The following is a 71,219-nucleotide window of genomic DNA, read 5'->3' on the forward strand; positions in this document are numbered from 1 at the left end:
TTTTCTCTTAGATATAAGATACATTTTAAACTGGTCTTCTGATACTAATAGTTTAGCAACCATTATTATGGTCTGATTTTGATACACACACACATACACACACAAACACACAGATCTGTAGTCATCCCAAGATATTTTGGTGAATCATTTGTACTTTCCCTATACCTCTGCTTTAGAATAAAATAAGTTTATTTCCAGTGTGAGACAAAAACAGTAGGATTGAGTTCTGTTTTTTAGTCTAGAACATAAACTATTGTCTATATAGCAGGATTTCAAATTAAACACCACTTATCTTTGTAATCGTCCAACACACAAATTACACACGTAACTTCCTAATATTTCAGATTTTTCCTGAAACATGCCCTTGTCTTATTGTACTTAGTACCAGGACACCTTAGAGAAGAGTTTAATTGCAGAATTACTGAAATGTTTGAAAATCTGGCTTTGTACAACCTTTCTATCTAATGTCTTAAGATATTATTTACAACAGAATTGATTTATCAGTCTCTCAGGCTCATTTAATCTTTAAAGTTTCTGAAGAATCACATTGACTCTGAATTTAAATGAGCCACCAAATACATTTTCAATTTATGTCATAGAGAGTTGCTGTTCTAAGGAAAATACAAAGACTCATATAGGTTTAATATTTGGTGATCACATGGGGCATTAAGATAATCCCATTTTTGGCCAGGTGTGTTGGCTCACACCTGTAATCCTAGCACTTTGGGAGACCAAGGTGGGCAGATTGCCTGAGCTCAAGCGTTGGAAACCAGCCTGGGCAACACGGTGAAACCCTGTCTCTACTAAAACACAAACAAAAATTAGCCGGGCATGGCAGTGCGCGCCTGTAGTCCCAGCTACTCAGGAGGCTGAGGCAAAGCAATTGCTTGAACCCAGGAGGCAGAAGTTGCAGTGAGCTGAGATTGCACCACTACACTCCAGCCTGGGCGACAGAGCCAAACGGTGTCTCAAAAAAAAAAAAAAAAAAAAAAAAAAAAGATAATCACATTTTCTACTACTAGGCAGTTACCTTTAAATAGAAGATAGCATGACAGTCCCCAACATCAGTTATTTCTCTTGTGAGTGTTAAACTTTAGACTTTATTTCATTCCCTGATTTTGAAACTACATCTGGATGCCTTAAGACCATAACATTCTTCTGGATTGAGTATGTCATCAATTTGCTGCCGATTCTCAAAGATTCCAGACTGTTAGTTATTAATCCTTTAACATTACATCTTTATGATAAATGAAGCATACTAAGGGATAATTGTGCTAAAAACAGGAAATGTACTTTCAAAACAAGAATATGTTGACCTTCCATATTTTTTTTTCTGCCTTCATCTGTCATAGTTGAAACTTTCTGAAAGAATCTTCTTCCTTCCTTGACTCATGATGAGTTACCTGCATTCCACATCCCAAAGCGGGTCAGTGTGTAATCAGGACAGAGCTTTTACCTGAAGTAAGCCAAGTTACAGATCCAAAAATTACTAGTTTAGTAATCTTCAGCAAGTAAATCTCTTAACCTAACTAAGCCTCAGTTTCCTCATTTATAAAATAATGGTAAATCGCACAGATCTTGCTTTCCCTAGAGGACAGTTTTGAGGATAATTGATAAATGCGAGAAACTAAAAAAAAAACCCTGTAAACTAACTGCCTTGCATTCATTTATTTAACATATGTTGGTTTTTAGAGAAATTCTAATTTTTTTTTCAAATGTCAAATTTAGATCTCAGTTTGGTCATTAAATTACTTGCAGATAGCCAGCGATTTTATCTTTCTCTTCACTAGATCAGAAACTATGCTGCATCATTGCTCAGTTTACCTGCTTTACACCAAAAAGAATTCCGTAGTCTAGAGTAATGCTTAAATCTTAATTGCTTATGACAAATATGTTGTTTTAGTTAAGTTCTGTGATCTTCAGAAACCTAAAAAGTAAAAGTAATCATATATCAATAAAGTACTATTTTATCTAACAATTATTCATATTACAGCTACAGCAACTTCATTCATTCTCCCCAGAACAACCCAGTAAGAAAAATGAGGCACAAAGATTCTAAGGCACACTTAATTTGCTCATTTATTCATTCTATAAATCTTTTCTAAACGCTTATCAATTGCCCGGTTTGGAACTAGTGGTAGAAACTATGAGATCTGCAGTCCTGTTTGATTCTTCCTTTGATCCTGCACAACCTAAAGAGGGCGCACTTACCACTCCTATCTTGAATCTTCCCTGAAAGCTTGTTTTGCTTTTCGCAACACAACCTTCTGTGCTAGGGATGACCTACATTCACTACAAGTGAAAGTAAGACCTACATACAGTCCTGCTGTCAATACAGCTGAGCAGTTGCAACTCCTTCTTCCTCCACCTCTGTCCAAGCCCTCTTTTAGTTCTGTAGACAAAGATCACAATATGGATTCATACTGGCCTGGATTGTAAGCATAGTAGAGAAGCAGTCTCCCCTGCCAGAGTAAACGCACCTGTACCTGGCACCATCTCTTCTGACTCCCTCCCAACAATTAAAGAATTGTACAAAGCAATCTGGTTTTTAAAAATTCTGTGAACCTGAAAATATAGGCTTTTCTCCAAGTTTCCGTCTTCTGTCTTCTTTAGTATTATCACCTACATTCCATCTTATCAGTGACTTGAAATTTATCCTGCACCAACTTCTGACAGCTTCAGTCAGTGATTTCCAGTTACTTCTTGTTCTATTAGTTTCTAAAGACCTTACCTTGAGATAATCTGATTAAGTAGATCTGAGTGGAAAATTGTAAAATCCAGCTTCTAGAACCTTATGCTCAATGATAAAAAGATCTCCAGATTCCATTCCAAGATGGCCGAACAGGAACAGCTCCAGTCTGCAGCTCCCAGTGTGAATGACGTAGAAGACAGGTGATTTCTGCATTTCCAACTGCGGTACCTGATTCATCTCATTGGTGGTTGGACAGTGGGTGCAGCCCACGGAGGGTGAGCCAAAGCAGGGTGGGGTGTCACCTCACCCGGGAAGCACAAGGGATCAGGGGATTTCCCTTTCCTAGGCAAGGGAAGCCATGTACCTGGAAAATCAGGACACTCCCACCCTAATACTGTGCTTTTCTATTGGTCTTAGCAAATGGCACACCAGGAGATTATATTCTGCACCTGGCTCAGCAGGTCCCACACCCATGTAGCCTTGCTCACTCCTAGCGCAGCAGTCTGAGATTGACGAGCTGACAGAAGTAGGCTTCAGAAGGTCGGTATAACAAACTTCTCCGAGCTAAAGGAGGATGTTCGAACCCATCGCAAGGAAGTTAAAAACCTTGAAAAAAAGATTAGATGAATGGCTAACTAGAATAAACAGTGTAGAGAAGACCTTAAATGACCTGATGGAGCTGAAAACCATGGCATGAGAACTATGTGACGCGTGCACAAGCTTCAATAGCTGATTTGATCAAGTGGAAGAAAGGGTATCAGTGATTGCAGATCAAATTAATGAAATAAAGCGAGAAGAGAAGTTTACAGAAAAGGAATAAAAAGAAATGAACAAAGCCTCCAAGAAATATGGGACTATGTGAAAAGACCAAATCTACATTTGATTGATGTACCTGAAAATGATGTGGAGAATGGAACCAAGTTGGAAAATACTCTTCAGGATATTATCCAGGAGAACTTCCCCAACCTAGCAAGGCAGGCCAACATTCAAATTCAGGAAATACAGAGAACACTGCAAAGATACTCCTCTAGAAGAGCAACCCCAAGACACATAACTGTCAGATTCACCAAGGTTGAAATGAAGGAAAAAATGTTAAGGGCAGCCAGAGAGAAAGGTCAGGTTACCCACAAAGGGAAGCCCGTCAGACTAACAGCAGATCTCTTGGCAGAATCCCTACAAGCCAGAAGAGAGTGAGGGCCAATATTCAACATTCTTAAAAAAAAAAGAATTTTCAACCCAGAATTTCATATCCAGCCCAACTAATCTTCATAAGTGAAGGAGAAATAAAATCCTTTACAGACAAGCAAATGCTGAGAGATTTTGTCACCACCAGGCCTGCCTTACAAGAGCTCCTGAAGGAAGCACTGAACATGGAAAGGAAAAACCAGTACCAGCCACTGCAAAAACATGCCAAATTGTAAAGACCATCGATGCTAGGAAGAAACTGCATTAACGAACGAGCAAAATAACCAGCTAACATCATAATGACAGGATCAAATTCACACATAACAATATTAACCTTAAATGTAAATGGGCTAAATGCTCCAATTAAAAGACACAGACTGGCAAATTGGATAAAGCATCAATACCCATCAGTGTGCTGTATTCAGGAGACCCATCTCATGTGCAGAGACACACATAGGCTCAAAATAAAGGGATGGAGGAAGATCTACCAAGCAAATGGAAAGCAAAAAAAAAAGCAGGGGTTGCAATCCTAGTCTCTGATAAAGACTTTAAACCAACAAAGATCAAAAGCGACAAGAAAGCCATTACATAATGGTAAAGGGATCAATTCAACAAGAAGAGTTAACTACCCTAAATATAGATACACCCAATACAGGAGCACACAGATTCATAAAGCAAGTCCTTAGAGACCTACAAAGAGACTTAGACACCCACACAATAATAATGGGAGACTTTTAACACCCCACTGTCAATATTAGACAGATCAACAAGACAGAAGGTTAACAAGGATATCCTAAAATTACTTGATTTATCCTTTGTCTTCCACATTATCACCTGCTTCACCTGGTCAACTCCTCCACTTCCATTAGGTACAAACGATCACACACACACACACACACACACACACACACACACTAACACACGCAATATGACAAAGTTCAAGTTATAGTTTTCTTTCTTTTTTTTTGAGATGGAGTCTCATTCTATTTCCAGGTTGGAGTGCAGCGGTGCAATCTCGGCTAACTGCGACCTCTGCCTGCCGTGTTCAAAAGATTCTCCTGCCTCAGCCTCCCGAGTAGCTGGGACTACAGGCACACGTCACCATGCCCGGCTAATTTTTGTATTTTTAGTAGAGAGGGGGTTTCACCACGTTGAACAGGATGGTCTCAATCTCTTGACCTCGTGATCCGCCCACCTTGGCCTCCCAAAGTGCTAGGATTACAGGCGCCAGCCATTGCGCCTGGCCAAGTTACAGTTTTCTAAGCGTCTGTTCCAGTACTAGCCCACTGCTTTATAACATGTTTGTGGGATTTGTCTTTAAATAAGTGAATTGGGCCGGGCGCGGTGGCTCACGCCTGTAATCCCAGCACTTTGGGAGGCCGAGGCGGGCAGATCACGAGGTGAGGAGATCGAGACCATCCTGGTTAACACGGTGAAAACCCATATCTACTAAAAATACAAAAAAATCAGCCGGCCGTAGTGGCGGGCGCCTGTAGTCCCAGCTACTCGGGAGGCTGAGGCAGGAGAATGGCGTGAACCCGGGAGGCAGCACTTGCGTGAGCAGAGATCACGCCACTGCACTCCAGGCTGGGTGATAGAGCGAGACTCCGTCTCAAAAAATAAAATAAAATAAATAAGTGAATTAATAAAATAGGTTTAAGAGAAATGTAATAAAACTTTCTCTTCCCATTATTTTCCCTAGAATCTTAGGCCATAGTCTTTTTAAATTGTCTTGATAAAATTACTCAGTGGGTAGTCCCTTGCAAAAAGAACTAATATATTGTTTATTTGTTTTGTATATATCCATAGAGTTCATTTAAAGATATCTTAAATTGTTAGGAATTCTTTAAAAATTGGGGGTTGTTGGTATTTGAGGCAATATTTCTACTCTGTATCATTTCATTAGATATAAAAATATTTTGTCTTAACTAAAACATCCCAAAGTGCTATGATACAAATTCTCTTTTGAGCAAAAACTAAATTTCTCTCATTAACTATACAGATGGTATAGATTAGATAATTTGAAATTAGTTATCTAATTTCTTTATTTGTTTTTCTTTTTTTTGAGATGGATTTTCACTCTTGTTGCCCAGGATGGAGTGCAATGGCACAATCTCAGCTCACTGAAACCTCTGCCTCCGAGGTTCAAGCAATTCTCCTGTCTCAACCTCCCAAGTAGCTGGGATTACAGGCGTGAGCCACCACTCCCAGCTTTATTCTGTTTTTCACAAAGGAGGGAGCATTTGCAATTATATATGATTGTTCTAAACAATCATTTGAACAGTGATTGCTATATGTTTTATATCAGGCACATATGAACCCTTGGTAGTAAGAGTTATTTTGCTTTATCTAGACAGATAAATGTATAAGGAATACATTTTATGAAATTAAAAAGGGAAACTTCTGCCCATTTCCAACTCACGGTGGTAAAATGTTTTTTTCACTTCTTGTTCAAGGGGAATAGTGTGATAGTGTTAACCATATGCACTGTGATATTTCTGCCTCCACCCCTATCACAGGATGACCAACAGTAATAAAATAAACAAATATTGGATAAAAACAAACAAACAAAAAAAATGTTTAAACCAGAAATACTTAAAACAGAAAAAATGTGGCTGAAATGTGAGTTAAACATTGATGGTTTGAAGGTAGAGAAAAATTATTTTTCTCAAAATTATAATTAGTCTCTGCCTTAAAAGTTGTAAAAGTCTGAATATTCCTTTGGGGCCTCCTGCTTTTAGGATTTAGAAAAACCCCCCTTTATTATTATTTTATTTATTTATTTATTTTCATTTTTTTTTTTTTTGAGAAGAGAGTCTCCCTTTGTCGCCCAGGCTGGAGTGCAGTGGCGCGATCTCGGCTCACTGAAACCTCCACCTCCTGGGGTTCAAGCAATTCTCCTGCCTCAGCCTCCCTGAGTAGCTGGGACTACAGGTGCACGCCGCCACGCCCAGCTAATTTTTTTTTGTATTTTTAGTAGAGACGAGGTTACACCATATTGGCCAGGCTGGTCTCGAACTCTTGACCTCAGGTCATCCGCCTGCCTTGACCTCCCAAAGTGCCGGGATTACAGGTGTGAGCAACCGCACCCGGCCTAGAAAACCCCTTGAATGGGACCATTAGGTATAACAACATAACAAGTACCCAACTATTAGTTTTACTAATAGTGAAATAACTGTTAATGCAGATATTTTACATTGAAAAGCTAGGCATTCTATTGTGTAATATTGCATTAAAAGTGGTTTCTCCAGGATTCATGTCTATTTAAGAACAAAAAGGTATATGTCATTTGTATTTTCTCTGTATGAAAATTTGCCTTCAAAACTATCATGTTTTCTGGCCGGACACAGTGGCTCACACCTGTAATCCCAGCACTTTGGGAGGCCGAGGTGGGCAGATCACCTGAGATCAGGAGATCGAGACCAGCCTGGCCAACAGGGTGAAATCCCTTCCTTACTAAAAATGCAAAAATTAGCTGGGCATGGTGGCACGCATGTGTGATCCCAGCTACTCGGGAGGCGAGGCAGGAGAATCACTTGAACCCAGTAGGCAGAGGTTCCAGTGAGCCAAGATTGTGCCATTGCATTCCAACCTGGGCAACAAGAGTAAAACCCCATCTCAGAAAGAAAAAAAAAAAAAAAACTATCACTTTTTTTGTGGAGGTCTGTGGATTCTTGTTTGAGTAGTTATTCTTAGGATAATAAGCATTCATTCAATAAATCCACTGAATTCTTACTGTGTGCCACACACACATTGCTGTAAATATGGGGGAGAAGGCAGCACACAAAATTGACATTATCCTTGCTTCCTGGAACTTACAATAGGAAGTAAGAGGGGGACAGTTAGAGAAGGAACACAATAGACAGATATGAATCATGTCAGGTAGTAACAAGTGCAAAGAAGAAAAACAAAAGCAGAGTAAGGAATAGGAATAGAGAGTTCTGGTGGAGAGAGGGGTACAAGGCAGATATTTTAAATAAGGCTTTCAGGGAAGGCCTCTCTGAGGAGGTGATATTGAAGCCTGGGAAAGAGCTTAACCTCAGAAGCAGAGACACTACATGAGAGGCTCTGGAATTTTGATGGGCATTAGAGACACAGCAGTGGTGGTGGTGATAAGTGGTCAGGTTTGAATATATATGTCAACAGGACTTGCTGAGAGTTCATGTTGGATGTATGAGGATGTAGATATATTGGGTTCTAATGAATGAGATAAATATTGAGTGAAAAGAGCAGGTTTAGGGGCTGAGATGCTTATCTGCCATTCATTTGTAGAGTTCAAGAAAGATGTCTACGTTGAGACAAATTTGGGAGAATACAGATTGTTTAAATCCCTGGTATGGATGAAATTACGTAAGGAAAAAGTATAAAGACCTAAGGAGCCTTGGAGTACTCCAACAAGAGGCCATGGAAACTTGTGACAGAGAGGATTAAAATGTTCATGGAAGAAGACAGAAATGCACAAAAGCGTGCACAGATCTGGACTGTAGAAATAAAATATAACACACAATATTAGTTAAAGCTGGAAATAATTAGGACTCATTTGTTCTGATGTGTCCCCCTATTGAGGCCCTGTTGGACTGGATGTTCTGTCAATCATGCCAGTGTAACCAAGTAGTTTAGCTTCAAAATGCATATTGAAACTTTTTTCCTTTCTTGCTTTTAGCCTTGAAACATACTTTAAAACTCTGTCTCCGGCCCTTCACACCAGACACTCCCTTGCCCTGCTAGCTTATCTAATTATGTGCTTACTTAGAAGTTCAAGGGGCCAAAGTTTTTGTTGTTGTTGTTGTTGTTGTTTGTTTTGAGACAGTCTCACTCTGTTGCCCAGGCTGGAGTATAGTGGCACGGTTTCAACTCACTGCAGCCTCCACCTCCAGAGTTCAAGGGATTCTCCTGCGTCAGCCTCTTAAGTAGCTGGGATTGTAGATGCCCACCACCTCGCCTGGCTAATTTTTGTATTTTTAGTAGAGGCAGGGTTTCACCATGTTGGCCAGGCTGGTCTCGAACTCCTGACCTCAAATGATCTGTCCGCCTTGGCCTCCCAAAGTGCTGTAATTACAGGCGTGAGCCACAAGCCCTGGCCCCAGGGCCTAATCTTGAGACAAACTAGACACAAAGACCCAGTTGTGAAATTCCAGAGATTACCTCAAGGTGGTTAATCTACAACCTGGCCATTGTTGAGACTCTGATGCCAGCCTGCACTCCAGGTAGACCATGACTCAAGACAGCCACCAGAACAAGACACATAGACCTTGTACCCAGCACTACTCCCACTTGCCTCCATTCCAGGTTCCCATTTTAAAACTCCTCTCCCCAGCCTAAAGCTTGAGATGGTTCGAGGCCTGAGCCCAGCCATTCTTCCATCTGTCAGCATTTGAAAAAAAGCTGCTTTCCTTTTACATCTCACGTCTCGTGCTTTGACTTCTGAGGCCCAGTGGTAAAAAGGCATCATGCCACACTACACAAGACTCACTTTCTGTGTCCCTATTTCTTATATTTGGATCTGCCTCTTGTAGTGTGGCATAATGCCTTTTTACCACTGGGCCTCCTGGCAGTTGGACCTGCACTCAGGTATGGATATGCATGTGAAGGCTTTTCCAGAGGAAGGGACAAACTGTCCTGTGACTTGAAACTAGGTGGAGCTAGGCCTTGAAGCTGTCCATAAAAGAAGTTCAGGAGGAGGGTTTAGACTTGTGGACTCCGGAAATTCTTATCTAGGACCCATTCCAAGTGAATTTTGGGTTGTACTTCCCTTCTGACATCCTCTTTCTAAAGTTTTGTCAAAAATTGTACCCTGGCTCTATGCTGCCATGGATCAAAATGAATTAACCGAAATGAGAACTCCCTAGAATACAGTGGGTAAGAGAAGAGACTCAGAGCCAGACACAGGAAACAAACTCCTGCTCCACTGCTTTTTAGCTGAAAAATCAGTTAGGAGGTAAATTAGTATAGGTGAGAGGTCACAAAAACCAGATCCAAGTAGTGGAAATGGGAATGGAAAGACATGAATTAAAGGGAGCTTGATAGCTAATCATAAGTGGGATATAGGATAATTTTTTAAATGGCCCTGAAATTTCCACTTGGAACTGCTGAATAAATTGCCGTCAACCAAAACAGGAACTAAAAGAGGAAGGCCATGTGTTTAGCAAGGATGCTAATAAAATGATACAAGGGAATCAATGTTTATATCCCTCTCAATAATTCTCTAAGAAATTCTCTATTATTCTCATAATAAATATGCATGGAAACAACTAAAGTGAGGTATCCTAAACATATACATCTATATCTATCTATACACATACACACACATACACAGGCTGTGGCAAAGGTGAGGAAGGACACGATTTCAGTATGTGCATGCTTAACTTATGTATATCATAAAAAATCAGGCTATGTAAGAGAAGAAGAATGCTACATGCATCTGATTTTTAATTTTTATTTTCATAGATTAAGGGGGTATAAGTGCAGTTGTGTTACATGGATATATTGTGTAGTGGTGAAGTCTGGGCATTTAGTGTCGCCATCACCCAAATAATGTACACTGTACCCAATAGGTAGTATTTCATTCCTCACCCTTCTCCCACCCTTTCACCTTTTGAAGTCACCAATGTCTATGATTCCACTCTACATGTCTATGTGCATCCATTGTTTAGCTTCTACTTAGAAGTCAGAACACAGGCATCAGATTTGATCTGGGTCCTGATATTTAATTCAAAAAGAGAATCAAAGTAAATTACTCAGTTGTAGTTATTTAAAAGGAGAAAACTTACCCATTTCTTATGATTAGTATTTCTTCAAAGTGTCTAATCATTAATTATCTGAAATACTTACTTAAAATACAGATCACTGGCTCCTCTCCTGATGATTCTGATTTGGGGGGGTCTGAAATAGGAGGAACCAGGAATCTATACATTTACAAGCATTAACAGGTGATTCTCATCATTAGCCAAGTTTGGAAAACCACAATTAAAGGTGAGGTTCGCAGAGGCCCTAGTGCCTCAGTACTTTTTCATGGTACCTCAGGCCAAAATAAATAGCCAACATTTCTATTTATGAAATTGATAGATCCAAACTTGATAGTTGTAGTTGTTAATATGGTCCAACAGATGTCACTGTGTTTCCCTCAAAAAGTTAAACTATCCCACAGAACCCCTAGGAATTCTGAGGCACCCCAGAGCACTATTTACAAGCTACAGGCCCTAAAGGGAATTTTTTTCTGGCATAGAATGTAAGTAAAAGCTCTGAATGGGCCTTCTATAAGATCAGGCAACAAAGTGAACCTTGTGTTCCACAAATTCCATTGCTTTTAATATCATTTGTTGCTGTTTTCATATGGTTTTTATATATAGAACAGGCACACCAAACATTTTTCTACAGAGGCAGAGAGCACATTTATTTTGTATGTGTGTGTTGTGGGGGGCATAGATGATCTTGATTGCATATTCTTTTCTTATCCATTCTCTTGCAGCCCTTTAAACTTGTAAAAACCATTCTTATCTCCTGAATTTGACCTACAGGCTGCAGTTTGCCAACCACTACTGTAGTTTTAAAACCTAGGGTATAACATTAAAGTGCAATTCAGTGAGGACGATTCTGCAAGATTGGAAGCCCTCAGTGTTTTTGTTTTCCTTTTTTCCCTTTTTGCTCCAGGGAAGACTGTGCAAGGAACACTGGAAGGACTTAGAGATTTCAAAACTACTGTAAACAGAGGGTGGCCACAGAATTTTCTTGCTCTAAATTCTTGACTTAAGGAGAATCTGCAAGTTATCCCAGTTTAATAAAGAATCCCTATTGAATTTCCAATAAAAGGAAATAGGTTATTGCACTAAGCCCTTTATCAATTATTAGCTGATTATGTGAATGGCTAATGAGATTTCACAATTATAACTAATCAGGCAATCCTTAGTTTATAATAGATTCATGTTTATAGAATATGCCATTTGATATTTCTAGCTCTTATTCCCAAAATTAGTGTGGCTGTCTTGAGATTATGCATTGTGCTCAGAACTTAGGTTTTTACGTCGTTTTTTGTTTTTGTTTTTGTTGTTTTTGAGACGGAGTTTCGCTCTTGTTGCCCAGGCTGGAGTGCAATGCCGCTATCTCGGCTCGGCAACCTCCGCCTCCCGGGCTCGAGCGATTCTCCTGCTTCAGTCTCCTGAGTAGCTGTGATTACAGGCGCCCGCCACCACGCCTGGCTAATTTTTTGTGTTTTTCGTAGAGATGGGGTTTCCCCACGTTGGCCAGGTTGGTCTCGACTTTTTAAAGAATCCGGTATGACAAGTATGCATGTTCCTGTGCTAGTCATAAAAGAAATAAATATCACTGGCAATAGCGGTCTTGAGAAAAACTAGGATATTTCTTGAGGAAACTCCAATCCATATTTAAAAAGAAAAAAAGCACACTTTTAAAAAAGTGTACCATATAGGTTCTTCCAAGTTACAGTCTTACAGCCTTCACCAAAAAGATGTTTGTCGATTAAAGCTTTCCTACAACTTCAAGTCATTACTTCTTTTGCAGGTTGTCATAAGCACCCTGAAATTACCGCTGAAAACATTTTATAAATTTAGTCATCCATAGAGACTCCAATATTCCACAAGGGCAGGGACAGTGTATTTTGCTCACCATTTTATCCCCAAGCACACAGAATTGTGTCTACTGCCTATTAGGTGTTCAATAAATATTTGTGAACTTATTGATCAAAGACAAAATTTAGTCAGAATCATCCAATGAAAAGCATTTTGCATTTGATGACTAGTAGACTTAGATGAACAGTTCCAGGACCACCACTAATTTTCCTTGGGTCATTAGAAACATCCCTTTGGGGCTGCGGAGAGAAAATCCAATCTGGCCGCTGCCCCACAGCCCCTTTCTGTTCTGCGCGTTTGCCTCGCCGTTCTGATGGAGGAGGAGGTGGAGGTGGAGGAGCAGCAGCGATTTTCTTAGCCATTTTCTTACCAACAGAGGCCAAAGGAGGCAGCAGTGGACTACACTGTGGGTTGTCTTTGCGAGGAAGTGGCATTGGGCAGAGATGCAGTTCAGCAAACTTATCATTGCAGCAATTTCGGAGCTGACTTTTCGACAGTGCAAGATCTAGAAATGTGTGCAAGACATGCGAAAACCACCACCATTAACACTGAAGATGTGAAGCTCTTAGCCAGAAGGAGTAATTCACCGCTAAAATACATTCAGACAAAAGTGAAGAGCTTGCGCAGATTAACCTAGAACGAAAGGCACAGAAGACAAAGAAGAGGATGGAAACAAAAATGCAAGGGAGCCAGCAGAGGCTGGAGTACAGGAAAGTTAAGAATTAAACTCTCCCGCTGCTTGGAAAATGCAGCTTTCTGCAGGTAGAGCCACCTAGTATGTATATGGCCACAAAGGGAATTTTGAAGGGATAAATAGAGATTAAAAAAAAAAAAAAGGCTAGATGGCTTTTTGTGTTGTATTTTCCAAGTCGTTAACTGCAAACGCTAGTTTTAAAGAGAACTGGACACTCAATCAAAATACTCCTGTCTCACTCCAGCACATACAAATGGTGTAGTTGAATGGTATATTGGAAATTATATCTATTGCAATTAAAATTGTGTGAGCAATTTGAAAGAAAAGAAAAAAAGAAACATCCCTTTCATCTTTCAGAGTGTATTTCCTTATGTGTCAAACTGGAATATTTCTATCTGTGGCCAGTTCCCCGGGATGCTGCTAGAAACACGTGAGACAGCGCGTTCATTTGCTCTACAAAAAGCGAATGAAGGCGCAGTTACCAGGCCAGTCAACCCAGGCTGTTTAAGGTCAACTACTGGGGGACTTCCACGTCACCTCGATATATACGTAACGCGTGTGTGCCGTAACCCGTGAACTATGGAATCCCTAACCGCGAATCACGTGGCTGCTGCCCCGCGGACGCCCTAGACGACGTGAGGGAAGGCGGTGCCGGGCGGGGCCTGTGCCAGGCTGGCGGGCCGCCGCAGACAGAGCTACCCGGAGCAACCGTTCAGGGGTGAGGCCGGAAGTCCCATCCGACCTCGCGGGCAGCCAGCGCTAGGCCGATTCGAACTCGACCTTGTTTTGGCGTTGCTAGGAGACGCGGCTCCTGCGCGCCCCCTACAGGCCGGCGCCCGGGCGGCGCGCGGGCAGGGGGCGGGGACTGTCGCGTGGAGCTGCCGGGCGAGCACCGTTAGGGCAGCCTGGCGCGCGGCGCCCGCCAGGCGCCCAGTCCTCTGCCATCGCCCACGCCTCCCTGGTGCCAGGGAACAGGTATCAGCGCGCCTCCCCAGCGGCTGGGAGAGACGCTGAATGAAGAAGAGGGAAGGACGGTTAGTCAGGTGAGCCGCGGCGGGGTGGGCGGCCGGGGCGGCCACGCCCTGCCGAGGGAGAAGAGCCGGTCGTGTGCGGAGGGACAGGGTGAAGGGATCCCACTTCGGGGAGGATGGGCTTATCCCGGCGGGCGCGCCAGGTGGGATCTCTAGCGCCTCAGGGGCCCGCGCGGCAACAGCCGGCACCCTCGGGCCCGCGGACAAAGGGTTAACGCGTTGGCAGTGACTGCGGGCCCCGGATGTGAGAGCCTTGGCTTGACGCCCTGGCTGCGCTGCAGGTGCGCCGGGCCGAACGGAGCCGGCAGCCTGGCGGCGACCTGACCGCCCGAGGCTCCCCTTCACCTGCAGCGGCTGCTCGGCTCCCTCTGGGAACGCCGCCTTTTCTAACTTAAGGGCAACAGGTGGTGCCGGTGGACCGAGAGAGAGCTCAGCTCCGCCGCGCTGGGAGCGGCAGTTACCCTCACCAATTAGGGAGCGGGGGCGGGAGTTGCATGGCTTCCCTGATGCGGGTGACCAATGGGATTTGGGATCATGAGTGGACCGGGAGGAGTGGGCGTGGTCGGAGTCTGAGTCCAAGGTTTCTCGTGCGGCAACTGCCAGAGCTGCTTGGAGAGCTAAGCTGGAAGGGTGCTTATCCCTGCGTAGAAACGCCTGCCAATGCTTTCTCATTTGGACCCAGACTCCAGATCGGGAGGTGAGAACGTTGTTATTTTGCAAGGGGTAGGAGGTAATAGTGATCTTGGGTATGCTGTTAAGCATGTGGAATTAGATTCCGAAGATAGGACTATCTGCTATGAGTTTTCTGCCAGATAGGCACTTTGTGGTTACGGCCACTTAGACCAGATACTGGTGACTGGGTTCTTTCCAGAATGAGGTCTTTGAGGTTTGGGGACCCAGGAGAAAAACGTACATATTACTGCAATTTAAGTAAACCAGATAATTTCAATCACTGTTATTCCATCGTTTGTCTTGGACTGTGTGTGTTTTCATGTACGTTTCATATCTCGTCTGGTTTGTTTAGCGCAGCAAGTTATAGTAAGTTCTTCGTGTTGTTTATTTTAGCAAAGTAGAGCAAACCTGTTTTAATGTATTATTTCGGGAGAATAACTTATTCCTTCTTCCGTCTCCCAGCAGTCTTATAGCTGGATCAGCTACCAAGAGAAGTTGTAAACCAAGAAGAGAAAAGCATTTCAATTTGGGACATTTATTTGCACCTGGAAATGGGGAATGGGCTGTCAGACCAGACTTCTATCCTGTCCAACCTGCCTTCATTTCAGTCTTTCCACATTGTTATTCTGGGTTTGGACTGTGCTGGAAAGACAACTGTCTTATACAGGCTGCAGTTCAATGAATTTGTAAATACCGTACCTACCAAAGGATTTAACACTGAGAAAATTAAGGTAACCTTGGGAAATTCTAAAACAGTCACTTTTCACTTCTGGGATGTAGGTGGTCAGGAGAAATTAAGGCCACTGTGGAAGTCATATACCAGATGCACAGATGGCATTGTATTTGTTGTGGACTCTGTTGATGTCGAAAGGATGGAAGAAGCCAAAACTGAACTTCACAAAATAACTAGGATATCAGAAAATCAGGGAGTCCCTGTACTTATAGTTGCTAACAAACAAGATTTGAGGAACTCATTGTCACTTTCAGAAATTGAGAAATTGTTAGCAATGGGTGAACTGAGCTCATCAACTCCTTGGCATTTGCAGCCTACCTGTGCAATCATAGGAGATGGCCTAAAGGAAGGACTTGAGAAACTACATGATATGATCATTAAAAGAAGAAAAATGTTGCGGCAACAGAAAAAGAAAAGATGAATATCAATACCTATTATATCTGTGTGGAGTAGGTTTTCTCTGGTCTGATTTTGACAAATAGAAGAGTGTCTACAGCGTGGTTTGCCTGTCTGCCCTCCTGGATGCTATTAAAGCTTTGTTTTGTTGAACAATCAGATGCCCAACTCTGTTGCCTTGTGGAAGATGAGTAAATGCAGTGCTTCTTAAAGTGGTCTCTTCTCCCTACCCCACAAATCTTTTGGTACTACCATTTGGGGAAGCCAAGCAAGGATAGTAAATTGACCAGAACACAGTTGTGGGAATTTGGTCTGAAGTTAGTGAAATAAAACTTTAAAGAGTGTCTGCCTAGTGTTTTGTGCTTACATCTTTCGGGGGGAAGCCTTTGCAAGAAAATTGCATACAAGGCTTTGTAACGATCAAGTGCTAATCGATGGAAATGTTAAGGTAGATTAACATATATGCAGTTATATTGATCACATTGGTCCAACCAGTCCTTTTTTGAAGTAAGGGACAAGGAGTAAGTATTTTCTTTTTTAAGTTTCTGCCAAATGATTTTTGACGCTTTCTGGAATCAAGTAATTTAATAGTATAGCTTAATTCTAGACAATGTTTAAGTTGGTCTACCTTTATTAAAAATAAGATATTTGGGGTATATTCAAGTGCATGGATTAGTTTTCCTGACAAAGCATGTTTTGGTGTGTAGTCTTACTTTTTAGAAATAGCTATGCATCGTTCTACACAGGTTTAAAACAACTTTTTTGGGGATTTAGGGCTATTATAGGAATAGTTTGTTGTCAGAAGCACTTTCACTTGAAGAACCTAAAATGATTGACTCATTCATAGTAAATATGGGCATGTAAACTAATAAATATGCACTGGATACATATATGGATTTATGAAGAAGGCGATTTAGTCAAGAGGATGTAATTAAAATATGTGGTCTCTAAAATATTCCAGTTACAAGATATTTGTTTTATTAATATTTGCTGGCTAAAAACAAATGTGGTTTTTATATATTTTTGTAGTGTGTTGAGAAGAGCAAAAGCTTTATAAATATACCTGATGCGCTGTAGAATGAAAATGTAAAAGATAACCTGTATGTGTTCCGAGCTTTAATTTTTTGTTTACAAATTGAACAGTGTTACATGGGCTGTCCAGTCCTGATTATAGAGAGGAAGAAATGGTAACAGTATGGCAGATAAGAATTACAATTATAGAAAATGAGGGGAAAATAACAAACCTGTTTTATGAAAATTCACTGGTGCTGTTTACATTGGAATAAAAAGCTCTATAAGGAGGAAAGGCCTTTATCTAATTCTTATCTACAGACACTTACTTCCAGTGACCATATTTTACTAAATCAGCTTATTTTTTATGTCTAAAGCAACAGCTGTTCTGAAAAATCACCAAAAGAAATGCACTTTGCTAGCAGGATTTGTTTTGGCTTTGGGTTTTGTTTTTTTGTTTTTTTTTTTTTTCAGTGGCATAACAGTTTTTGGAACCTTGATTCTTGTGTCACACAAAATGAATGAAGTAGCTTGATGTGGAGCCTTCATATGTTAAATATTCCTGCACTAGTGATGGTCACTTAGAATGTTTATAGAAATGTGGATAATAACTACCAATAAACTACTTGAGGCACTAGGAGAACAGTATTTGACTTTGAATTTTAATGTATTTCCACTTTTGCTGAAGCTTTTAATCAGATGTGTAAAAACAATTGACCAGCTAGGCTATTTAGTCCCATAGTAGTTCAGATCTGCTTAGATGTGACAGGCATTGAAGGCTGTTTTTTTTTTTTTCTCCCTTCACTGATACTGAAATCATGGTATCTGCTGCAAACATGAGTAGATCCATGATGGATTAATAAAGCTTGCTGAAAAAAAAAATCTGTGTATCAATTAGATTTACCAGTTTGCCTGTACTTTCTGTCTACCTACTATGTAAAATAGTGCTGTTTTTAAGTATTTCAAAAGCTTGTGTGTTGACCCTTTGTAGCCTAAGTACGTAAACAAATTAATGTTATCTAAGTTTTTCATATTTCATGGACAACAAAAGAGAAAATGGTATGAACACTGTACAAACTTTGATTTATAAAAGACAATTTCAGCTATAAAACCCATCCTAAGATTTTCTAGCTTGCTAAGTTCAAGTTCCCTACCGCCTATTCTAGTTATTAACACTGTAGTATAATGAGTCTTTAAATTCTGAAGAGTTTAGACTATGCTTTCATATCTAGTTTCTTCTTATGGCGCACCTTTTCTAGTGCATAGTTCTAAAATATTTTCTTGTATTTGAAGTTACTTGGTTTAATACAAAATATTAAGGACTGCTCAACTGAATCCAAGTTAATATCAAAGAACAAAGTGTAAGAAAAATAAAACCTTTTGATAGTTAAAGATAATTTTTAAAATGTGCAGAGTTCTTAAAATGGTTTATAAATGGTATTCTTAAACCATCAGAAGTTTACTAAGACTTAATCATGGAAAAATGAACTAAATCTTTATAGGGAGACAAAAAAATGAAGTTATTAATGTAAATATATATATAATATATAAGAATAATTACTGGTCTGTAAATGAGTGATGGTTTATCAACAGAGGGAAAGGCATAGACTTTGTTTGTACAAGGCATTTTTTTTTTTTTTTTGAGACAGAGTCTTGCTCTCTTGCCCAGGCTGTAGTGCGGTGGCACAATCTCAGCTTACTACAACCTCTGCCTCCTGTATTCAAGTGATTCTCCTGTCTTAGCTTCCCAAGCAGCTGAGATTACAGGCACACCACCATGCCCAGCTAATTTTTATTTTTAGTAGAGATGGGGTTTCGCCATGTTGGCCAGGCTGTTCTTGAACTCCTGACCTCAGGTGATCCACCCGCCTCAGCCTCCCAAAGTGCTGGGATTACAGAAAGTAGCCACCATGCCCAGCCTGTACAAGACATTTGATGCAAGGATTGTTCCATTAATAATTCATGGTGACCTTGAAGGAAATCTTTGGTTTTTCAAGATTCTATTTAATACAACAATTTCCTCTGTAATGTAAACAATGATTTCATCAGCGATAATAAAGATGCAAAAAAAGTTTTATCAAACTTTATATGATGTAAAAACTCAGCATTCAGCTGATGCAATTGAGAATCTTGAGTACACCATCATTTGAAGCTGGAATTTTACCTTTAAGGTTTAAATTTGGCGGAACATTCTGGAAATGTAAAATCATAATGTTAATATTAAAATCTATGAAGATCAGAAGTAATAGTCTCAACAAACCATAGCCAGAGTATGTATTCAATTCTGTGCATGCACATTAAAAATATGGGAATACCTGTACAGGAAGCTAGTTTAGGAGGATGTTAAATGTACTGGCTAAAAACATGAGCTTTGGAGTCAGATCAGTGTTCAAATCCTGGCTCTCCCGTTATTACACATGAACCTTTAGCAAATTCCTTGAAACTTATGATGAGAATGCCCTCCTGGTTAAATGAAGACTGTTTCATAGAATTTTGAGAGTGTTGAAATAACATGTACAAACTTTCACATATTGCCAAGCATTTGATAAAAACTGACCTACTATTGTTAACCAGTAGGAATCAATATGTTTATTATTTCATCTGGGGCAATTTACTTGCAGCCTTAGTTTCTTAATTTGTAAAGTGTGGGTTATATATATCTACCACTGGGGTATAACTGATTAAAAGGATTAAATCAAGCAATGATATTTAGCAGAGTAACTGACACTTTAGTAAGCATTCAATTGATAGTTATTAATAGCCAGAATACCTTATGATCAACGTATTTAAAGAAAATACTTGTTTTGGCAGGGGAATATAACATAGTGAGCTCATACATGTCACAAAATGGCAACTTGGTGGAACTTAGTGAAAGTCTAAATATGCTGAACTCCCTTGAAATATGGATCATTTCAAGGGATCATATGGTACTTAGGTTTCTAAAGTACCAATTTATTGTAACACAATATTATCTTACCTTTCCCTGTAAGAGATAAAATTTAATTTAAAATCTCGGTTATTTTCTGGTGTAGGCATATATCAAAATACAATACCTCACTTTTCAGACATTAAAATTTGAAACTATATATTATGGTTCTTCAAAATGCCTCAAGATTGTTATCTATAATTCACAAATTTGATCGAATGATAAGATCAAATTTGCAGTATCTGTGGGCACATCTGGTTGATGATGGTGGTTGTGTTTGTGGGTGATTATGTGTGCTGTGTTATTTTCCAGTTACTTTCAGTCTTTGGTCTTGTTTTATGTCTCCTGTTTATGTTGCACTGAAGTGGAGATTACCTGTATTAGTGGTTGAAGAGAGATGTTGAAGTTGATTCATTTCAGTGAAGGTCTACCTTTAGATAAAATCTTAACTTTTTGTTATGACAGATTTCAATCTTATACAGAAGTAGAATAATATAACAAACACCCAAGTATCTGTCATCTAGTTTCATTAATTATCAACTCAGGGCCAATCTGGTTTCCTCTATACTTCCATTCACTTCCTTCCATGCCACCTTCCTTTTTCCTCCACTTCTAGATTATTTTGAAGTGAGTTCTGGAAATTACATTTCATTTATAAATAGTGGTATATGTGTCTAAAAGATAATCACTTAAAAAAATTTCACTCACATGTAAAAAAAATATGCTTCTTCAAAATAACCAAATATCCATCCAGTGTTTAGATTTCTATTATTATTATTATTTGAGACAGAGTCTTGCTCTTTTCACCCAAGCTGGAGTGCAATGGCATGATCTCAGTTAACTGCAACCTCAGTCTCCTGGGTTCATGCCATTCTCTTGCCTCAGTCTCCCCAGTATCTAGGATTACAGACACTTGCCACCATGCAGGGCTAATTTTTGTGTTTTTAGTAGATACGAGGTTTCACCATGTTGGCCAGGCTGGTCTCGAACTCCTAACCTCGTGAACCTCCCAACTCGGCCTCTCAAAGTGCTGGGATTACAGGCGTGAGAATACAGAAAATTAGCTGGGCGTGGTGGTGCATGCCTGGAGTCCCAGCTACTCGGGAGGCTGAGGCAGGAGAATTGCTTGAACCCAGAAGGCGGAGGTTGCAGTGAGCCAAAATTGCGCCATTGCCCTCTAGCCTGGGTGACAAGAGCGAAACTCCATTTCAAAAAATATATATATATTTGATATATTGATATATTTCTATCTCTTGCAGCTTATTATTCCCATTTATGCATAAATTGTCTCATCTTTAGAGAGAACTGAGTCTTTTTCACAGAACCCTAGTAGTTTTTGATGGCTTTTTTGATTTCTCATTTAACACAAAGTCCCTTAACCTGTACATTTCCTGTCCCAGATCTGTTTTTCTAGGATGCCAGGTTCCTTGTATTAGGAAATGGTATTTAGAGTCCACAGTCTATTACTGGATTTGTCATTGTTTCTAGGCCTTTTCAGTGGATAGTACTAGAACTCTATTTTTTTAAGATTAGATACATTATTAATTCACAGTGATAGTTCCAATTCAAAGATTTACATTCAGAATGATAAGGCATTTATTTAGTTTCAGTGATATTATTATCTCTTTTCACTCATGCCAAAAATATTAGTTATGAGCAACACACAGTTGTTTATTTGCTTTATTCCACTTTAATCTCAATGCAATACTACTGTCAATAATTTGATGACTGGTAGTGGTTTAAGAATGTTGTAGTTACCTTTGTCCTTTAGGTATATCTCACTGGAGGTAAATTCTTGTATTTTAAGGTCACTTGGAATTGTTATTTTATGTGGGATTATGTTTTAGATATATTTGTTTCACAAAATCTCTTACTTGCTTTGTAGACATGTTGAGTCTGGTTTATTTAATATATACAGTTCTTCAAGTATATTTAAAAATACTGAATTTGGGACAAAAAATTTTACACACAATACTTTAGGAACCTCTCTTTTAAAATTGATGTACATGAATATTTTCCACAATCATGAGGAATTTTTTCTAGGCAATATTTTTCTTCTCAGTTCAAGCAGTAGAATTGTTTTGTGAAAATTTAAGTAATTTACATGGAAGACATCTGATATATAACAGCCCTCTGATTGAAAAAGAACTCTTCCTGTTGCAGCTCTTTGTAATGTCAACGAGAATCTGAATATTTGTTTTATGGGGTTTTTTCTTTGTTCCTTTTTAGTGCAGAAACTGAATAACTAAACAGCAGGGGATTAGAAATTGTGGGCATCCAGTGGGCTGTTGTATTTCTTAAGTATTCAGATGAAAAGTGCTTGTTTCCCTTAATCTGTCATCTACCTGAAGATACCCAGAAATGGGTGAGTGACAAAATGGAGTTCCCTAGAATGACATTTTTCTAAACTGGCTATACTTCAGAATGACTTAAGGAGCTCTTGAGATTCCTACACTTCACTTCAGACATTTTGAATGGAATCTTTAGGAAATGGGTCCAGTAATTTATATTCCACCTCTTTGTAGGATGTTTTTTAAACACACCTAGATCAGCCAGATTTAGAAACCATTGTTTTGGAACTTAAAAATTGTGGGCTGGGGATGCCAGAGGGATAATACTTTTAGTGGCAGGAATAAAGGGATCATAAATAGAACTGGCCTAGTGAAACTTTACCTGTCTTAGACCCTTTTCTTCTACATAGTGGAATGTTTTTCATTGGCTTGACATTTATGTCATAATAACCAAACAGAATGCTGTCTGATCCAGGGATGTCTCAGATCAGATGGCTTAGGAGAAATCTGAGCAACCCCAGGGAAAGGCAATATGGAATAGACACTTTTCCTTTTACTAATTTTATATATATTGTATGCTTAATAGGTGATATCTTAGAAATTTACAAATAGTCCTGCCCATCTCACAAGAGACCAGTTAAAGCTTTAGAGATGAAGTACTATTAATAAGTAGTGCCTACAGTGTTGTTTTTTCTGTAACCCTTTTGAGAACTTTGAATGTCACGGGTTTCAATGATGATAGCCAATTATTTTGAGGACTAGCAGATATGGTAAGGAAAAATCAAAGACCTATCACAGTAGGAATACTTGAAGAAAACGGGCAGATCCAAATGGCTTATAACCAATAGGCTAAACCCAAGATGCATTTGATTCATCAAATAAGTAAAACACGTTCAGTCTATTCTATAAAGAAAGATGGTCTTTCTTGCTTGATCAATCTGTCAGCAGCTCTCATGTTAGAAACTGGGTGTTTATGTTAAATTATACAGGTAGAGTATTGACATGTATTAGCTGTGTAACTGAATGCAAGTTACTTAATTTCTCTTAGCTACAGCCTTCTCACCTTTAAATGGCAACATTATCTCTCTTACAAGGTTATTTATGAAGGAAGCTTTATGAGTCATCTGGCATGATTTCTAGCAAGTAGACCAAACATTCACTCAGGTATATGAACAACTGCCTCATGCTGCCAGGTGTTTAGAATATAGCAATCACCAAAACAGAAGGGTAGTTTGTCTCTTTCCTACTCTAGAAAGTAAGCTCCACAGGGACGGGGCATTTATCCATTGCCATATCCCTAGCTCTTATAAACCACACAGCACATACTAAACACTCACATATGTGCATAGTTAACAAATAAATGAAGCTTAATTCTAAAGGGATATCAGACAAAAGTTAATAAAATAGGCCGGGCGTGGTGGCTCACGCCTGTAATCCCAACACTTTGGGAGGCCGAGGTGGGTGGATCACGAGGTCAGGAGATCAAGACCATCCTGGCTAACACGGTGAAACCACATCTCTACTAAAAATATACACACAAAAAATTAGCCGGGCATGGTGGCACGCGCCTGTGGTCCCAGCTACTCAGGAGGCTGAGGCAGGAGAATGGCATGAACCCAGGAGGTAGAGGTTGCAGTTAGTAAAATAAAAAATGTGAAAAGTGCTATGAAGGAAACAGAGGGCTAAGGATGAGAAAACAATAGGGGTGACTTTCACTGGATAAAGTGGTTGGAGATTTTTCTGATTTATCTAAAGAGCTATGAGAAGAGTAGAAGAAAGAGCATCTCAGGCAGAGGGAACTTTATTTGCAAGGGCCCTGAGATGGAAAATCACTGAACCGAGTAGACTAAGTATGCTTAGAACTGGTGAGCAATCGACAGAATGGCAGGATATGAAGTTGCAAAATCAGAATAGAGCATTTACCTGTCTGACAATTGTATTTTTAATGATAGTTTGCTTTTACTTGGTCTTTATATATTTAATTACAAATTACTGATATTTTGTTTAAATCTACCACATTTTTCCATTTGACTGTTTATTTTTATGTCCTTTCTTTCTTTTAGATTAAGTCTTTTTTCTTCTCACCCCCTCACCCCTCCCCCCTGGTTATACATTCTTTTACTATTCTTTTTGTTATTCCATAGTTGCAGCATACATCTTTTTTTTTTTTTTTTTTGGAGTCTCGCACTGTCACCCCGGGCTGGAGTGCAGTGGCGTGATCTCGGCTCGCTGCAACGTCTGCCTCCCGGGTTCGAGCGATTCTCCTGCCTCAGCCTCCCAAGTAGCAGGGATTACAGGCGCCCACCACCACGCCTGGCTAATTCTGTATTTTTAGTAGAGATGAGGTTTCACTATGTTGGCCAGGCTGGTCTCCTGACCTCGTGATCCACCTGCCTCAGCCTCCCAAAGAGCTGGGATTACAGGCATGAGCCACCGCACCTGGCCTGCAGCATACATCCTTAGCTGAGTAAAGCTTAATGTAAATTAGTACATTTACCACTTCTACTTTTTGGACAATATAAAAACATAAAACTTTTTACAACTGTATTTACCACCTTCCCCACTTGCTTCCCCCTGTGATATATGGGTTTTTTTGTTTTGTTTTGTTTTGTTTTGTTTTTGAGACAGAGTCTTGCACTGTAGCCTAGGCTGGAGTGCAATGACACAGTCTAGGCTCACTGCAGCCTCCACCTCCAGGGTTCAAGTGATTCTCCTGCCTCAGCCTCCTGAGTAGCTGGGACTACAGGCACGTGCCACCACACCCGGCTAATTTTGTTGTTGTTGTTGTTGTATTTTTTTTAGTAGAGACGGGGTTTCATCGTGTTAGCCAGGATGGTCTCGATCTCCTGACATTGTGATCTGCCCGCCTCAGCCTCCCAAATTGCTGGGATAACAGGTGTGAGCCACCGTGCCCGACCCACACCTGGCTAATTTTTGTATTTTTAGTAAAGACGGGATTTCACCATGTTGGCCAGGCTGGTCTCAAACCCCTGGCCTCATGATCTGCCCGCGTTGGCCTCCCAAAGTGCTGGGATTACAGGCATGAGCCACTGTACCCCAATGACTTTTGTTTTTGAATTTTTAGCTCAACACATTTAAGATCCTCGAGACATGACTATTATTACTTTTTGCATATTTATCCTTTCTGTACTAATTTTTTTTCTTTAATCTCTAGAGGTTCATTAGAATTAAAATCTAGCAAAACTTTAATTTTGGGGTCTGTGATCATTTTTCTTCTGTCTGAAGAACTTACTTTAGTATTTTCTCAGTACAGATTCTAAATACAGATTCTTTCCTTTTTGGTTTCTGAAAAGATTTATTTAGTTTTACTTTTAAGTGATATTTTCTGTGTGTACAGAATTTCAAGGTTGGCATTCATTTTCTTTTAGTACAGTTGATTCTTGAACAAGGAGGGCATTAGGAGCACTGACCCCTACACAGTTGAAAATCTGTGTGTACCTTTTGACTCCCTTAATTTTTTTTTTTTTTTTTTTTTTGAGATGGAGTCTCGCTCTGTCGCCCAGGCTAGAGTACAGTGGTGTGATCTCGGCTCACTGCAACCTCCTCCTCCCGGGTTCAAGCAATTCTCCTGCCTCAGCCTCCTGAGTAGCTGAGACTACAGGCAGGCACCACCATGCCCAGCTAATTTTTGCATTTTTAGTAGAGACGAGGTTTCACCATGTTGGCCAGACTGATCTCGAACTTCTGACCTTGTGATCCGCCCACCTCGGCCTCCCAAAGTGCTGGGATTACAGGCGTGAGCCACCGTACCTCGCTCACTGCCTTAAAAATTTAACCACTAATAGCCTACCATTGGCCAGAAGTCTTACTGATAACAAAAAGAAAATTAACACATAATTTGTATGTTATTTGTATTATATGCTGTATTCGTACAATAAAGTAAGCTAGAGAAAAGAAAATGGTATTGAGAAAATCATAAGGAAGAGAAAATAGATGACATAAGTACTGTACTGTATTGATTGATACTGTAAGGTTATGTCATCTGTTTATAAGACGAATAGTCTGCCTGAAATACAGCTTCAGACCTCAATCTATGGTATATATCCAGATTTTCAACTTTTCCTTTTAATGTCATAACTTTTCTCTGCTTTTTGAGCGCTCTTCCAGCACCACTTGGGGCACTTCATATGATTCCCATGTTTCTTATTCAAGGTTTAGGGTATTGCAGTAGACATGGTGAAAAACAAGTGAGAACCGTGAGGGATCACTTTTTACTGCAATACGCAATTTACTGGAGAGACAACTGCTCACACGGTAGTGATTAGCGTGACATGACTTTTTTTTTTTTTTTTTGAGCCAGAGTTTTACTGTCGCCCAGGCTGGAGTGTAGTGGTACAGTCTCGGCTCACTGCAACCTCCGCCTCCCAGTTTCAGGTGATTCTCATGCCTCCGCCTCCCAAGTAGCTGGGATTCCAGGAGTGCGTCACCATGCCCGGCTAATTTTTGCATTTTTTGCTAGAGATGGGATTTCCCCTTGTTGGCCTCTACCCACCTCAGCCTCCCAGAGTGCTGGGATTACAGGTGTGAGCATGACACAACATTTTAAGTGGATACTCACAACACTTGAGCTTACTGCAATAGCCACAGCAGGTGGCTACGAAATTGTTACAGTAGTAAGATATGTACTACAGTGAATTTTATGCAATTATGATTGAATACGGCATCTTTATTTTTGTTTACATTTCTGTCAACAGCAAGTGGTGTCATGTATGGTCTGTAAATGTGTGAGGGAAAGTTTTGGTAAATTTTAACTTTTTATAAAAGATGTGTATATTTTAGGATGGTAAATAATAAAATAGACTATGTCTACATATATTTTATGCATTCATGACATACCTTTTTAAAAGTTTTTTGCTTTTCTAGGTGATGCAGTTCATCTGTGAGTTTTTCAATTTGCTCCGAATCTCCAAAAATTTTTCTAATATATTTTCTAAAAAAAATCTGCCAAAGTATGTCAGGAGAGTGGGGAAAGAAATTCAAAGTATTTTTGAGAAAGTGAGCTATCCTCTCAACAACAATAATCACAGACAGAAGATTTCTGTGACAAAATGTGTGGGGATTTCTCCTCACCAGCAAGCAAGCAAGCCATCAATTCTGCAGCACAAACCACCTAGGTGTCCTCCAATTCAAGTCAATTCTCACACTATTTTCCTGCACATAAGACCACAGGTTGAAGCCAGGTGCGGTGGCTCACACCTGTAATCCCAAGACTTTGGGAGGCTGAGGCAGGTGGATCACCTGAGGTCAAGGGTTCAAGACCAGCCTGGCCAATGTGGTGAAACCCCATCTCTACTAAAAATACAAAAATTAGCTGGGCACGGTGGCAGGCGGCTGTAGTCCCAGCTACTTAGGAGGCTGAGGCGGGAGAATTGCCTGAACATGGGAGGCGGAGGTTGCCGTGAGCCGAGATGCACCATGGCACCCCAGCCTGGGCGACAAGAGTGAAACTCTGTCTCAAAAAGAAAAAAAAAACACAGGTTGAGGGCTCAGTGCCCAAGACCGCCCCTGATCCTCATCAGTCACAAGTCTGGGCCTGTGGAACTTCTGACCTGCCAGCTTCAATGTGGAGTTTCCACACCCTCTCTTTGGGTTTGATTAATTTGCTAGAGTGGCTCGCAGAATTCAGGGAAACTGAATATATAAGTTTATTTCCTTGCTTTTTTTTTTTCCTCCTGCTTTTGTTGCACCCTTCAAGGAAAGAGGCCACCATAAGGCCGAGCTGAGGTACCAAGGGGACCTTCTCTCTCTCTTCCCATTGCAAAAGTCACACAAGTGAAGCCAGGTGTAACTATACATAGCTGAGAGTGTTATTTACTGGTTTATTACAAAGGGTATTACAAAGGATGTAGGTGAAGAAATTCACAGGGCAAGGTATAGGGGAAGAGGTTCAGGGTGTCCATGCCCTTCCTGACCACCAGCCTCCAGGAGCCTCCAATGTGTTCAGCTATCCAGAAGCTCTTGAAACCCAGTCTTCTTGTGTCTTTTATGGAGGCTTCACTGGATAGGCAAAATCGACAGCTGTGTAGAAATGTGATTAGACACAAAATGTATGATCTAATACTAATAGGCTGAGTGGGAAAACCCAGCAAGGTCTATCTGTTCAGATTCTTTTTGTCCTCTCTCTGCTACATTCTTTCCTCCAGGGAATGGGGCAGGACCTCTTCTGAAATGGGTGTCTTATGACCTACAATCACATAAGTCAGAGAATTTCTTTATGGCCAGCTCTAAGACAGAAAGGCAGGGAAGATTTCTGACTTTGGAAGAGGAGGAGCAGATGAAAGGAGGCAGGAGGTAAGAGAGATTCTGTTTTCTGAGGCCTGTTATCTGAGGTTTTAAGTGCCCCAACATTATAACTAAAGACTGTAACAAGGGATATGGGAGTTATAAGCCAGGAACTATGGACAAAAGCCCATATATATAGATATTATAAAATCTATTTATATATATCTCATAATATCACACGTCATTCTATTTTCTTCTTGTTTCCATTGTTTTTGTTGGGAGGTCAGCTGTTGGTCTAATTTTTGCTCTTGTGAAGGTAGTATGTCGTTTATTCTCTGGTTGCTTATAAGATTTTTCTTTGTTTTTAGCTTTTGCAGTGGGACTATGTGTCTAGGGATGGTTTTCTTTGTACTCTTTTGTTAGAGCTTTGTAGAGCTTCTTGAATACATGGCTTGAAGCACCTGTCAGATAACATCAACATCTAGGTATCTATGGGTCTCTCTCTTATTTTAATCAACTTTTGCCCTTTTACATTTCTTCTTTTTATCTGATTGACTGCCAAACATTGTAAATAAAAATTTTAGTTATGATTTGAGGCTCAGTAGGATTTTAGTTATGATTTGAGGCTCAGTAGGGTGTTATCTTTCCCCAGAGAGATTTTATTTTTGTTACTGGCAGCAAGGGTTGAGTTAGATCACCTCTGTGGGTTTGATTTATTTCAGATCTTTCCCCCACATTTTCACTTTCTTTGTAGCTCTCTGATGCCTTCAAACAGTTAAAAAACAAAAATTGTCTAGTTTTTCCAGTTCTCTCAGCTGGAAGATTGTTCTGAAACAGTAAAAAATAAATTTTATTCTAAAAACAGTAGGAAGATACTAAAAAGTTTTAAGTAAAGAATTGACATAACCTGATTTCCATTTTAAAATGAACTTAATTAGTTGTTTCGTCATATCTTTCCTTAAAATGTCCCCAAAGCTTTCTTTTACCTACATTTCTGTTGTTATCATCCTGGTCTAAACTCTATCTAAGTCACTAACTTGGATTATTGTTTTTTGGTTTTTTGTTTTTGAGACTGAGTCTCGCTCTGTCACCCAGGCTGAAGGGCAGTGGCATGATCTCGGCTCACTGCAACCTCCGCCTCCCAGGTTCCGGCAATTCTCCTGCCTCAGCCTCCTGAGTAGCTGGGATTACAGGTGTGCACCACCACCCTCGGCTAATTTTTGTATTTTTAGTAGAGGCGGGGTTTCACCATGTTGGTTAGGCTGGTCTTGAATTCCTGACCTTGTGATCAGCCTGCCTTGGCCTCCCAAAGTGCTGGGATTACAGGCATGAGCCACTACACCCGGCCGGATTATTGTTTTTATCTCACTTTCTTGGTCTCCTGAAAGCCATCTAACATATCGATGTTAGATTCTTTATCCAGAGATTTGATTTCTTTTATGTCTGGATTTGCAAATTAAAAATAGCTATGAAGGCCAGGTGTGGTGACTCATGCTTGTAATCCCAGCATTTTAGGAGGACAAGGCAGGTGGGTCACTAGAAGTCAGGAGTTCGAGAGCAGCCTGGGCAACATGGAGAAACCCCATCTCTACTAAAAATACAAAAGTTAGCTGGCTGTGGTGGCACACACCTGTAATTTCAGGTATTTGGGTGGCTGAGGCATGAGATTTGCTTGAATGGGTGAGGCAAAGGTTGCAGTGAGCTAAGATCATGCCACTACCACCAGCTTGGGCAACTGAGAGAGTCTGTCTCAAAAAAGAAAAAGCGATGGGATTTTTAAAGTAGCACTATTAGTCACACAGAAAAGCAAATCAACTTAAGATCATTAATTAACTTGCTGAAAGTTACACAGTTAAGGCAGAGCTACCTGTTGAATCTGGATCTCTTTAATTTTAGAACTTATATCAATTATTTCATATTGTAGATATGCATTCAAATTATATTTTCTTTAAATGAAGCAGCATTTATATTCTTTTGCTGCTAAAAAAATACTTAAAATTTAAGTAATAATAAAAAGTTAAAACTTTTATCGTTTGTGCTCATTGATGTCAAAGTTGCTTGAGCTGAAGTTGAGTAAAGAGTTTTCAAACCAAGTGACTGGTGCTTTCAGAATGGCAGAAACCATACTGGGAATGAGGCCATCCAGGAGGAAACCCTTCTCTGTGAACATCTGAGTTTTTTTTTTTTTTTTTTTTTTTTTTTGTATTTTCTTTTTTTCAATTAGAGATTCAGGGATTTAAAATCCCATAAATAAAAAGTCCTGGGCTGGGCGTGGTGGCACACGCCTGTAATCCCAGCAATTTGGGAGGCTGAGGCGAGTGGGTCACCTGGGGTCAGGAGTTTCAGACCAGCCTGGCCAACATGGCGAAACTCCATCTCTACTAAAAATATAAAAATTAGCTGGGAGGCTGAGGCAGGAGAATTGCTTGAGTTCTGGAGGCGGAGGTTACAATGAGCCAAGGTTGTGCCATTGTGCCACTGCACTCCAGCCTGGGCCATACAACAAGACACTGTCTCCAAAAAAAAAAAAAAAAAAAAAAAAAAAGTCCTGGATATGGGTAAATAAGACTATAGAGATATTTAGCCAAAACAGCATGAGAAAGTGCATATTCTTTCTTTCACCTATATATTAGTTCCATCATTCTTCTATAATAGATCTGTAACGCATGAGGAAACTATGAAAAGCTACCATGTTAGGGGTGAAAAAAAAGGCAATCTTTCCAGATGTGGTTGCTAACAGATAATAATAAAAAGTGAAGCCTTGAGCCAAGAAAAGCCCCAGCATGACTCAATATAGACCAAGGTTCCAGAAAGAACTAATTTCTTTCCAAACAAAGAACATGAAGTAAAGCACAGCTGATCCCTAGCTACTACATTCATTTCAGTTTTGTTTCCAACTATCTTTTCAGAGACGTTTGACACTAGCCTGTATCATTATTTATACTATTCTAGAATATGAAATTCTAGAATATGTATACTTTCTATTTATACATAAACATTTACATTGATTTCATATATGTAATCATATTATTTTTAAAAGAGGGTATAAGGTATAATTTAGTGCTTTGTAATTCCTTATTCATTGATCAATATATATTTTTAAAAGATCAGAGGCTTTTTTTTCCAAACTTCAGATTCTTTTTTTAAAAAACTGTTGTGGGTACATAGTAGGTGTATATACTAATGGGAGTACGTGAGATGCCCTGATACAGCCATGTAGTGCATTATAATCATCACATCATGGAAAATAGGATATCTATACCCTTAAGCATTTATCCCCTGTGTTACAAACAATCCAATTATACTCTTTTAGCTATTTTAAAATGTACAATTAAGTTATTATTTACTATAGTGACCCTGTTGTGCTATCGAATACTAGGTCTTATTCATTCTTTGTATCTATTTTTATTTTGTACCCATTAACCATCTCCAGTTCCTCTCCACCCCTCCACTACCCTTCTCATCCTTTGGTAACCATCCTTCTACTCTCTAGCTCCATGGGTTCAATTGTTTTGATTTTTAGCTCCCACAAATAAGTGCAGACATGTGAAGTTTGTCTTTCTGTGTCTGACTTATTTCATTTAACATGACTTCCAATTCCATCCATGTTGTTGCAAATGACAAAATCTCTTTTTTTTTTTTTTTCCCACTGTTGTCACCCAGGCTGGAGTGCAATGGCACAATTTTGGCTCACTGCAACCTCCGCCTCTTGGGTACAAGCAATTCTCCTGCCTCAGCCTCCCAAGTAGCTGGGATTACAGGCGCCCGTCACCATGCCTGGCTAATTTTTGTATTTTTAGTAGAGACAGGGTTTCACTATCTTGGTCATACTGGTCTCGAACTCCTGACCTCAGGTGATCTGCCCACCTCGGCCTCCCAAAGTGCTGGGATTACAGGTGTGAACCACTACACCCGGCCAATCTCATTCTTTTTTATAGCTGACTAGTACTCCATTTTGTATATGTACACATTTTCTTTATCCATTTATCTGTTGATGTACACTTAGACTGCTTCCAAATTTTTGCTCTTGTAAACAGTGCAGCAACAAACATGGGAGTGCAGATATGCCTTCGATATACTGATTTCCTTCAATATGTTGATATCCCTAGCAGTGGGATTGCTAGATCATATGGTAGTTCTATTTTTAGTTTGGGGAACATCCAAACTGTTTTCCATAGTGGTTGTATACAGAGTCTTTAATTTAATCTTTACTAGGTACTACAATAGTTATCATTTCTGAGTGTTTTTAGAAACATTGAGTATTTCAAGCAGTGATTTCTCCAGAGACTAAGATACATGTATCCCTACAAGCATGGACATGGATTGGGAGTGAGGAGAAGCAGAGCCTTTGGTGGGTTTTTTGTTTTGAATAAAATTGCTATTGATATTCTTCCCATTAATCTAAGCCTCAGTATCTGCCATTTATACTTATCAGATTAAATTGTCAATTTCCATTTCAGGTATACTTTAAATTCTTGATATGATTTGCAGGTGATTTTTAAAAAATTTTTAATTTTGTTTTGTTTTGTTTTGAGACAGGGTCTTGCTGTGTCACCCAGGCTGGAGTGCATTGGCATGATCACCACTCACTGCAGCCTTGAACTCCTGGGCTCAAGTGATCCTTCTGCCTCAGCTTCCTGAGCAGCTGGGACTACAGGCCCACACCACCGTGCCTGGCTAATTTTGTATTTTTTGTAGAGACGAGAGTCTCACTGTTGTCCAGGTTAGTCTCAAGCTCCTGGACTTAAGCAATCTTCCCACCTCGGCCTCCCAACATGCTGGGATTACAGGCATGAGTCACTGTGCCCAGCCTTCTTGATATCATTTTTATCTAGCTAACATATTTTGGAATATAATGAATCACTTATGTATCTTGGAATGATTATTTTTAATTTCTTAAATTTGAAATGCTGTGATTTCAGATCCGATGGATAGAATAGAAAAAGTTAGACTAAAAGTGTGATGGGATGACATGTAAGAGCTCTCGAAGAGAGAGAAAGTGTGATATTATTAAGACTTGGGTTCTGGAACCAGGCTGCCTGGGTAAAAATGCTGGTTTTGCCATTTATCAGCTATATAACTTTGGACAGGTTATTTAGCCTCTCTGAGCCATGCTATTCTCAACTATTAAATGGATAACAATAATATACCCCTTTAGAGTTGTCATGAGGATTACAAGAATCAATACATGTTAAGTAGTTAGAATCTTGCCCTACCCTTAGTAATCATCCAATATTATTCTTATTATTAGATTACCAATAAAATTTTGTCTGAGGTTTGTACAGAACACATATGAAATTTCTGACATTCTGTCAAGTAATGTCATTTTCAGTAATTCTTCAGAAGTTTGAATGAGCTAACGCTCACTCCGCATATGATATTTTTCGTATCTATACCAATTCTGTATATGGCAGTCTGTGGTCTGCGTAATAATTGATAGAAATGGATAAGCAAATGTTAAAACTCTGTTGGAAGAGGGAAGGGTGGATTTTGTCGTAAGTAAATGTGGGAGGATCAAAGAGATTTTTCAGGAGGCAGAGCTAAAATTTTGCCTCTTGGCTACACAGAGGAATGTTCAGGGAGCTCTGATTTGCAGGAGGAGCAGCAGGCAGCCACAGACATCTTCAGGTTCTGCCTTTATTGGACTCTTCTGACCCTCTGTTGTAATTGAAAGTCAGGTGGAGAGAGGGCTTGTGCTGTACTCTGGAAGTCACCAATAATTCTCAGTAGTAAGTGTCACCACTTTGATTACATAGCCTTCCTGAAATGTTGATGGCCTGGAGTTTTACAGGTGCAGTGTATACTAAATTAGCCATGACCAGAAACAGGATGTCATTGTCATTCCTTTCAAACTACAGAGTAGTAATTTGGTAATGTGGGAACACCTGGATTTGTGCCTCCTTAAACCTGAAATAAAAGGGAGAGGAATAGTCTGAGTCAACTGTCTTTGTGACATCTGACCCATGGTCTACATTTCTTTGAAAACATTGTATTTGGATACACACACACACACACACACACACACACACACTAGCTTTTGTTTCTTAGAAAAGCAGCTCCTTGAGGGAGCCATTACTTTGCTGTATTATGTACAATAATGTGGGTGCTACATGAATGTTAAGTACTACTGCTAATGTTACTGGTAATTCACTGGTGAGGCATTTTGTGAGTCACCACTTACTGTGTGTTCACAATGTTCACAATGTTTGAACTTGGTTATACAAATGTATCAAGTTATTTTTTATATGAAATTGACTATTAGGATATTTAATCATCCAAGTCAGAGTCAAGGACTGGCACTTTAAACATTTTTTTTTTCCACTTTCAATTTTGGAACAATTTGAAAATTGAAGAAAAGTTGAAAGAATCATACAAAAAAAGGTATGTATACCCTTCATGCAGAGACCTCATCCAGGGTTGGCCAGTTGTTTTAATAATGTCCTTTATGGTAAAGGGATGTAGTCCAGAATTAGTATGGTATCTGGTTGTCTCATATTGGAACAGTTTCTTCCTCTTTCCTTTCATGGCCATGTCATATTTGAAAATTATAAGTCAGTTGTTTTGGAAACTGTCCCTGAATTTGGGTTTATCTAATGTTTCCTCGTAATTATTTTCAGGTAATGCATTTTTTTGACAAAATTTCACAGAAGTGACGCTTTGCTACTTTCCTTGCATCCTATCATGTGGCACATGGTGTCAATGTTTCCCATTACTAGTGATGTTAACTTTGATCGTTTAAATAAGGTGGCTTCTGTGAGGCTTCTCTATTGTAAAGGTACAATGTTTTTATACATTTTGGAATGAGTAATTACTTTGTGGGGAGAAATTTTGAGACTGTAAAATTCTGTTCCTCCACCTACTTTTACCCATTAGTTTTAGCATTCATTGCTATGTCTTGCCTGATTATTGCTATATTGGTTGAAAAATGTTGATTTTCTAATGCTTTCACTCCTTCTACATTATTTAGTATTAAACTCCCCATTTATTTATCTTTATCATAGAGGACTCATGAATTCCTATTTTATTCAATGTACTATAATTCAGTACTATCATCATTTCTTTTGATGCTCAAAAAAAATAAAAATAAAAATAAATAAATAAAAATAGATTTGACCAGTAGGAGTAAGCCCTTTTCCAGGTTGGCTTCTGTGTACTTTTGACATGTTCTCATTATTCTTTCAGCACTTCATTACTTCCTGGCACAATCAGATGATTTATGTTCATTTGTTCTTTCCTTGTCCCAGTCCTGAGATCAGCCATTCCTCCAAGAAGCCCTGTTTCTTTCAGTAGAGTGGCATTTAGAAATCAAGATCTGAGTACTTGATATGCTAAAAGGATACTGCTCCTTCTAGGCCTTCCTCAGTGGAAAAATAATTTCTATACATGCATATTGCTATTGCTCTATTTCCTCCTCTCTTTTTCTCTCCCTCACATATTTGTATGTGTGCATGTGTGTGTATGTGTATCTACCTACCTATATATTTATATATACACAAATATACTTATTTATGAGTACACACCAACACCTCCAATTCCTATTTCCTGTCACCACAGACTTTATTATAGTTTTATTCCTTGTCATATTCATATATTCCTTCTCTGACAGTAAGATGATGACGGCTTCCATTATCTTACTGTATTAATTGCTCAATCCCCCCATATGTAGTTAATCTACCAAGCTTGCTAGACTGACTTCCTACCTAATTGCTTTTTCAACGAATAGTAAGTAAAGGACAAAGTAAAGGGTGGAATGAAAGAGGAGGAAGAAAGAAAGAGAATAACACATTTTGAAATCTAAATTAAAATTTAAAGGTAGATTTTTGCATGTTTTATATGTATAGAAGTAAGGTTCTGGGAATCGAGTTTATTCTTAGTTTTTTAAGATCATGAAAATAGGCCGGGCATGGTGGCTCACGCCTATAATCCTAGCACTTTGGGAGGCCAAGGCGGGTGGATCACTTGAGGTCAGAAGCTCGAGACCAGCCTGGCCAACATGGTAAAACCCTGTCTCTACTAAAAATACAAAAATTAGCCGGGCATGTTGGCACACGCCTGTAATCTCAGCTATTCAGGAGGGTAAGCCACGAGAACTGCTTGAACCCAGGAGGCAGAGGCTGCTGTGAGCCGAAATCGTGCCACTGCACTCCAGCCTTGGCAACACAGCAAGACTGTGTCAAAAAAAAAAAAAAATCTTGAAAATACATCCTAATATTTTGTCTTTATATATTCACACATTAACAAGCATTAGGCATACAAAGGTGAATGAGACAAAGTCTGCAGAGTTCAGATATGATAAAACAAGCAGACAGGTTAAAATATTAATAATTCCTATAATAGTAGAAGAGTTATCGTAGAGGAATACAAAGAGTTTCAGGAAGAAACTGAGCTACACTATAACACAGAAGAGACCAATAGATTTTGCATAAGCAGCAGAATGATTTCTCTTCATTAAGAGTAATGATCCACATGCTAAAGGTTAATTTCTAGTTGGTCTTCTGAATTCTGGCTTTTTCTTAACTCTTTTCTTCTGCTTTAGTCATCCTATAGAGGACCAGAAAAAATTAGACACAGTGAAATCTCTCTTCATGGTCAGGACAGTTACTGAGCAACAGGAAACACAACTATTCCTTATAGGCCTGGTGCCCTGTTTTTTTCCAGCCCTCAGGTTGGGAGCCTTTCGCATATTTTGCATATAACCTCTGACTTTGCAATGGAACGGAATTTTATTATATTTAATACCATATAATTTTTTTAGTACTGTATTTTTTGGTGGCTTTTAAAGCCACTATTCAAAATCTTTATATTACCCAATACTGCCAATATTCTAAAATTCTTGTGCAAATAAATTGTGTCATTATGTACAGTTAATGGACTTAGTAGGCAAATCAATTTTTATTTTTTTGGTTAAAGGGCTCTCCATTGTGTAAGTGCCTTTAAAACATGCTTATTAGTTAAGCATCTCAACAATGTGGAATGTGGGTTGGTTTTATCACTCTCCAATTAAAAGTTATTGCTCCATAACTTCCAAGAAAGGAAGTTAGGCACTTGGAGAAATTGGTTCAGTATTACATTGTGCAAATAGAATAAATAAATCCAGACTACTGATTCTCAACCTGTTTTCTGCCCTAAATCATCAGAGAGATAAATAGATTCTCTGTTGTAATAACTGAGTCTCAGATTCTAGCTCAGGAAGCCATTATGCCTTCTCAGTACTGGCCTTCTAAAACTTGATATGTTCAATTTTCAAAGAAAATCAATTTAGAAAGAAAAAATATGCTTTGAGATGATAAAAAAGGGAATAGTCATGTAATACAAAATCCACTAAAGCTACATTTCTCTATGCCTTATAGAAATGGACAATTATTTAAATATTAAAACATACCACTACCCCAATTATATATTTTATAATATAAAAATACTTCTTAAACTAAGTAGTAGTATTACTACTGAAATCATCTGTGTATATTTGATATGGGACATGGATAATGGGTCACATCTTGACAAGCATTTCAGGCCTATTGAAAGCTGGTTGTAACAGGATGCAGTTTGCATGAAGGGCTCATTATGATTATATCTTGGACACAGCACAGTAACACTTTTCTTTTCTTTTTTTTTTTTTTTTTGAGACAGAGTTTCGCTCTTGTCGCCCAGGCTGGAGTACCGTGGTATGATCCCGGCTCACTGCAACCTCTGCCTCCCGGGTTCAAGCAATTCTCCTGCCTCAGCCTTCCAAGTAGCTGGGATTACAGCCACCACGCCCAGCTAATTTTTGTATTTTTAGTAGAGGCTGGTTTTTGCCATGTTGGCCAGGCTGGTCTAGAACTCCTGACCGCAGGTGATCCACCTGCCTCGGCCTCCCACAGTGCTGGGATTACAGACGTCAGTCACCCGGCCCGGCCGACACTTTTCTTATGGCTTAGAAGTTCACAGAGTTCATAGGCAATTCATGTAAACTCAAAATGTTTGAATAGCCACACGAACGACTTCAGCTTGGCAGTCCCTTTGTCTCTAGGTTTCTGCTCGTTTCTATGTATCTAGAAATTCTGCCTCAGTCAACGTCTTGGACTCCTATCTTAGTGTAGGTAGAATTACTCATCATTACTTACTTTGAATCTAGATGGTTTCTTCACTGCTACTTTTAAAACCAGAGAGTCACCAAGTCAAGCACAACCACCTTGTTCATTCTCTTTTTTTTTTTTTTTTTTTGAGACAGAGTCTCGCTCTGTCACCCAGGCTGGAGTGCAGTGGCGCGATCTCGGCTCACTGCAAGCTCCGCCTCCCGGGTTCACGCCATTCTCCTGCCTCAGCCTCACGAGTAGCTGGGACTACAGGCGCCCGCCATCACGCCCGGCTAATTTTTTTTTTTGGAGGCGGAGTCTCGCTCTGTGGCCCAGGCGGGAGTGCAGCCGCGCGATCTCGGCTCACTGCAAGCTCCGCCTCACGGGTTCACGCCATGCTCCCGCCTCAGCCTCCCGAGTAGCTGGGACTACAGGCACCCGCCGCCACGCCCGGCTAATTTTTTTGTATATTTTTTAGTAGAGATGGGGTTTCACCGTGTTAGCCAGGATGGTCTCAATCTCCTGACCTCGTGATCTGCCCGTCTCGGCTTCCCAAAGTGCTGGGATTACAGGCGTGAGCCACCGCACCCGGCCTGTTCATTCTTTTAAGGCCTTCATTTTATTCCTGTTGGTTTCACTCACAACTGATAAAAAAGGTAAATGTCGTGTGAGTAGATAAAAATTTTTGAAAATTTGTTTTCAAAGTTGTTAAAGGAAAATACTCTTCTGAGTGTTTCCGTTCTGGATTGTTATTAGTAAGAAAAATATTTTCACAATGATACTATCAAGCATAAAATTCAGCAAATTATAATACTACCCTTATTACACAGTCTCAGGAAAAAAGGTAATAAGTATTATTTTGCATTTAGTGATAGAAATATTAAGGCTCACAATAACAATTGATTTTAAAATAATGATTAATTTTCCAGCTAAAGTTGTCATTTGACAAGCATTTACTGAAAGTACTTGAGAAAACGACAGCAGTAATTATAGCAGTAATAAAGCATAGCAGGCTAGACTTGCCTCTGTAATGCTCATGACTCTTGTGTAATGTAGATAATTAGCAAACTATCGAAACCACTGGAGGAACATCCTGTAACATGGTTAGGGAGACCTTTGTCCTCAGATTTGTTAGCTAATGACATTGTATAAGGATTTGGCAAGTAATTGAATTCTGTTGACTCTTAAATGTTTGGTAATGTACAGTTAAAACTATAAAGTCTGACAGAGGACATGGAGTTGGTACCTTTTCTTTTAAATTTTTCACAGCAATCTTCCAGTATGTTCTTATCTTCCTTGGAAAACCTAGTGTGTCTGTCTCCCAGCAGGTGAAATGAAATGACAATAGACTTTCATTTTGAAATTCAGCAATTTCGTAAGCTTATTGAAATTTTGTTTATCATTTGCTAAACTTTACTGGTATAAATATTACATGGCAGAAATAAAATTATAAGTTGTACATTAGTTTATTCATTTAAACTTTTGTAACACAAAGATCAAGAAACATAACATATTCTGTATTTTTGCCAACAAATATCTAAAATCATTATATTTTAAGTTACAATATCTGCAATCATAATAAATATAGGTCTTTTAAAATATAAAAATTTGAGGCATAAAAGTAATATGATATGTTCCAAGTCACAATGGCAGTAAATATAAATGCTAAACTGAAATATGAAAATCTAGTTGAGGATTTGCTTAGAGTAAGTTTGTAAAATTTGTTTTGAAGAAAGAAAAACAGATTGAAAGTATTTCTTTTTAATATGGTTTCAATTTAATTTAAAAACAATGCAACAAAGCCATTCTTATGTACACACATAGCCATTAAAGATGTTCCTAGCACAAAGATTCTCAAATGTTCCTAGTTCATTCCACCCTTAATATCTGGTAATTTTTTCATGGTGACTCTAGGAAAATAGGAATACCTCATTCGTTTATTAAGTAGTTAGGCCCAAATTTAGTAGTAGCAGTTTGTGTAGTGTCTGACTGATATTTCTGTGTTCCCCTAAAAATTTAAAAACACTATAACACTCCTGTGGGTTCACGGTATCATGATTGGGAACCACGGTCCTAGCAGCATTAAGAGTGTGTGTGTATTGTAGGGGAGAAAAAATAGTTTTACTCTACTTATTTTAGGTTCAGTGCTCGAGACCCCTGTATCAAACGAAAGACTAACAAGCAAAAAGCATACACATTTATTTAATATCAGTTTTCCGTGACAAGGGAACCTTCAGAAGGAAATGAAAACTCAATAAACAGTTTTAAACTTGAGTGTTTTTCCATAGTAGGTTTGATGAAGAGTGGAAAGTCATGGAGAAATATGATAGGACAAAGGGGATATGAGCTACATGTAATGAGCTGGGAGAAACTTGTCAAGGCTTATTTGTTCAGATTACTCTCTGTGACTCTGTGTCCTTGGAGATAAGGATATTCCTTTCCTCCAGGAATAGGGAAGCACCTCTCACATAAGGATCTTATGCACTGCTTCAAGGGAAGGTCAGAACATGCTTCCTAGGTTTTATGATCTGCTTCAGGGGAGAAGGGAGGCGGAACTTCACAGAGACCTTCCTGCTTATGCTATTTTCTCAAATTCCTTCAGCTTAAAATATTCAATATGCCAAGGTGCCATATTTTGGGGTAGTGTGTCCTGATGTGTGTGTCTCTCTCTCCTGAACTCTCTTATCTATCCATCCAGCCATCCTTCCACATCCACACACACACACACATATAAATCAGTCTCCTGCATTTTTATTTGCTAAGTAAAATTACATTCTGTTGTAATTTTCTCCTTGCACTTACCATGACTTGATATTTTCTTGTTTACTTAGTTGTTTATGTGTTTAATGTTTGTCTTCCTTCACTGGGCTATGGGGTCCAAGAGAGTAGGAAAGTTTTCTGCCTTGTTCCCCACTGTATTCCTAGAACCTAAAACACTGCCTAGTGTATACTACATATTCAGTACACACTGTTTGGGTGAATACACATCTTCCAAAGACAAATGTTCATTCTCAAGGACAGTACATTGTAGATAGAAATATTCTCTAACTCCCATATACTTTGTAAGAAACTTCACCTTTCTTGGAGTTCTATTATCACATAATTATAGACAGTGCAGTTTATCTTTTACTGCTCCCAATTGTGCCCTTCAGAACATTTAGAAAAGGAGTCATGTAATCTAGTTATACAAAGAAAAGCTTTGAAATAAATCGCTGTCCAACAAAAACCACACACACAAACACACATACACAAAACCCACTCTATTACATTTAGTAATCTTGGTGAAGGGAAGGGAAGTCATATATTTTACCAATTATAGGTATTTTAACCTTTTGTTTTCAAAACTATAATAAAAATATTCAATAGTGTATTGAATTTTAATTTGCAGGAGACTATCAACATATTAGGTTGCTTTGGGGTTAACTTTATAAATTTTTTTTCGCAAAAATCTCACAATAAAGCTTCTGCTAACTGTCCATGCATATTTTGAACTTTTTTGGAAATGTATTATATGTAATTTAATGAATTAAATTTTAAAAATGTGTTCTTAAGTTACTGGACTTTTTAGTAGTTTCAGGAAAGGTAAATCAATATAGTGTTTCTGGTTTATCCTAGTGAATGATTTTTTTTTCTGAATATGTGTTTCCTTGGAATTTAAGTTCCACAGATCATTGATATGTATAGTCTTTTTCACAAGAAGTTTACACATTTTTTTGGTGATGGTGGCTAAGTGGTCTTTAGGCAAAATGATCTGATGAAATTAAAATTGAGCAATTAGGAGGGGAATCTATTCAATATGGACTGATTATGAAAAATTCAGACCCCTTTTTCTTAATTTTCAGGGATCAGAGGGTTTTAAATTATATAAGTTTCTAAACATGTATTCTGTTTATTGAGATGAAGCCTAAATTGGTGGTGGCAGTGGGGGCTGTGTGTGAATAGAAACAGAAAAAGCCTACCATTGACGCCTTTGATAGATTTTAACTGTCCAATTAATTTGCGTACATGAAATGTGTAACATACCAATATTTTGCTCCCGGCACACAGATCTCCAGTGGACATCGACAATCAAAGCTTCTATGATTATTTCACAATATTCAGCAATCCACCCAATGCTAACTGGGATGTTTGATTTTGCAGCCTCTTTCAGAGCAGTTGCTAAAAGTGGCTCCACATCATAAGAGGGCTTCCCTCCCTCAATCCATGAGAGCAACTAGGTTTTGCATCAGTGAAAGGAAGAAAAAGCAGGAGTTTGGCAAGAGGCTGCAAAGAGACGGCACTGGGCTCCACTAGAGTTCCTTCCCACCGCGTTTCTCATCCTGTCTTCTGCCTAGTGGATATGTCTGCGTGGGCGTGCACACACATTGGCTGATGAAACCCCCTTCCTGTTGCACAGGGTCAGAACTAAGCGAGGTGGGTGTAGCTTTGGAGGGTTCTGAAATCTAAGAACCAGCTTCCTTTCCCACCGCTTTCCGCTGAGTCAGTTCACTGCAGAGTGCTCTGCAGGATCTGGAGGCCTTTGTGTTCAGATTATTTTACTAGCTACAAAAGCCACACCCTTGTGCTACACAAACAGAACACTTTGTCCTTCCAGGAGGTCCGTAGTTTGACCACAGTTCTGGGATTTCAAAGCTGCCTCACAGAGGCTTGCCTATTGTAATGTAAAGTGTTGAGCTGAGTGACTGTCCCTGTGTTATAATGCAGCTTCACAACTGCTGGTTTAATGGCTTACCGTGCTAGTGGGGCTTTGAACAACAGACCCTGTCATTTAAAACAGGCTCAGAAATCCATTTATTACCAAAAAAAATTTCAATGACAGTGAGAAAAAAATGGAATAATGCTTTTTGATTTAGAAAAAATCTATTCATTTATTTTTTATGTTTCATTTATTTATTTTAGACAGGGGGCCTCACTATGTTGCCCAGGCTGGCTCAAACTCCGGTCTCCAAACCATCCCCTTGCCTCAGCCTCCCAAGTAGCTGGAACCACAGGGGCGCATACACCTACCTACTCTTTCTTTTTTTTTAAAAACAAAACAAACCCCACACATCCATGTATAGCACACACACACGCACACACACACACACACATATATACGGTCAGTAAATGACCATTGGTGCACAGGCAGCTGTAGGAAAGAAGTGGTGTAGCGGAAGGACGGCTGAATTTGGACACTGAGCTTCAGTTGGCAGCGTAAGTCCCCTGCCTTCCAGCCTGGGAGCAATCATCTTCATGAGATTTTAATTGTATTCCTGTTCTCCTCAAACCCTGTTACAGACTCAAATGCATCTTACATAATTATTACATTTTGAATTCAAATAACTATAAATAACTGCCTTTTACTGAATGGTGATTACATGCACTATACTAAATGCTATGCTCATTTTCTCATTTTATTCTCAGCATCACTTTATGAAGTCACTTCTGTAATCCTCTTTTCACTAATGAGGGAAGAGAGGCTTAGAGATGTTAAATCTCTAGACATGGCCACACTGTTAATAATGGGGAGAACAGAGCTTCTAGCAAGATCTGGTAGTCTCCAGAGTTCAAGATTGCATCTGCTAAGAAACGTGGCCCATTAATTACAGCAGCCTTAGCATAAAGTAGGGCTTGGAGGCCAGTCTGGTCAAACTAGGGGGTCAGAAGACTTGCTTTGAAGTGCTGACTTAGGAAGCACGTTGTTTTTATTTAGATGGTGTAGGGGAAGTGCTGATAAATATTACCGGACAAGTAAGCACCTCTCTCCACTGGCCCAACAAGCTCTCTCCCGCATACGCTTGGCACAATCACCATTGCCTCTTTTATTGCTTTGCAACAGTTTTCATAAAATTATTTGGGGATCATTTTTGCTCCAGCTGTGCAGACCTCTTTTAAGTCTTCCTTTTTGCATTCAGACCCCCTCCCTGGAATGGACATTCATTATCATCCATCAAACAATATCCTAACTCTTCTTCAAAGTGACTCTCAGAAAACATTCATGATGACATTTCTTTTTAGAATCTCACACCTAGACTAATCTACACCTACCAATTTTAGTTATTACAAAAAACTGTTGTAAAACAACCTGCTCCTACCCTTTCGTTTGTTTGTTTTCTTCTTTTTCTTTTTGATATGGGGTCTCGCTTTGTCACCCCGTACCAGGCTGGAGTGCCATGGTACAATCATAGCTCACTGAAAACTCAAACTCTGTGGCTCAAGTGATCCTCCTGCCTCAGCCTTCCAAGTAACTAGATCTATAAGCACGCACCACCACACCTGGCTACCCAGCTAATATATGTGTGTGTATAGATGGATGTATCTTTTTTGTAAATATATTTTGTCTGTTTGTAGAGACAGCTGTATAGACAGCTAATATATGTGTGTGTATAGATGGATGTATCTTTTTTGTAAATATATTTTGTCTGTTTGTAGAGATAGCTGTATAGACAGCTAATATATGTGTGTGTATAGATGGATGTATCTTTTTTGTAAATATATTTTGTCTGTTTGTAGAGCCTGTTTGTAAAACAGGAAGGGGGGTTCATCAGCCAATGTGTGTGCACGTCCACACAGACACATCCACTAGGCATAAGACAGGATGTTTGTATTGCCCAGGGTGGTCTCAAAGTCCTGGCCTCAAGCAATCCTCCTGCCTTGGCCTCCCAAAATGCTGGGATTACAGGAATGAACCATTTGCCCAGCCGCTTTTTTCTTTTTCTCCCTTCCCTCCCTCCCTTCCTCCCTCCCTCCGTCCCTCTTTTCCTTTTTTCTTCCTTCCTTCTTCTTTTTTTTGAGACAGCGTCTGTCTCTGTCGCCTAGGCTGAAGTGTGCAGTTGCACAATCTCGGTTCACTGCAACCTCCACCTCCCAGGCACAACCAATCTTCCCACCTCAGCCTCCCAAGTAGCTGGAACTACAGGTGCAAGTCACCACATCCAGCTAATTTTTATATTTTTATAGAAATGGGGTTTGGCTGTTTTGCCCAAGCTGGTCTCAAACTCTTGGGCTCAAGCGATCCACCTGTCTTGGTCTCCCAAAGTTCTGGGATTACAGGCATGAGCCACTGCACCTGGCTTGAACCAATTTTTTTCTTAACTAAAGCCAATTGGGTCTGTCTGAGGCATTTAAAAAGTTTTTGACTTATATTTTTATTTTAGATATGAAACCTTAATATCAGTCAAAATCAGTATAAATAACATTCATTTGATAAGAAAAACTAAATACAAATAGTTCCAAGAAGTGTTAATATTTTTATCTTAATTGTTTTTGTAAGATTGAGCTGATTTGATCACTCCTTCTAGAAACACTACTCTCTCGGCTTCTGTGATATCACACTCAACTGATTTCCTTTCTACCTCTCTTGCTGTTCCTGCTTGTTCTCCTTTGCTAATTTTTACTTCTTTACTCAATTGCCAAATGCTACAGCATTTTGGATTTGCTTCAGTCTCTGTTCTCTATCCATTTTCTATTCATTGTTGACCTCATCCAACCCCATGAATTTAAAAACGATCTCTATGCTGATGAGTCTAAAATTTCTGTCTTCCATCCTGACATCTCCGCTGGTTTCAGATGTCTAATCCACATCTCCCTTTGTATGTTTAATTAAAATGGTTGTCACATGTATGGAAAAGGACTTTTAACTATCCTAGCCTTGTCCAACTAATTAAACCACTATTTACCTTGTTGTTCAAGCCATTTCATAGTCTTTTGTTTTTGTACCTCTCCATAGCTCTTCTCTTCTCTCTCTACAGACTAGCTTTTCTGCTGTGTATTACTTTCCTAGGGCTGGTGGCCAGGGCTGGATCCCAATTCCAGCCCCTGGCCTGGAAAAGTCACTGTGGATCAGGCTATGTCAGCTATAAATCCTGATCCTCCACAGGCAGAATAGGATAATAATCATGTTCTATGATCAGGTCTCAGGCATGGCTATGGGTGGGGCAATTTTCAGAGAAGGCAGTTGGTGATGCATGGGTTGCGCAGTCTTCCCAGTAATGTTTACTACACAGCCTTGCCAAATTTTCAGGAGTTTTTATATTCCTGACGCCCTTGACTTGCACATTCATGTAAAGAATCAGAAAGGAAAGATCATGCTTTTATCAGTCATGACTGTAGTCCAAAGACTTCTTTTTCTGCTCTATCATTTGTCTTTTTCTTACTGATTAAGAAATAACTTGGCCTATGTGATTTACCATCCCTCCTTGATATGAGACCTTTCTTCAAGATCAGTCCAGCAGGTTTTATTTTACTTTATTTTTTCCCTGAATGTGCCAGCCGAGTTTAGACAACGTGCACTTGCCAAGTAGGCCTTTTAGGGAGTAATCAAATATACTAGAAGCTATGATGACTAAGTACCCTCAAATTCAACCCGAGTCTGTTAAAATTGTCTCAACTGTAACCTTTATAATATGATCCTGAGTCACTGTGGGTGGTGGGGGTGGGGGTGGGGAGAGCACAATTATAGGAATTCCCCAAAACAGAAGAAATCTAGTGAGAGAAAAAAAAAAGAGCAAATGCTCCTAATTTTGACAATTCAATGAAAGTTTGAAGGATGATAAAGATTCACCTTTCCTTTGTATCTTCATCCATACTAAGCGCATCACAGAAGGAGAGCTGGTTTGTACAATCTATCTTTCTAAAAGAAAGTGGCATTCATGCTAAAAAATGAGGGGGAGAAGCCTCTAGCTGCATGAACTAGAATAATCTTTACTTATTTTTACTACTTTAGATTCTCAAGAGTAATTTTCAAACGGAAATCTACTGAGGGTTTTTTTTTTTTTTGGCTGGGATAGGCCTTCCTGTCTAGCAATGAAGCCATTTCCACTTAATAATTACAGGGTTGTTATGGAAATTCCCTTTTAAAAGTATTACTTTAAAAAATTGTGCAATGTTACCGCCTCCCCCCTCCCGCCGCAAGACCCTAAAAAAAACTTACATCACACCAAGAATAAATGATGTGATATTTTTTTCTGTAGGATTGCTGCCGTTAGAGAGAAATGAAAGCAATATTTTAGCAGCCTGTTGCTTCGCAGGATAAACATTGCCCTTATCATTCTTTGTGGATTGATTTTTGCCTGCTTGATGACAGAATTCTTCACATGACAGCTAAATTGTTTTGATTATTGAAAATATCACAAGACAAAATATGGTACAATCATAATTTCTTCCCTTTTCTCTCTTTAATCCAAATTATACATCAAAACCGAGAACATGGCCAGGCGTGGTGGCTCACGCCTGTAATCCTAACACTTTGGGAGGCTGAGGTGGGTGGATTGCCTGAGCTCAGGAGTTCAAGACCAGCCTGGGCAACACGGTAGTCCTCAACACCCCTCAACACAGTGAAACCCCATCTCTGCTAAACACGGTGAAACCCCATCTCTACTAAAATTAGTACAAAAAATTAGCCTGGGCGTGGCGGCATGCGCCTGTAGTCCCAGCTACTCAGGAGGCTAAGCAGGAGAATGGCTTGAACCTGGGAGGCGGAGGTCCCAGTGAACTGAGATCGCGCCATTGCACTCCAGCCTGGGTGACAGAGCTAGACTCTATCTCAAAAAAAGAAAAAAACAACCTGAGAAAAAACCAAGTCACTGGCAATGAGATTCACAAACTTATGAAAAGTAGGGAATAAAAAAACAGGATGAATCATAAAATATTTTTTGTATTAACTAGATAAAATCTATCCTTCTGAGTGATATTCCCACCTGTTTTCAAGCAAATGGATAAAAATCTCTGGTAAAATAATAGACTATGGAGAAGATTCAGGTAGGAGCTCCTGCTCTGCCTTCTTCCTTGTTTTTTCCAGTGACTATTGAAAAAAATGGGGAAGAAAAGAGACACTGATAAAGCTTCCAAATTTTCCCAGTAGGAGAGAATTATAAACTTTTCCTACAACTTTTTCGTTTTAGACAAAGAGTTTAGTGGTCAGATGAGTTTGGGGATCAATGTTGCTTACATACTCTGATTTCAGGCCTTAACTTCTTGTTAAGTTCCAGACCTATGTACCCAGCCACGTTTACAATGTGTCCTCCTGGAAGTTCTGCAGGCAATTCAAACTCCAAAACTTAACTCTCAGTGTTTGTTTCCATATCAGCTTCATTTCCTACCAGCTATCCCATTGCCCAAGTCAGAAAATTGGTATTCATGCCATGTGGCTCTCTCTCTGTCACCGCCCTCTCACCCTTGATCCAAGCCACCCAGTTCTTTTTACTTTGTGTCTTCCCCATCTCTCTGACATGCCTCCTTTTTCTCTTTCTCTCTCTCTCTCTTTTTTTTTTTTTTTTGAGATAGAGTCTTGCTCTGTCATCCAGGCTAGAGTACAGTGGTGTGATCTCGGCTCACTGCGACCTCCACCTATGGGGTACAAGGGATTCTCCTGCCTCAGCTTCTCAAGTAGCTGGAATTACAGGCGCTTACCACCATGCCTGGCTAATTTTTGTATTTTTAGTAGGGACAGGGTTTCGCCATGTTGGCCAGGTTGTTCTCAAACTCCTGACCTCAGGTGATACACCTGCCTTGGCCTCCCAAAGTGCTGGGATTACAGGTGTGAGCCACCGCGCCTGGTCTTTTTTTCTATTTTCAATCACTGGCGAGGCTCTCACTTGGTCTGCCTGTGATTACTCTCCTCCTTTTCCTCAAATTCATCCTTCACACTGTTGCCATAAATTTTCTATACAAATCCGCCCTAGACAGTCCCATGTTCGAAATACTTAGATGATTCCTCTTTAAGATAAAGTTCCTACCTTCACTTATTCCCCCTCAGATCTCCTATCTCCCTTACATGAAGCCTGTGCTTCAGAAGTTCCCTGAAGTTGATGCTCTCTCTTTCCAGCACTGCCTGCTCATACTGCTTTACTGGAACCCCTTCCCACTCTCGTATGATTGGCCAATTTCTTCTCATTCAAGGCTCAGTTGATGTGCAACCTTCCCTGACACTTCTGTATCCACCTTTCTGAGTAATGTGTTCCTCCTTTATGTTTCCTCAACATCTTGTACGTGCTCTGACACAATAGTAAAAGGCAATGTGATACTCAATAGCTGAGAAGAGCATTGCCACTGGAATCAGACAGATCTGGGCTTGAATTATGAGTCTGCCATTTACTAATATCAACCCAGAAATATAATCTCAGTAAACCTCATTTTTATCTATAAATAATACAGATAATAACAGCTATATTACAAGTGTAAGTAAACATAAGTCTATATAAGTTTTAAGTAAAATAAAATGTATACAACATAAAAATTAGTGCCTAGTATGATGTAGTTGTATCTCCCCCGTAACTGTGGGTATATCATGTTCTTTTTGGGATCCTCAGGGCCAAGAAGAGAGTTGGCTCAGAAATGCTGCTAAGATGTCAGCATTTGACACTATTGCCAACTTCCTCCTATAAATACACTCTCTTGGCTTAAATTTCTTGACACAATTCTCATCTCTGTTCTTCCTATCATTCTGGCTGCTCTTTTTTCTATATATTTTGCTGAGTATTTCTCATATACTTATCTTTTTAGAGTTCATCAGGCCCTGTCCTACTGCCTCTTTTTATCTCATTCTCTCTTTACCTCATTTGTTCAAAGATTAACTAACCAACTGCATAAGAATTACTTGCCTTCCTTTTCCTGGAAACATGCAGAGTAAGAATACTTAGTATTTGAGGGAGATGAGATCATGGATTTGCATTTTTAACAAGTTCTTTAAGTGAGTCTTCAACACACTACATTTGAAAATTGTGGCCGTAGAAATTTCTTCCTCTCCTGTATCTTCAAACACTATGCATTTGCTGAAGATTTTTAAATTTATGTCTGTGTCCCAGACTGCACTGTTGTATTCCCAACCCATATAGCCAACAGCCTCTTTGGCATTTTCCTCTGGAAGTTTCTCAGGCAAAGTGTTCAAACGTAAAATTTGTATACTTCTCTGCTAAGTATTTCTTAAACGAAGCAGCTTCTACCCAAATGCTCAAACCTAGGGACAGCCATCTCCTTCCTCTTCCCTCCCTCTGCTCTAGCACCAGAATGCGTGTAATATCTCTTGAATCTTTCCACTTCTTTCCAACCCCACTACATACCCTCTAGTGTAAGCCACAGTTTTCTCAGCCAGAATTTCTGTAATAGGCTTCTAATTCATCTTCTTAATGGTAATTAAGTATGGGCTCTGAGTCTGACTTTTAGGTTTTAAAATATCTGTTTGTCAAAACTTGTTTAACCTTAGTTTCTTCTTCTATGAGGGTGGGATAAAATAGTATCTACCTCAAAGGATTTTAAGATGAGTTACATAGGTAATTAATGTAAATCTCTTTGTAATGTATGGGACACACAAGAAGCTCACAATAAATTTTTATGAACCACTGCTACTCCCCTTCTGCCCATCAGCCACTCAGTGACAGTGATCCTTAAATATGCAAATCAAATCATCATACTTTTCTTAAAAACCCTACAATGGCTTTTTTTTTTTTTTTGAGATAGAGTTTTGCTCTTGTTGCCCAGGCTGGAGTGCGATGGCATGATCTCGGCTTACTGCAACTTCCGTCTCCCAGGTTCAAGTGATTCTCCTGCCTCAGCCTCCCGAGTAACTGGGATTACAGGCATGCACCACCATGCCCAGCTAATTTTGTATTTTTAGTAGAAACAGGGTTTCACTATGTTGGTCGGGCTTGTCTCGAACTCCTGACCTCGTGATCCACCTGCCTCGGCCTCCCAAAGTGCTGGAATTAACAGCCGTGCGCCACCGCGCCCAGCCTTTTTTTTTTTTTTTTTTTTTTTTTTTTAAGCAGTCTCCATCGCGCAGGCTGGAGTGCAGTGACGCGATCTCGGTTCACTGCAACCTCTGCCTCCTGGGTTCAAGTCATTCTTCTGCCTCAGCCTCCCGAGTAGCTTAGATTACAGGCATGCGCCACTACGCATAGCTAATTTTTGTATTTTTAGTGGAGATGGGGTTTTGCCATATTGGTCAGGCTGGTCTCAAACTCCTGACCTCAGGAGATCCACCCGGTTGGGCCACCCGAAGTGGTGGGATTACAGGCGTGAGCCACCATGCCTAGCCTTCGATGGCTTTTAATGTCTTTAAACTACAGTGGTTCCTTGGTATCCTTTGGGTAGTGGTTATAGTACCTCTCCCCTATTCCTGACACCCATGGATACCAAAATCTGCAGGTGCTTGAGTCCCTTATATAAAATGGTATAGTATTTGCATATAACCTATGCACATCCTCCTGTATAATTTCAATCATTTCTAGATTGCTAATTCAAGGTAAATGCTATATAAATAGTTGTCATACTGTATTTTAAATTTGTATTATTTTTATTGTTGTATTTTTGTTTTTAAAATTTTTCCAAATATTTTCTATCCTCATTGGTTGAATGCATGGATACAGAACCCTCAGATAAAAAGAGCCCAGTGGATTGACCTTTATATGGCTTTTGCGATCCCGTATGGTTGTTTAGCCACAGTTTAAAGTCCCACTACCATTTTTCACTACTCTTTCTTTTGATTTTTTCCCTCCAGCAATTCTGGATTTCTTTTGTTACTTGAGTGGACCATTCTCTCCTTTGCATCTAGGCCTGCATAGTATTTCATAGATTTTAGGAGAAAAAAACACTTTATTATGATGGGCTACTTCCTTTGAATTCAGTTTCTCCTTCTTACCTTTTTATACCAATTATTACAATTGTAATTTTGTTCTTTGGCCATTATTCCTATATTCCACTTTGATGGTGAGGAACATATCTGTCTTCTTCATGGTTGTTTTTCCCCAGTGCCTGGCACATAGAAGACATTTGATAATATTCATTGACTGAATGAATATGATGTTCAATGTATTAATCATTTCCCATTTCTACTTTGCATATTCTGTCTTAAATAATGATTGTATTTTCTGTAGAGTCTCACTTTGGATATTAGATGTGTACTAGGATTAAGTAAAAATAACTGAACAATGTTCTAAAAATTCTGAGATTTCTATCGGAGAAATATTTACATCTGCAAAATTTTTCCTAGAAAATAAGTTCCCAGAAATGATACATTTTTGATGTCCAATAAATAAATTATTCATTCAATAAAATTGAGTGTTCTTAATTATAAAAACATTTCTTAATCCTGTATGGTATGTTACTTCTACTTAATATGACAAAACTGCTTTCAGACATATTATTAAACTTGAAAAGGGATATTAAGTTTTATTTGGATAGAAGGACTAAATATTTTATAAAATGTATTTAATCATTGTCTGCCCTTTGTTACTTTTCAATATGATAGCCTATAAATATGTAATTGATAACTCTGTAAACTAATAGAAAATTTGAGGTCTATGGTATTGATGTTATCAAGACTCCTTAGATCATTTTAAGTTTTCTTTCTTATTCGTTTTTTTTTTTTTTTTAAGAGATGGGGTCTCCCTTTGTTGTCCAGGCAGGAGTGCAGTGATGCAATCATCACTCTCTGCAGCCTTGAACTCTTGGGCTCAAGCGATTCTCCTGCCTCAGGCGCCTGAGTAGCTTGGACTACCGGCATATGTCACCACACCCAGCAATTTCTTATTTTTTAATTGCAAAGAAAATCTTTACCTTTTTCTTTCTGACTTGAAGCAGGTCATCAGATTGTCAACAGCTGCACCTTTCCTCATTTTGATGCTTATTTACCCCCTTTATTTACCCCCATAGCTACTCCCACACAGCTGAAATAAATGGGTAATTTATTAGAACCCAGCCTCTTAATTAGTTATACACCTTTAACATTGGCTTGAATCTTGGAGGCCCATCCCAGCACCCACATTGGTTCCAAGATTTTCAGCCTAGTGTAGTGGCTATAAATAGCTCATTTCTATCTACACTTAAGTTTTGAAAGAAGGAAAGAAAGAAAGAGAGACAGAAAAAGAAAGAAAGAAAAGAAAGAGAGAAAGAAAGGTTGCTGTAGTTAGAGTCAGAAGAAGAGTTTGTTGAAGAAGTAGAATTTGTTGAAGTTGTTAATTCTGGTAATAACTGCTAACCAGCTGCTAGATAGAAAATATGAAGAGAGAAAAATCGAGCCCTAGGTCACCATTACTTCACTGTGCCTCTGACATTAGCTCTTCCCCCAGGATATACATAGTAAGTAATTATTTTATATATTTCAATTTATTGAGTGTCTAATATACGCAGCAAGCTATCTCAAATCTTCTAATTATGTATTTTTGAAATGAAGAAACTGCCTATCAGGTTAGGTTTGGTTAAATAATGTGTCCAGAGTCCCTTGTACAGTAAATTGTGGGGTCTGGTGTTTCTTCCTAACTGTAGGGACTGTTCTCTTTCCAGGGTGCCTCACTGCTTTTATCCTCAAGTGATTTACTTTAAATCATTTAAAGCAGATCAACTTTGTATCCAAGTGGCTGATTTTAAAAATGACCCATCACTTATCGTATCTGCTGCAGCTCCCCCAACCCCTCCTCAAGCCCAGGTAGCATCAGTGGACTCCTCTTTGGTTGGCTTTCTCCACTACTCCACACCTCCCTCCACCTATTGGGAAGGTGGCCTTCCTTGAAGGTATCATGTCATCGAAGTACTGCTTCCATTAAGTCATAAGTCTACTTAGAGTTGCCTTTGTTCAGAACAAAATAGTCAATTTTTGTGCACAGTATAAAACGAGAGAAGGCCTCGACCAAAACTATCTCCATAGAAATTTCATCAATAGAAATTTGCTCCTTTGGCTTTACAAGCCACTTAAAGCTGTTTAATTTGCCTGAAAGGGTTAACACTTGTTGCCACTATTTAGCTTAAACTGAACCTTTTTTTCAATAGTTTTCCTTCTACCAGTAAGCTGAAATCAGCTTTCTTGAGTAAATGTAAGTTTTAATGCAGGGTGGGGTAGGATGGAGTGAATGAGAAAGGGAAGATGGGTGGATGTGGGCTTTAAGGTATTAATGAAGTTCAGTTTTGGAGTAGAGCCCAAAGGGAGAGCAGTTCTAGAACTCATGCTAGTCTCTTGTAATAATTGGAACTTCCAGAGATAGGCAAAATCTGCTGGCTCCTCCAGAGGAGGTAACACAAAACGCAAGGAATGTGGCTATGGCTCAGTCTTGGAGATAAGATGCATCCCAGTTTTGTTAAGGCCAACTAACTACTAAACTCTGGAAAAGTGGTATTACATCCTTGTCTTCAGCCACAGGTTTTTCCCTAGTGAAAACACTTCCAAGTATATTTTGTCTCATTCATTCTAAGTCCCATCTATGTTTTGGTGAGAAATTATTAGGTTGCATGCTACAAACTCCCACACAACCTGCTTTGGGAATTTTCTTGTAAGCACCCTGGGGACTCTCATGAAAGAAAAGTGCAGCACATATAGCTGGCCTCACGCGAACTGGACATTTGTCAGGAAGTGACTCTCTGTTTTTCTCCCTCCCTAGAGCTACATGATTTTTTGTCCCAGCTTCTCCACGTGTGTCTGCTATATTCTTCGGTCTCTGGAGACTAATTTCCTATAAACATTTCCATATAGGAAGCGTAAAAGAACAAAAATTTGTGGTAGTTGTAGTTGGAGTGTTATAGGACTTGTACAGAAGCTGCGAGCTGACTGTTTTAAATTAGACCGTGTATTAATTTGGGATGGATTGTAGGGGGTTTCAGCTACCACTGACACACCATCACACGTCCCTGTGAATCTGGCCTGTCTGTGAAAATCCTGGCAGATGATTCAATGTGGCCTTTCAGTGTCTCAATTCCAAATTCCTAGACCAGAGAATAGTTGCCCAGCTTCAATCTCTCATCAGTGCTCAACCCATTATTAATATTCCCCTCCTCTTCCAGCATAGTGTTTTGGCCCAAACCAAGAAAGATGCAAGTGAACAGCTTTCTATATATAATAGAGAAACTTGGAGCCCTGTACTGTCCCAGATGTTATCTTATCACCTTGGTATTTCTTTTTCGTACATGGGAACAACAAAGCATGTATCCTGACTTAGAGTGGAAAGCAAAATAAAAGCACCCATTGGTAATAGCCTTCCTCAAATCCCCTGAACCAGACATCTCCCATTTCCTTTGACTAAGCTCATTTCCTGACAGCCAGCCATCTGCCTTTCAGGACTCTTAAATTGTAGTTTACTAAAAAACAAGCAGCTATGTACACTCCCTCTTCACTTGCTGACATCATCTTTGGAAGGTAATTTCTTAGAGTTTTCATCTATGTGAATTCTTTGATGTGATTAAATTGTATACACACACGCACACAAACACCATGAATGTAGTTTAAAGAATAACTGTTCATAAAACTTTAAAAAGTCTAGAAATTGTAAGCAAAATTAAAACCCTTTTTATTTTCAGGCCTTATTTTTTGTTATTTTATTTTGAGACAGTTTCGCTCGTGTCGCCCAGGCTGGAGTGCAATGGTGTGATCTTGGCTCACTGCAGCCTCTGCCTCCCGTGTTCAAGTGATTCTCCTGCCTCTGCCTCCAGAGTAGCTGGAATTACAGGCACATGCCACCACGCCCGGCTAATTTTTGTATTTTTAGTAGAGATGGGGTTTCACCACGTTGGCCAGGCTGGTCTCGAACTCCTGACCTCGTGATCTGCCCACCTCATCCTCCCAAAGTGCTGGGATTACAGGCATGAGCCCCTGTACCCAGCCCAGGCTGACTTTTTTATTTTTGGTAATTTAAAAATTTGAGTCTACTCATAAGGCTGTGTATTTATTGGTGATATTTCTGACAGTTTGTTGTGATACAATTTGAGATGCTGGGCTTCTTCCATTTTTTCTTTCTTTCTTTGCCATGTTTTCGATTTCAATCATTTACCTAAACTTATTTCTTACAACATAAAAAACTGTATTCAGAGCTCACTTTTTTGGATTTCCTCTTCTAAATAAAATAAGACTACACTCCCGCCCCTCTTCCCCACCACCGCCCCACTCCCGCCCCACTATCTTCTGTTTGCAGTTTAGGCCAAAATGTGTGTGATCATTAAAAACAAAAACAGAACTAAACCTCGCAAGCAGGCTGCAGCTCTGGCTGGGTTCCAGGATTCCATTAGCCAGACAATGGGTGGCCCCAGCTGAGCCAACAGGCAGCCTGAGTGTTGTGGGAGGAAGCCTATCTTGCCCTCTTTGGGTGTCGGGCTACCTGAGCAGGGTCTAAGGCAGGTTGAAGCTCGGAATGGGGTAAACAGATTGTTTTGCAAACAGTTGGTAATAAACGTTTAGCATGGCCTGTACTACTTATATTTGCATTAAAAATCAATTAAATTTGGTAGTGTGCATTTAATATTCTATTTTACAAGTTTATTTTTTTCCTCTTAGAATTATTTAAATAAAACTGCAACCAATTTTGGAATAACTACAGGAGAGCAAGAAATAGCTTAGCAGAAAGCTAAAAATAGATATATTCTTTTAGTTTCTTTCTTATTTCCAAAAGACTTAGCACTATACTTGGGATTATAAAGACTAAAACAAATAAAACAATAAAAAATGCAAGGATTAGCATTTCATTGCATTAAATAAGCAACTGCTGCCTTCTATATTTGGATTTTGAATCTCTCAGCAATTTTGTTATTACTCTGTATGAAATTACCACAAGTGAAGAGGACTGACATCTGATAAATGTACAAGCCTGAAGTTATATTTTTGAGAGGACATTTTAATTTAAAAAACAACACATGAAAAAGTCTTTAGTTTACCAAGCACTTTGAAGTATGTTATTTCAGTTACTCCTCCAAATAACCGACACAGTCTCTAGAAGGTACAGTCCACGAAGACAGGGATCTTGGCTAACTAATCATGGCATTCATAGACCCCCCCCTGGAGAAAACCTCTGAGTTCCACTGAACTGTAATGTGCCAAGGTTGTACTGGTACTTCACATACAGAATTTCATCTCATAACAGCACCTCCCAAGAACTCTCTCTTCACCCTAAATTGAGAATTTTAAAAATCACATTTTATAGAAGAGTAAACTGAAGTTCCTATAAGACCTCCCATTCTTAGCAAACTTTTTTTTTCTTTTTTACTCAAAGCCACCATAGCACAAAAAATTATATGCTTAAAGTTATGCAGCTTCTAATTGACAGATCTAGGACATCTATCCATATGTTATGTCTCTAGCTACAGTCCTCTTTCCACCAAATGTCACCTGTTATTGTAATTTTTTTAATCCATCATTATGCAAACACTGAGGAACAGGGAGACATCATAAGCCTGGGCTGGAAAAGAGAGTTAGCTAAGTTGTGGAATGGACCTAAGTGTCCATCAACAAATAAATAGATAAATAAAATGTAGTACATATGCACAATGGAAAACAACTATTCACCTTAATAAGAGAGAAATTCTGTCATTTGCAACAACAGGGATGTACGTGAAGGACATTATGCTAAGTGAAGTAAGCGAGGCACAGGAAGAGAAATACCACATGTTCTCACTCTATGTGTAATCTAAAACAATGAAACTCATAGAAACAGAGAGTGGAATGGTAGTTAACAGAAGCTGGGGGCTGGTGGAAATGGGGAAATACTGGTCAAGGAAGACAGTGTTTCAGTTAGGAGGTATAAATGTTTGATATGATGGATATGTTAATTGGCTTGATTCAATCATTCCATATGGTATCATAGCATCACTTTGTAGCTCATAAATATATGCAGTTATAGATCATCAACATTCAATCAAATAAAATAAAGTAAAAAATTTAGGGTTTGCTTCAGGAGGTTGACAAGGGTCTTGAAGGAAGACTCACAATCCCTCCCAGTCAGATTAAAGAGGGTAGAAAGTAGCATACAGCCCCCAAATTGTCATGGCTAGCAGCAAAGTGGAAAAACAGGATCCAGATTTTCAGGATCCCTGTGTTTTTTGTTCATGCCTGCCCCACAGTTCTTTCCCTCTTGGGGAAATACCTATTTTTTAAGGTCCACTCCTTTGTCACCCTCCTCATTCCTCGTCTCCTCACCCTTTAAAGGGCTACTTTTGATCTCAACCTTTAGAGAAAGGTAGAGCATGCTGGCTTCTGGAGCTTAGAACAAAAGGTTAGCATCTAGGGAGACAGATTCAGAGTTCACATGTACCAACAACATATGCTGACTTGGATATTTTGGGTTTCAGTTTAAGGAGATGTCCTGCAAACTTTACACAAACACCCATTCTAGGTTATTTCTATCAAGTGAACTTGAGTCAGGCAGGGGAGGGCAGTGCTGAGACACCAGGAGGAAAACAGCATGCATGGGGCAAGGCAGACTCTATTAGAAGTAAACAGGATATGGGTGACCTGGGAAACATCCCCAAAACAGCATGTTTAGGCACATCTCTCACTAAGCTTTGAACTTGCAAAGACAAAAGCTGGGTTGCCCTTTAAGGAGAAGAAAAAAAAAGGAATACTCTTGTTTTCTTCTCCATACTTGTTTCTAAAGGAAATATATTGATTGAAAAATCTCAAAATCCTTCCTGTGTGATAATTTTTCTTCTTTTTTCTATTTCATATTTTCTATTTGTTTATAGTTTAACATGTTGCATTCTGCATACAAATTTGATCTAAAATCTGGATTTTATATTTTTGATTTGAAAAACTATCTAATCTTAGTTGAATTCACAAAGATTTTTAAAATAAAACAAAGTAGTGAATGAAAAAAGAAGAATTTCTTTTGGCTTTCACTTAGAACATGTGGTTTCTTTATCAAAGGATGACAGGTTCTCCAGCCACACCCAGGAAGTCTCTTAAAAATATTGATAAAGCTGTCACTGCAGACATATTCTTGGGTAAAAGAAAATAAACATATTACTAATGTTCAAAACTTATATTTTGTGGAAAAAAATATTTTCTCGAAGTATGCGGTGAAGCAAAATGTTAGAAAATGTGTATACATTAATGCATTGATATAAACTTTAAAAAATCACCATAACACTTTAGCTTCTGATTTTGTTCAACTTCACTAAATGAACTTCTGTGAGATATTTGAATTCCCACAAGTAGATTAATTGGGTGGAGAAGTTTATAGACCCCAATTTAGTGAAATGAAAAAGTTATTAAAATATATGTAATTATTCAAACAAGTATTTTGAAGCATCTACTATGACTAGATTATAAAGCATGTACAGATTAAAAATAAATTAATCTCTAAATTCACCTACAGCTAAATTCAAATTCAAGGCTAATTTTGAAGAAAAGGTTTGAATTTAGTGGAAAAGCTGATTAGAAGCAGGTTACAAACTATTATTTTCTTATTTTAAGACAAAAAGTGTACATGAATCCAGCTTGCATAGTTCATATTTTCCAATTGATTTGTAGGCCTGTTTATACTCTTCTTCTTCTTTTTATTTTTTGAGACAGGGTCTTGCTCTATTGCCCAGGCCAGTGTTCCAATAGTGCAGTCATAGCTCACTGCAACCTCCCAGGCTCAAGAGATTCTCCGGCTTCAACCTCTTGAGTAGCTGGGACTACAGGTGTGCACCACCATGACCAGCTAATTTTCAAAAAACATTTTTAGTAGAGATGAGGTCTCACTATATTGGTCAGGCTGGTCTCAAACTCCTGGACTCAAGTTATCTTTCTGCCTCAGCCTCCCAAAGCGCTGGGATTACAGGTGTGAGCCATCATGCCTTGCTGCCTACCTAGAGTCTTAAATTTCTTCAATTAAATATTTTCCCTAACTTTTTTTTTTTTTTTTGAGACTGAGTTTTGCTCTTGTTGCCCAGGCTGGAGTGCAATGGCACGATCTTGGCTCACCGCAACCTCCGCCTCCCGGGTTCAAGCAATTCTCCTGCCTCAGCCTCCCGAGTAGCTGAGATTACAGGCGTGCACCACTACGCCCTGCTAATTTTGTATTTTTAGTAGAGACGGGGTTTCTCCATGTTGGGGCTGGTCTCGAACTCCTGGCCTCAGGTGATCCGCCAGCCTTAGCCTCCCAGAGTGCTGGGATTACAGGCGTGAGCCACCGCGCCCGGCCTATTTTCCCTAACTTTTTGACTCAGATGCTGTATTAGTCTGGGTCTTTCAGAGAAACAGAACCAATAGCACACGTGTGTATGTGTGTGTGTATTTATTCTAACTAACTAGAAATTTACGTTTAATTCACATTTATTTGGCTTATATGACTGTAGAGGCTGATAAACCCAAAATTTGCAGGGCAGACCAGCCATGTGGAAACTCAGGGAAGGGTTATTATAGTACAAGTCCAAAGACAGTGTTGAGGCAGTTGCTTCTTTCTTGTGGGACTCCAGTTTGTTTTCCCTTAAAGCCTTCAAGTTAGATGATACCCACTACATTATGGAGCGTAATCGGCTTTGCTCAAAATCTACTGGTTTAAATGTTAATCTCATTAAAAAAAAAACTTCACAGCAACATCTATACTGGTATTTGACCAAATATCCGAGTACTGTGGCCTAGCTAAGTTAACCATTGGAGTTGGCAATTATAAAACTACTCCTTTAGTCTCTGAAGTTAGATAATCAAGTTAGATTCTATGAAGAAATAATATATCAACACTATAAAGGGAATGGAGAAATTTTCCATGGGTTCTGCGGCAGATAATATTAGTTGCCTGCTTAACAGAGTTGCTAGATTTAGCAAATAAAAATACAAGATGTGCCGGGCGCGGTGGCTCATGCCTGTAGTCCCAGCACTTTAGGAGGCTAAGGTGGCCGGATCGCCTTAGGTTGGGAGTTCACGACCAGCCTGACCAACATGGAGAAACCCCATCTCTACTAAAAATAGAAAATTAGCTGGGTGTGGTGGCGCGTGCCTGTGATCCCAGCTACTCAGGAGGCTGAGGCAGGAGAATCACTTGAACCCGGGAGGTGGAGGCTGTGGTGAGCTGAGATCTTGCCATTACACTCCAGCCTGGGCAACAAGAGCAAAACTCTGTCTCAAAAAAGCAAAAACAAAAATAAAAACAAACAAGATGCTTAGCTAAATTTGAATTTCAGATAAGCAATAAATGTTGTGGTATAACTATGTCTCACATATTGTATGGGGCTTACTTACATTAAAAACTTTACCTGTTTCTGTGAAATTCAAATTTAGCTGCATGTCCTATATTATATCTGGCAAACTTACCCCTTTGTATTGAGTACCAAATTTTTTTTGGAGATGAGGGCATCTTGCCCAATCTAAATTAGTGTTCCAGCCCCCAGTTAGGCTGGTGGTTGGACACATAGTTGTAGCCAATGAAATATAATTAGAAGTCAAATGATTGACTTCCATTTTCTCTTTTTGATCTTTGCAGTTTCTTAGTTCTTTATGTCCAAAAGCAAATATGGTATGTGGAGGAGGTAAAGCCATTTTGTGACCTGGAAGATGAGGGGCACATATTAAAAATGGCAGAATAAAAGAGACAGAGCCTGGCTTCATAATGATATCTTGAATTGATTCACCAGCCCTGGATTGCCTGCTTTAGAATTTCCTGTTATGTGAAACATAAACCTTTATTTGCTTAGGCCACTGTAGTTATGTTTCTTTTACATGAAACTGCACAGAAAACTAAAAATTGTACATTTCCGTGAGTCTTTTGCAATCAAATTCAGAAAAAACCTTAGTTTACTTCTGGAAGATATAGCTTCTTTTCCAATCTTCTAGTGCATGAAAACAACCTTTTCTACTTTCTCATTCCTGAGTGAATTGGGGGTGTAGAATTGTCTCTATAGCCAGTCTGAGGAAATGATAGTTTTTTTTCCTTTCTGTATTTTGTGTACTTGTGCACATAAATATGTGCTGCAGCAAGAGTTAATTTTGTCAACTACCAAAATAAGAGACTGGTTTGAATTTTATAATAACCTTGGAAGCAAAAAAGGGATTCACTTTGGATATTCCCTAAACAATGTCTTTACATTCTGTTCCAAATTGTGTTGCTCTTTATCAGAACAAGTTAATAATTTAAGAAACAAGAAAATAATCAGCTACTTTTCCAAGAGATATAGTGTAAAAGTAGACATGGTCTAATTCAGTGAGATTTAGCAGTCCATGAGGATGTACTTGGAATATAAGGGGAAAAAAGGCATTTTTAATTAGTTGTAGTAAATCAAGTAGTAGCTGCAAGTAAATTAAGTACTCAAGTAATACAAGTAAATGTGGAAAAAACAAATACAGGACTATTTGTATCTGAAAAAATAATGCAGCTCTCTCATGAGAGCCGATGCAGTTTAGATTTATCAGGCACAAAATAAATTTAGTATACTTTCAAAGGTACATTAAGAATCATAATATCTTTTGAAGTCTTTACTGTTCACACATCCCTGGCCCTTCTGTTCACTTCAAAGGAGTTTGTGAATTGCAAGAGCTTTTGTGTATTAAAGGATTATATCTGGTCCATTGAGAATACTGTACAGGTAGAGGACATAGTGCTTGATTTTTATATTACTAAATAAAGAAAACTGGAAATTACTTATGTCTTTTGGTTATAACCAAGCCATTCAATCTTTCTGAACCCTAATTTATCAGCACAAAAAATAACAATGATTATAAACATCCATTCCTAAGGAGTGTTGAAATGAATAACATGAAAGAATTAATACTTTGAGAAAACAGATCTTCTATCATTTGTTTCATGATTGCTTTTCAGGATACAAAATCATTTCTTTAGTGAATAAACCCATATTTGACAATAGTAAGTATATGAGTTCCATCAGTGAAAGGAAATGTATGAAAAGAAGAATGTTTTAAAAGTAATGTTTTTTTAGATAGTGTATACTGTCCATTATTTTACTTATAAATTACCCCATTATTATGTAGAGCTTGTAAAATTTTAGAAAACCCAAACTCAAAGGATATGAAAAGAATTCACGTGCTGGTAAAATATTTTATACTCTAATATTAGGTTAATATTTTAGGTTATAATTGTATTTATTAATATTAGGTTAATATTAGGCGTGTATTAGTATTAGGTTAACATTTTAGGTTATCACTGTATTTATGACACAATTTTAAACCGTATGGAAGATAGTTTTTTTTTGATTTTAACACAATGTTAATACTATACATTACTGATGTCATTTTAAATAATACCTGATCATGTATAAATTACTTTTATACAAAAAAGATATTCTTATTTTTAGAGTTTAATTGATCAATAGCTGAGATACAGCTGTACTATATGCATAACTAGAATATATATATATATATATTTTTTTTTTTTTAAATGGAGTCTTGCTCTGTTGCCCAGGCTGGAGTGCAGTGGTGCTATCTCAGCTCACTGCAACCTCCACCTCCCAGGTTCAAGCGATTCTCCTGCCTCAGCCTCCCGAGTAGCTGGGACTACAGGCGTGTGCCACCACACCCGGCTAATTTTTTGCATTTTTAGTAGAGATGTGGTTTCACCATGTTAGCCAGGATGGTCTCAATCTCCTGATCTCGTGATCGCCCGCCTCAGCCTCCAAAAGTGCTGTGATTACAGGCGTGAGCCACTGCTCCCGGCCAACTAGAATATATTTTTATACTATTTATACTATAAATATATTTTAGTATATAGTAAAAAATGTATTTTTAGTATATTTACTAAATGTATATTTAGTATAAATGAAATAAATTTAGTACATTTTATTTATACTAAATTTAATTTATTACTAAATTTATTTCATTTATACTAAAAAATTTGGTATAAATTAAATATATTTATGTTATATATAAATATATAGATCTTTTATATCTATAGTTTAAAATTTTAGTGTAAATTAAATAAATTTAGTATACTATTTATACTAAAAGTATTTTTATACTATTTTATATTATGAAAATATAATGATATAAAGCAGAGCTTGATGTTCCCCATACTCTTTTTTTTTGAGACGGAGTCTCCTTCTGTCACCAGGCTGGAGGGCAGTGGCGGGATCTTGACTCACTGTAACCTCTGCCTCTCGGGTTCAAGCCATTCTCCTGCCTCAGCCTCCCGAGTAGCTGGGACTACAGGCGCGCAGCACCATGCCCAGCTAATTTTTGTATTTTTATTAGAGACGGGGTTTCCCCATGTTGGCCAGGATGGTCTCAATCTCTTGACCTTGTGATCTGCACGCCTCAGCCTCCCAAAGTGCTAGGATTACAGCCATGAGTCACTGCGCCTGGCCAGTGTTCCCTATTATATTCTTTTAAAATTGTATGTATATGCTTACATACTCACTTACTTATGTATATATAAAAATAGAGAAAAATAACAAAATAAGAAGCTCCTAATAAGAAACTCCTAAAAGGAGGAGTTGGGAGATGGAAAAACCTCCCTGGCACTTCTGTCACGTCACATTTAGTCTAGTTTCTGATCCTCAGGGACATGCCTTAGGGTTACTGTGGTAATTGGCACCTGTGCCTTTACCAATCATCTGATCAGAGTAAGCAGTTCCAACTAGTGCATGAAGCAGTTTGCCAGCTGCCTCCTATCACCAAGGCAAAGGGTTCATGTTGGAATTTTCTTTCTTTTTATGAGCACCAGAATTTATTCTGATTTATGCTTGTTTGAACTGTGTACTCCTGTCTAAATGCTGTCTTAGACATTAATTTTAATCCAGTTTTCCCTGTATCTAAATGTGAGGGCTGGCCAACAATGTAATTACTGCTTATAGTTATTCAAACTGAGAAATGATGTTTAGAAAAAGTATTAGTCCATTTTCACTTTTATACAATGAAGTACACTGAATACCAAAGCATAGATGTATTTGAGAATAATTTGAAAGTTGAAACCCTGATTGGCATCTACCCAGAAAATTCAGCTAATCAGAAAATTACAATTCCTAAGCATTCCACAAATTGGAATTTTTATGATAAAAAATCAATATAATTATACTCAGCATAATTTAATTTTATTTACAAATAGAGCATTATCTTTCCATGCTTTTAAGTAATCATGATAGACATGCAACTAAAAACCGGTCTGGACTCCCTCAGTTACTATCAGAAGTTCATGCCACCCAGCGTCCATGTCACACCACCCTCAACATGATCTAGTCTCCTACCCCCCACCTCCCATAATCTTTCCACTGTGCTCAGCACTGTGCCTTTCCACAAAAGGAAAATCTCCATTATGCTTATTTGTATTTTCTTTCCCTGCCTTATGGGACATCAGATTCCCACCATTTTCCTCCTAATCCACTGGTTGCCCCTTCATGATTTTTTTAATGGCTCTCTTGCTTTTCCCAGCTTCTAAATACTAGAGTGTTTTTCACTTTGCTAACTTTACTTTCTAGGTGAGCTCATCCAATCTCACGGCTTTAAATAATCTCCTTCTCTGACTTTCCCTTTGACTCCTACACTTCCACATATGTTTGTTTATTCCTTATTTCTATTTTGGCATCTAATTAGCATCTTGAAATTAATGTGTGAAATAGGACTATTGAATTTCACCTTCTTACCTCAAAATTTGCTCTTGCCTTTCCCTTCTTCACTTCAGTATACAGTATTTATATACATCCGTGCTCTTAGGCAAAAAAGCTAGATATTGTCTTTAACTTCTTTCTCTCAGAGTCCAATGCAATAGTCCTTTGGCCCTACCTTAAACTATATTCTGAATTGAACTACTGTTTACATCTTCCACAATTACCAACTCATCCCAGCCACTGCTATTTGTGGCCTGGCCTACTGCAAAAGCTACCTGACTGGTCGTCCTACTTCTGTATTTGCTCACCTACAATGTATTTTTTTTGTTTTGTTTTGTTTTGTTTTTGAGACGAAGTCTTGCTGTGTCACCCAGTCTGGAGTGCAGTGGCATTATCATGGATGACTGCAACCTCTGCCTCCCAGGTTCAAGCAATTCTGCCTCAGCCTCCTAAGTAGCTGGAATTTCAGGCATGCTCCACTACACCCAGCTAATTTTTGTATTTTTAGTAGAGATGGGGTTTCACCATGTTGGCCAGGGTGGTCTTGAACTCCTGACCTCAGGTGATCCGCCCACCTTGGCTTCCCAAAGTGCTGGGATTACAGGCAAGAGCCACTGTACCCGTCCAATCTATTTTTTATATAGCAGATTTCAATCCTTTAAAAATGTAAATTTAGTTTTTTAATCTCCTTGTCAATGTTTTCCAAAGACTTTTCATCACATTCAGGGTAAAAGCCAAATAATTTTCAATTAGCTACAAGACCCTACATGGACAAACCTTTTCCTAATGTCCTACTATTTACCCTGACCCAGTTGGCTTCAGCTCACAATGCATTTCTTGCCGCCTTAAGCAGGTCAAGATTTGCCTGCATCTGAATCTGTACACTACTTTTCCCACTGCCTAAGCACTCTTTACCAAAGCCTCTTCGCATCTATCTCATTCACATCATTCAGATTACTTCTCAAATAGACAAATAAAGACCTTATTGAGAGGTGTTTTATTTACAGCTTTTTGTTCCCTTCCTACCTTGCTGAAATTATATGATTTTTTAAAAATACGTATCACTACTTGAAATTTTGTGATTTATTTATTAAATAAGAATGGGACCTAATTTATCTTGTTCACAGCTTATATAGACACCCCCAGTCCATAATTAACAATTAGTATTTGTTGAATGAATAAATGAATCTATTAACACTGTGGTTTTATTATTTTTAATGTATGAAATTGGTAAAAATCTCTTCTCAAAATATGTTATATCACAGACATTTTTAAATTGCTTATTCAATGTGCATATTTTAAAATTTTTTTTCTAAAATGTAGTGAGAATTTTTTCATGAGTTTTGTTGCTAAAAAGAGATACTTGGGCCTCATCTTGGGCTTCTTACTTTGGTGAGGTTTATTTACTTTTCTAAAAATTTGTGATCTCAACGATCAGTTCAGAAGCAAAGATAATACCTCTTTGTGTTTTTTCTTTTTTTCTTTTGAGACAGAGTCTCATACTGTCACAGGGGCTGGTGTGCAGTGGCACAATCTCGGCTCACTGCAACCTCTGCCTCCCGAGTTCAAGCGATTATCCTGCCTCAGCCTCCTGAGTAGCTAGGATTACAGGCACCAACCACCACGGCCGGCCCAGCTAATTTTTTTATATTTTTAGTAGAGATGGGGTTTCACTATGTTGGCCAGGCTGGCCTTGAACTCCTGACCTCGTGATCCTCCCGCCTCGGCCTCCCAAAGTGCTGGGATTACAGGTGTGAGCCACAGCGCCCGGCCCTTACTGTTGAAGTAAAATATATAGAGGGGATAAAGGTGCTTCTCACAGAAACTGGCACATGTTAAGTCCTCTATGCATGTCAGTTATTCCTACCATTGCCCCATCCTATCAATAACCTTTACACACATTGCATTTTTAAAAAGATCTGGGCATGTGATAAAATACAATGAATCAGGAGTCTGGAGAACTACCCAGTAGGCCAGGCTCCGCCACTTACTAGCTCTACTAAGAGATTAAAACCATAGTAACCTCTCTGATCCTTAGAATCTTCATAGATAAAATAGGGAGAATGAGGTGGATAGGGAGTGTGGAAAATAACTGTATCATTTAAAAATTTCCTAGGTCCCACCACATTCTATAAGTTCTGTGATGTTATGTGTATGGAAAGCTGTTTTCCAGTTTCAAAGAAATTGGGGTTTTTTTGGGCAGACTTCATGTATTTCAAAATGAACATTTCTCAAAGCAGTTTGTATTTCCTTATCATTTGTGAGGCGGCTGAGATGAGAGTGTGGGATCGGAGCCACTGGGGAAAGAAACTGATGTGTTTTTGTTTTTGTTTTTGTTTTTTTGTTTAGACAGAGTCTTGCTCTGTCACCCAGGCTGGAGTGCAGTGGCTCAATCTCGGCTCACTGCAACATCTGCCTCCCAGGTTCAAGCAATTCTCCTGCCTCAGCCTCCGGAGTAGCTGGGATTACAGGCGCCCACCACCACGCCTGGCTAATTTTTGTATTTTTAGTAGAGACGCGGTTTCACCATATTGGCCAGGCTGGTCTCGAACTGCTGACCTCGTGATCCGCCTGTCTCGGCCTTCCAAAGTGCTGGGATTACAGGTGTGAGCCATGGCGCCCTGCTGAAACTGATGTTTTGAGTGAATTAGCTGGACATATTTCAGGCTCCAATCCTAGTTTATCTAATAAATCAATTGTAAACAAGTATTGAAGACAAGTGTGATTTATCGGCCTCATGGGGATTAATTTGGGAAAAGATGGCCAAATGTGATCCCAGTATATGAAACTAATCATTTTGGTAATTGCTTCTGTGTTAACATCAGTAAAATTCATATTAGTCTTGTTTACATGATGTTAACTAAGTCTGTCAGGGTATTTTCCACAATTGAATTCACTCTGAGATTCTCTTAAAACTATTTGTGGTACACAGAATAGTGCTTCCTCCCCTCAAAAGGTGTTCATGTCCTAATTCAAGACATCTGTGCATATATTACCTTGCAAGACAAAAGGAACATTGCAAATGTTACTACAGTAAGGATTCTAAAATAGAAGGATTTTCTGGGTGGACCTGATGCAATCACAGTGTCCTTATAAAAGGGAGGTGGGAGGTGAGACAGGACAGAAGATGCTTTACATATGGAGGAAGGGGTCACAAGCAAAATAATGTAGGTGCCCTCTGGAAGGTGGAAATGACAAGGAAACAGATTGTCTCCAAGAGCTGCCAGAAGGAACACAGACCTATGGACCTACTTTATACTTCTGGCTTCTCAGAATGTAAAATAATAGATCTTTGTTTTTTTAAGCCACTAAGTTTGTGGTAATTCCTTATACCACTAAGTTTGTGGTAATTCCTTATAAGATGTGGTTATTCCTTATACATTTGCCTTGTAAAAATGACTATATGATAGAATTTTCATGAGAAAATATTTATGTCAAGTTCAAGATTGTTAGGTCCAGTTAATACTTTTAATTTAAAATTTTCAAAAATGTTATTCATCTGAAGTTCTAACACATGAGACAAGTTACTTGTAGCTCTATTAACTATAGGAAAATCACCTTGAGTAACTTGTCATTGTGAATCATCTAATTAGGTAATGTTTTGTGTTGGGAAGAGCACATAACCTGACATCTACTCTCTTAACATTTTTTAAGTGTACAGTACAGTATTGTTAACTGTGAGCACAATGTTGTACAAATGGTCTGTAGAATTTATTCATCCTGCATAACTGAAACTTTATACCCACTGAATTAGCAACTTCCCATTTTACCCTCCTCCCAGCCTCTGGTAACCACCATTTTATCTTCTGTGTCTATGAGTCTGTTTACTTTCAATACCTCATGTAGATGGAATCCTGCAGTAGTTCTCCTTCTGCGATTGGCTTATTGCACTTAGTATAAAGGCATCAAGGTTTATCCATGTTGTCACATTTGACAGGATTTCCTTCTTCTTTTATAGCAGGATAACTCATTTACTCTTTTGAGAGGTGATTTTTATTGGATAGAGATTCCAGATATTATGTATGAAATTACTGAAATAGCTGACTTACACATAGGATTCCTCTCTGTGATGGTTTTAACATATGACCATAAATTCAAAAGGCAGAACCTAATAGTTCTGCTGAGTATGGGTTGGACTAACTAACTTGCTTCTCACGAAGAGAATAAGACAGAAATGATGGTATATGGTGTTCAGAGCTAGAGTCATAACATATATTATCTACCCTTTTTATAATCTCACTCTGGGAGAAATTAGCTTCCATGTCTTGAGGACAATTAAGCAGCCCTATGGAAAGGTTCATATGGTGAGGAGCTCAGGTCTTCTTCCAATAGCCTTATGAGTGACCCATCTTGGAAATAGATCCTTCAGCCTCATTGGAGTCTTGAGATGAAGCCTTGGGCCATTGCTTCACTGTAACCTTGTAAGAGACCCTGAGCCAGAACCACTCAGAAATAGGCATGCCTCTTTTTTTTTTTTTTTTTTTTTTTTTGAGATGGAGTTTCACTCTTATTGCCCAGGCTGGAGTGCAATGGCACGATCTCGGCTCACCGCAACCTCTGCCTCCCGGGTTCAAGTGATGCTCCTGCCTTAGCCTCCCGAGTAGCTGGGATTACAGGTGTGCACCACCATGCCCGGCTACTTTTGTATTTTTAGTAGAGATGTGGTTTCTCCATGTTGGTCAGGCTGTTCTCGAACTCCCGAACTCAGGTGATCCACCCGCCTTGGCCTCCCAAAGTGCTGGGATTACAGGCGTGAGCCGTGGTGCCCAGCCAGGCATGCCTCATTTTATTGTGCTTTGCTTTGTTGGGCTTTGCAGATCTTGTGTTTTATGTAAGTTAAAAGGTTCGTGGCAATTCTGTTTCCAGCAAATTGATCAGTGCCATTTTTCCAATAGCATGTGCTTATTTCAGGTCTGTGTCACATTTTGGTAATGTCCGTAATATCTCAAACATTTTCATCATTATTATATATGTTATGGTGATCTGTTTTCAGTGATCTTTGATGTTACTATTGTAATTGTTTTGGGGTGCCACACACCATGGTCATATAAGATAGCAAACTTAATTAGTAGGTGTTGTGCGTGTTCTGATTGCTCCACCAACCAGCCATTCCCCCATGTCTTCCTCTCCTCTCTACCCCTGAGATACAACAATATTGAAATTAGGCCAATTAATAACACTACAATGGCCTCCCAGTGTTCAAGTGAAAGGAAGAGTTGCATGTCTTTCACCTTAAATCAGAAGCTAGAAATGATTAAGCTAATGATGGAGAAAGTATGTTGAAAGCCAAGATAGGCCAAAAGCAATGTCTTTTACTCCAAACAGCCAAGTTGTGAATGCAAAGGAAAAGTTCTTGAAGGAAATGAAAAGTGCTACTCTAGTGAACACACAAATGATAAGAAAGTGAAATAGCCTTATTGTACGTTTGGAGAAAGTTTTAGTGGTCTATGTAGAAGATTAAACCAGCGTGGCATTCCCTTAAGCCAAAACCTATTCTGGAA

At 39.0% G+C, this 71,219-nt stretch overlaps 1 protein-coding gene, 1 long non-coding RNA gene, 1 other non-coding gene and 1 pseudogene across 6 annotated transcripts, besides 8 other annotated features; 2 read left to right on the forward strand and 2 right to left on the reverse strand.

Moving 5' to 3' along the window:
• Window positions 1-1,191: 1,191 nt before the first annotated feature.
• Window positions 1,192-2,746, reverse strand: LOC105375157 (uncharacterized). The gene is made up of 3 exons (XR_927043.2): window positions 2,566-2,746; window positions 1,825-1,927; window positions 1,192-1,456 (listed from the first exon to the last, which is right to left on the reverse strand). It is a non-coding gene; the product is annotated as an uncharacterized LOC105375157 (long non-coding RNA).
• Window positions 2,240-3,439: an enhancer, noted in NCBI's record as "BRD4-independent group 4 enhancer chr7:12714709-12715908 (GRCh37/hg19 assembly coordinates)". NCBI's record gives its function as "activates an origin of replication core promoter dependent on BRD2, P300/CBP, MED14 and CDK7 cofactors, and independent of BRD4, by STARR-seq in HCT116 cells {active_cell/tissue: HCT116}" and the evidence as "EXISTENCE:reporter gene assay evidence [ECO:0000049][PMID:35650434]".
• LOC100505995 (apoptosis-inducing, TAF9-like domain 1 pseudogene) lies at window positions 12,701-13,479 on the forward strand (annotated as a pseudogene).
• Window positions 13,824-14,103: a silencer, noted in NCBI's record as "silent region_17979". NCBI's record gives its function as "represses an Ori minimal core promoter by ATAC-STARR-seq in GM12878 lymphoblastoid cells {active_cell/tissue: GM12878}" and the evidence as "EXISTENCE:reporter gene assay evidence [ECO:0000049][PMID:35858748]".
• On the forward strand, window positions 14,059-18,114 carry ARL4A (ARF like GTPase 4A). 4 transcript variants are annotated; one of them, NM_001037164.3, is made up of 2 exons: window positions 14,059-14,199; window positions 15,322-18,114. In NM_001037164.3, exon 2 carries the CDS (start codon window positions 15,411-15,413, stop codon window positions 16,011-16,013), a length of 603 nt encoding a protein of 200 aa, NP_001032241.1. In that variant the 5' UTR covers window positions 14,059-14,199; window positions 15,322-15,410; the 3' UTR covers window positions 16,014-18,114. The 4 variants fall into 4 exon arrangements, with proteins under 4 accessions (NP_001032241.1, NP_997625.1, NP_005729.1 ...); NM_212460.4 differs by having other exon boundaries at window positions 15,325-18,114; NM_005738.5 differs by lacking the exon at window positions 14,059-14,199 and adding an exon at window positions 14,789-14,884.
• Window positions 14,298-14,834: an enhancer, noted in NCBI's record as "H3K27ac hESC enhancer chr7:12726767-12727303 (GRCh37/hg19 assembly coordinates)". NCBI's record gives its function as "activates a minimal SCP1, AML or CMV promoter by ChIP-STARR-seq in naive H9 embryonic stem cells {active_cell/tissue: H9 hESC(naive)}" and the evidence as "EXISTENCE:reporter gene assay evidence [ECO:0000049][PMID:30033119]".
• Window positions 14,304-14,353: a silencer, noted in NCBI's record as "silent region_17980". NCBI's record gives its function as "represses an Ori minimal core promoter by ATAC-STARR-seq in GM12878 lymphoblastoid cells {active_cell/tissue: GM12878}" and the evidence as "EXISTENCE:reporter gene assay evidence [ECO:0000049][PMID:35858748]".
• A 9,799-nt stretch (window positions 18,115-27,913) lies between the features above and the next one.
• Window positions 27,914-28,045, reverse strand: LOC124900237 (small nucleolar RNA SNORA64/SNORA10 family). The gene has a single exon (XR_007060652.1). It is a non-coding gene; the product is annotated as a small nucleolar RNA SNORA64/SNORA10 family (small nucleolar RNA).
• Window positions 42,750-43,417: an enhancer, noted in NCBI's record as "OCT4-NANOG-H3K27ac-H3K4me1 hESC enhancer chr7:12755219-12755886 (GRCh37/hg19 assembly coordinates)". NCBI's record gives its function as "activates a minimal SCP1, AML or CMV promoter by ChIP-STARR-seq in naive H9 embryonic stem cells {active_cell/tissue: H9 hESC(naive)}" and the evidence as "EXISTENCE:reporter gene assay evidence [ECO:0000049][PMID:30033119]".
• Window positions 49,871-50,271: a transcriptional cis regulatory region, noted in NCBI's record as "candidate enhancer chr7.1000 targeted for multiplex CRISPR interference". NCBI's record gives its function as "positively regulates ARL4A gene expression with high confidence in K562 cells {active_cell/tissue: K562}" and the evidence as "EXISTENCE:mutant phenotype evidence [ECO:0000015][PMID:30612741]".
• Window positions 49,940-50,234: an enhancer, noted in NCBI's record as "tiled region #4524; K562 Activating DNase matched - State 5:Enh". NCBI's record gives its function as "activates a minimal TATA promoter and a strong SV40 promoter by Sharpr-MPRA in K562 cells {active_cell/tissue: K562}" and the evidence as "EXISTENCE:reporter gene assay evidence [ECO:0000049][PMID:27701403]".
• Window positions 56,260-56,783: an enhancer, noted in NCBI's record as "OCT4-NANOG hESC enhancer chr7:12768729-12769252 (GRCh37/hg19 assembly coordinates)". NCBI's record gives its function as "activates a minimal SCP1, AML or CMV promoter by ChIP-STARR-seq in primed H9 embryonic stem cells {active_cell/tissue: H9 hESC(primed)}" and the evidence as "EXISTENCE:reporter gene assay evidence [ECO:0000049][PMID:30033119]".

Source organism: Homo sapiens, chromosome 7, assembly GCF_000001405.40.
Source record: "Homo sapiens chromosome 7, GRCh38.p14 Primary Assembly".
Taxonomy (NCBI): Eukaryota; Metazoa; Chordata; class Mammalia; order Primates; family Hominidae; genus Homo; species Homo sapiens.

What these genes read in the sequence shown, in the direction of transcription:
- ARL4A (NM_001037164.3), top strand. Translation starts at nt 15,411, where the DNA reads ATGGGGAATGGGCTGTCAGACCAGACTTCTATCCTGTCCAACCTGCCT.